A 60,948-nucleotide genomic window follows, 5' to 3' on the forward strand; every position below is an offset into this window, starting at 1 on the left:
GCCCAAATGGTGGCTGTTTTCTGAAATACTGATAGTTTTCTAGCAGACCAACAAGCTGCTGCACAGTATCCACTGAAACTCTGACAGAACTGTTAAATGGGGCAGACAAGTATGGTGTCATTTTTTGATGATGTTGGTGCTTGGCTATAAAATTACCATCCCAGCAGTAATGTTGAAAGACCAGGAAAGACCAAATGTATAAAATACTCCACATTAGGCTATATTACCGTATATTATTTCTATAAATATTGAAAAAATTCCACTGTAAAATAATACTCTTACATAAAAGCCAGCATCGCTTTCAACAACATGTAACAAAATCGATAATTACATTTTTGGAAGGTTAACATAAATTAATAAAGATCTATAATTATGTTATATTAAAACATATCAGAGAGAAGCCTCTTCATGTTAGCACCAGTTTAAATTCCTTATTTAATGGTACTCGCCCACATTTTGAACCAGCCACGAGTTAACAGTTTTTTTTTGTTTGCTTCAGGTTTTATTTATTTATTTATTTATTTTCAATACCAATAATGTTTTGTTATTATAGTCCTAAGACCTTCAGAAATCCAGTTCCATAGTTTTAAAAATCATTCAATATGATGTGTCAAAAAGATTGGATAAACCAGTGATCAGAAGAAAGGAGATTTTCTGACGTGCAATACAAGTTTAGGGATCGAAAAGGTTTGAGCTCAAACTGCATATGCCCGCAAACATTCCAAAAGAATGTGGAAATGCTTAAAACATTACAGCTGTAAATTAGAAAGGAATACTTCTGCTTTGAGTTCTTCGTGCCCACCTAAAGCACTCACAAAAATATGCTTTTGTAATGCACTTGTGGTCAACTTTACTGTACTGGCTAAGTATCAGAACATGACATCTAGATCTAAAAAAAGGATATATATATATAATTATATCTATATATATATATATATATATATAATATATATTATATATTATATTAGAGATAACACGAGACGATGCAAATATAATCTCATTAATGCTCTGCTACGGGTCAAAAAGCGTAAGCCATTATTATGTTTATAGTGTGGTTTGAAATATGTTCAAATAAAGACTATTGCTTTTATTGAGAATTCCTTGGGGTTTTGGACGACAGAATTAAAGAGGAGTTGCTGTCTTAATTTCTCCTACAAAAGGATGTCCCACTGGAGGAGACTTATATTTATCTGTATCCCAGGACTAGGCACTGATAAAATGCCGTGAACACTTTATAGCAGGAATTATCTAAAACATCGTGATAAAACTGCTCCTAGGGAACACTTTTGTGCAGCACTGGCAATATACTGGCAATATATATATATATATTATATATATATATATATTGCAATACATTCTCAGTCTCAGTCACCCGCCTGTCCACCACTGTCTGTAATCTAAAAAAAAAAAAAACATCAAGTGCTTATAAAATAATGAATACATAAGAAAATGTGTGGTTGGGGTGTGAGCAATGTACTAAGAATAAATACACTATTAAATATTTGGGTAATTATTATGTTCTGTTGGGAAGCTGTAGCCTTTAGAAAAATATGCCATGTTAAATAAGCTTTTTCTACGTTTGTGGTTTATCATGATGAACTGTACAAGAGTACTTCTGGAGTTCTACGAATCCTGTGGAAATTGATGAAAGTGGCATGGGAAAAACCAAATCTGATTGAATTTGTTGCCAGATTACACTGATGTGTTCTAAGCATCCTGGAAAACCTGGAATGCCTGCTTTTTGTGCTGAAATGTCAATGAAGCAATTCTTCAATAGATAGGTTGACAATCTCTAAGCAATAATGTTGAAGAAAACCTTGCCTTCTACATTTAATAAGGAAATAGGATGAAACTGACCGATGTTTATAGAATCCTTTTTTTTTTTTTATATAAAGACTCCACCTGCTCGGTTCCATGCTCTTGGTACAACCTGTTTTTCCCATGCCGCTTTCATCAGTTTCCACAGGATTCGTAGAACTCCAGAAGCACTCTTGTACAGTTCATCATGATAAACCACAAACGTAGAAAAAGCTTATTTAACATGGCATATTTTTCTAAAGGCTACAGCTTCCCAACAGAACATAATAATTACCCAAATATTTAATAGTGTATTTATTCTTAGTACATTTCTATTCATAGTGCTCACACCCCAACCACACATTTTCTTATGTATTCATTATTTTATAAGCACTTGATGTTTTTTTTTTTTAAGATTACAGACATTGGTGGACAGGCGGGTGACTGAGACTGAGCATGTATTGCTTTGAATCTTAATACTTCTTCACATATTATAAGGATGAAAATGAATACGGGTACCCTCCAAAGTAAATGATCATATAAGCACAACAGTTAGCTATTCAACATTAAGATATAGTCATGTTTAATGTTAAAAGGCGTCTCAGAGAGACCCCTACCAAAATGCAAGGTTTGAGTATGGACAAACACTATCTGCTTATTCCTGTAATTTAGTAATTTTCTCTTATAAAATGTCAAGAAGAAGAGGAGAAAGAGCAATGTGATTTGCAAACAAATGTCCCAACCTGTGCAGATATCTTACCATATCTGCATAGCTGAATCTGCCTCATTCAATTGACAACCAATTCACTTTGGTAGTGGTGGGGTAGGGTAGGTGTGCAATTTTATAAGTCCAATAATACACTCCAGGCTGTTTGAATAGTGTACAAAATCTACCAGCCTAGGCTGTTATGGCTTTGCATCGAGCAACACCCCTAACCATGCAGATATTGGACCATATTTGAATACCCTGTTCAGTCTTATTGAGTTCATAATTTCCTCTGAGAAAAATCATTAATTTAATGTTATGCAGCATTATCCTATTAACTCAGTTTTTTTGCCAAGCAACTCTGTGAAAGTGAGTTGTGAAAATAAATACAATTCTCCAAAAAAATGAGGGGGTGCATTTATTTTTGCATGTCTGGTGGAATTTGAATGACTTAAATGCTAAAATAATTCTTGCTCCATTGGTAAAACAAACAATAAACAATAACCATCCAATAATCTTTCAGTGCTGTGAGCTATTATAAGTGTTTGGTAACTTTTAAATATCTTTATATATTCTGTATGTTAATGTGGCACACGCTATTATAGGGAGAAATAGGATAATACCAAACACAATGATGTAGTATCATGAATTTGCATGGGCATCAGTGCCATTAAACAGTAGAATATCTGACTGAGCTGGAAATAAAAAGCTGTATGATATTGTACATGCATGTTTCAAGTATCTTAAAGAAGGTGAACAGAAAGTGAGGTTTGGTTCATTATTTTTTTTAAAATGCAGCTTTTTTTTCAAACAACCAGAGATGAATACCAATCTAAAGTGCTGTTATCCATCAGATTGTAGTGTAATTGTATTTTCTTAACTATTTTAAATGATACTGTACAATAAAAGTTTGCCACGGTAAGTTTGCACAATAATTTTTGCAGTTTTTCCATGGTTATATAATGCATTTACCATGGCTTACCATGGTTTGCCATGTTTTAAATGTTGCTTTACCACATCTTCCTTTGCTTTACAATTGTAAATGTAAATGTTTGTAAATTACAATGTTTTACTATGGTAGACTTTATAAAGACAGTCCCTTTGCAAGTTTAGGTCTGTGTGAGTTTCCTTAAGTCAGGGCTCAGGTTTAAAATGTGTAAGCCTTTATGTTGTCAGGTTTATCGAAGAATAGTACGGCGATGGAAGAGACTGTCTATTTTAGGAGCAGTCAATTCCACTAATAGATTCCAGACAAAAAAATAAATAAATTGTCAGCATTAGGTAACTTCAACTAGTTGATTAAATTAATTGTATTATCAGGAACATCTGATTTCCACAAAAGGCATCTAAATAAACATAATACTTACATACATATGCTCTGCTGACCTAAAGAGACACAATGTTTGGATAGGTCTCACACACCTTCTGTTTTAGTATCAATTCTTATTTAATAGAGGGTAAAACAATAAATAAAAGAATACAGTATTACACTGTACATCCATTAATAGATCTCTCTGCCCTGTCTCACAGAGTTTTATACATTTTTTAAGGTTAGTTTGAAAGTAGTTTGCTTGTGTTGACATCAATCCACTGTTTGCATGGTGTGAGATGTAGGAGTGGATGACGTACAATGTCATTAGGTAGCCAGTGGACAATGACTCAGGATATTTTTGTAATGTTGTGGTCTTGAGAAGCCTGTCCTCTACTTGGACCTGTGCTGATACCACCTACATTTATCCCACATAGGGCCGTCTTCCAACTAAATAGCTTCTGGATCACAATCAACCTGTGCTGAAATTAAACCAGCAGCTTTCTTTCAGCTGCTGCCTGTACAATGTGCCATTTGGACGCTCACAGTCATTACCACATAGTATAAATAGATCATAAAAGTGTTTATGGAACATGGTTCTGGGTTATAAAAATGTTTATTATTTCCTGCCTAAAAACACAAGAACTCACCATTGTTTATAGATGAATGTACTTTTTATGAAAGGTTATCATTTAAATCCCTTACAATCCTTTGTATTTTTTCCAAAATTCTTGCATGATTGCCACAAAGTGATATTACCGATGTTATGTAGTTTATTGTTATCCCCTTTTAAGCAGTTTTCAAGCATTACAGTGTTTTATTTTAAATTATTATCAATTGTATGTTGAAACGACCCTCCATGGCTCCCAGGCAGTCTCACAGTAAGTTCTCTACCCAATGACAGCAACAGCATCTCCCTTTCCAGTGTTATTCCTAGAAGTAAGCACTCCTCTCTCTGAAATTAGCAAGAGCAGCTATCCACCTATGAAAACCTCTGCTTGAACAGTTCTCTCTGCTGTTACAGTGTTGCCAGGCTCTGTCAGTCTAGCCGCGATCTCTCCTTCCAGCTTCCCAACTGGCACCTTAGACACCCCCATCTTCTAGGTAATCTTCCGAGTCTGTAACAAGTGATCACTTGTTATGTATATTTTTCCACTGTTTTGGTAATCATGTATGTATTTCCATAATTAATGAACACTATTCGATGCACTTACCCCAGTATACTTCCTTCAGTTGCGTCTGACCTTATATCTCAGATTTGGATTTTACCTCATTGGGGGTATCTTGCTGCTTCTTTTCTAAAGGAAGTGTACTTCTCTCTATTTAACCTTGTTTTAGGCAAAGAACAGGCTTGGCTGAGGGTTTACTATGAGCAAGCTGTTTTTATCATGGACTGTAGATAATTCTTGTGAGCTGTTAAATGTATGTTCACAGGAAACATACTGTGAAAGATGACTCTTATTTTAGGCTGCTCAATAAAGGAAAAAAAATACACCTCAACGATTCAGCTGTTCACTGGGAATCAGATTTTTCTCCCACAAAGTGACAAGCGCCTTTGTTGCTTTTAATTAAGTTATCTTTAAACGTTTCATGGTGATCCAACTGTAACAGGGTTAAGCTTTCTTTGCACTTTATTTTGTATTTATAATTTATATGTGTCATTTTTCTATTGCACTTTGATTATTTTATATTGATATGTTTTTTTAAAGCACGTGTGAAACTGATTAAGGAAATTGCGTTGTAATTGATTAATTAGTCCAATTATTTGTAACTGAATATTTTATAAAGCTTCATTAAGAGGAACTAGAAGACAGCTGGGAGGACGTTCAGGATAACGAGAAGCTCGTGTGAGCACAGATGCCAGGCTGGGAAGTAGGAGCGGCGGGAGGGTTTTTTAACTGTAGCCTATACTGTCGGTGGTGTGTATCTGCATATAGCAATTGTGCCACTGCTGCTACTTTCATAGCCCAGCACTGGCTCTGCCTGTATTGAGAGGAGTAGGGGGAGATCTAGAATGGCTCCTATGTGATTATTTAGCCTGTAAAATAAAAATATATTTCCTTTCTTTGATAGCTGTGAGAATGGGATTACTTAGCTAATGAAATACATGCCTGATGAACTCCATTGGAGGTGAGAGTGAGGACTCGTTAGGTTTTGTTTTGTTTAGTTGGAGCACTGAGTTATATTGATTTGAATGTATCTTGTTGACTGAATCCTCAATCACATCTCCAATTTACCAATACAATTAACTCTGCATTGTTTTATTCTGCATTTCAGTGCTTTACAAACTGAGATGCTGACTTGTGAACGTCGGTGTCTAATTTGTGCAGCCGTTAGCTAATATGCCCGTTTTTACGAAGCCCTGGAAAAGAGGATCCATTTGATATATTCTATTTTTATAAATGAGAATAGCATATTTTACCTTATAAATAAAAACATTCAACTCCATCTTTGCTTGCTCTCTGTTTTTCTTGTGGTTCGTGCATTGCTCTATCCCAATAACAGAACCTGTGATGTTAAATTAGGGTAAATTGGCAAACATTGCATTTTAGTTGCTCTTTCTTTATAGAGCTGGCATAGTCGGATTACTGCACAGTGGTGGCTTAGCCTGAGCGTAGTTGCCCCAGATGTGGCTGTGCACTCTCCCATTACTGTGTGGGCTTCAGTTACCCTGCCCCTTTTACAACATGTGTTGACATTAGTCATGACAATATACTATTAATATACTGCAGATGTTCTGCAAATTATTTCTAATAAATTCCTGATTTGATAGAGTGCATCAATTGCCTCATCAGCTGAGCTGCTACCAGCTATGAGCCAGGGACTAGCAAATCTAATTTGGAACATTGTCTGAGTAATGTATTGTAATGATTAAAACTGAGAGGATAACACAGGTTTTAACTTTAATAAGCAACAAAAAGCTGGGTGAAAACAATATCCCTTTGAAGTAATTAACAATATCAATGGGAGCACCTTCAATATTTGATCTGAGTGACATGCATGAAGATTATCTGGTCCACTGGCCTTGTACATGTTTAAAGTTGAATTGTAAGTGATTGTTCAAATTACATTTTAAGATATCTTAAAATATTGCAGATCCTTTGCAGATATTGTTAACTGCCACTTAGATTTCTCTGTGAACAAAAAATTACAATTCAAGAGGAAACACCCTAGACATTATAACTCAACAAAGTACAACACATAATAGTTTAACAATGTTAAACAACACATCTTCATCACACTGTAAAAGTGATGCCAAGAGCTTTGCAGTAAATCGGAAACACAGCAAGTGGCATTACTGTATATATAACTTTCCGGCTTGTTCATTTGTCAGTGTCCCCACTAACATTCTTAAACTGTATGTTTGTAAATATTATCAGAACATTAAATTAATTGTGGTTTGAGCTTAATGGAGCTGACTCATTAAATACACAAAGGACCTGTTTAGGTTATTGATTAAAAGGATGTTACAGCAGATCTGGTGCAAGCAGTATTACAGATGACATACACCGAAGACAGTAAACCAGGAGCAGGACCATATGTTGTATAAATAAGCAGTGACAGTTTCAAGACGCATTCTGAGATCTGCTTACACTTATTGCTAGCTTGTGACCAGAGGTTTTACAGCCATAAATGAAGTTGTAAATGTGAGGTTTTTTCACCAAGCATTTATTAAATCACAATGTAAGTGTTCAAAAATAGACTACCTGTTGTTTAGTTTTTGTTCATGGAAACTATTGTGAAGCATTTGGGAGGTGAAAACATCATGACACAGACCTCACAAAGGTGCAGCTTTAAATTTACCTGGACTGACTTTAAGTGGTTGGTGCAAAAGGATTGCCAGGTATGGTGCCTGCCTCACCCGATCTTTCGCTTGTATTCAAAGTACAATAGAGAAATTCCAGCCATGCTATTCTGAATATCTTTACCCGGTGTAGCATGAGAAGATACATCCCATGATATAATGTGTCCCATGTACAGGATACTAAAGTATAGTAACAACAGCTTTAATAGCAAGTGATTTTCAAACAGAATGAGTTAATAAAATCAATCCGATAATGTTTTGAAATTGAATTGATGAGGTCTTAATTAACTAATTTCTCGTTAAAAAGAGTAATTGACGCAGGTCATATACATCACTTCCTTTCTCAATGGCTACATAAGGGGAACTCGTTAATCAAAATGCATGCTAACGAGGTCAAGAAAAATAATTCGCTGTTATCCCCTGCTGGAAGTGTACGGGGAGAACAGACACCTCCCCACTCCAGGCTGTGTCTGTCTCTTTGCATTGCACTGGTTGGTAGAGAGGTCATTTTTTTGGTATTTTTTAATCAGAAAATATATACTGTACTACTTTTGAATTACCACTGCCCTTGAATAAGAGCAGCCCTTGAATAAGCACAGCATTCAGATATTACATTTATAATAAATACCACTATCAGTAATGAAACACGTACATTTTTTTTCCCTACCCCAGCTCAAATGAATGCAGCAATTAATAAAGAAAGGCATACAAGAGACAGCATGGCAAAACATTACAAATATAAACAAAATTAATTGAATAAACTTAAATAAAATGTATTTAAAATATTACAATTACACACTGGAGCATATTGGTATTTTACTGTAAAGTTAATGGAACCCAAACAAAAAAAGATTACCACTGGTACACAGCACTATGTATTGACACAACACCACTATATATATATATATATATATTGGATATATATATATATATATATATATATATATATTATATATATTATATATATAGATACACACACACACACACACACACACACAAAAAAATACCTGTATTATTGGAAGGTTTCATATATTGGTATGACATTTTACAGTAGTCCACTTAACAGTGATCACATGTTTGGTAACCAATTACTTATTAATTTACATATTAAGAAAATCCTTATTAGTCGACCAGCATCTTTACCTTTAATCGATTATGCCAATCAAAATCCTACCCATCAATCAGAAGTACTGTCGTCACAACAGCTTGGGGCCTAGCAACAACACACTATGTATTATTTTGCATACAATTTAACATGCAAACATACATGAGGTTTTAATTACAGACAGCACAGCAGAAAGTGAAGCATGATATTGACTTATGACAAGGTATTCTATTAAATGTATAAAATGTTCAAGCTACATTTTATACTTGAAAAGCAATACTGTATTTCATGGTTTTAAATACAGAAATCTTATTTCCCATTACAAGAAATAAACTGTAGATGGTTTAAAAAATGTGGAGCCAGACTATATATTAAATACTATTTAGGATCAGTTACCCAATTAACAATATAAATCTAGAAACAAGTTAGTTGCTGCTAGTAATTAGTTTGTTAGTTTTACACTATTTGTTGAAACCAATTAGGATTAAAAGTTTGATCATAAATATTTTGCGTGGTTCTGTTTTATTCTCTTAAGACAATTGTGCTTTCTATACTGGTTGCATACGTTTTTTGGCACAACCAATTAAATTGACCTTTTCCGTGGTTGAACAACAGGAAATGGAGTCAGCTTCAGTCGCATTTGTCTACTCAGTGTAGCAATGGCTACCTGACATTTACTAAAAACAGAGTTTTGAAGTTGTAAGTCAAACAAACTGTAAACTTGGATTAAACTTTTCCGCTTGTACTTTTTTATGTATCATTTTACACTTAGATGGCACATTAACTTTGATTTAATGATGCCACCAGTCTTAACCATGAAAATAACAGTGGAACAGAAGAAATGTGCTGTGTGAAATGAGACCAAATGTACAACATTTGCAAATAGTGTAAATAGATCAAAACAGTGTTTATGGAACGTGGTTCTGATTTATAAAAATGTAGTTTATTATTATCTGCCTAAAAACACAAGAACTCACCATTGTTTACAGATGAATGTACTCGTTTTTATTAGTGGTTATCATTTAAATCTTTTACAATCCTTTGTATTTTTTCCAAAATTCTTGCATGATTGCCACAAGGTGATATTGCCGATGTTGTGTAGTTTGCTGTTATCTCCTTTTACACAGTTTCCAAACATTACAGCATTTTATTGAAACAGCCCTCCATGGCTCCCAGGCAGTCTCACAGTAAGTTCTCTACCCAATGACAGCAACAGCATCTCCCTTTCCAGTGTTATTCCTAGAAGTAAGCACTCCTCTCTCTGAAATTAGCAAGAGCAGCTATCCACCTATGAAAACCTCTGCTTGAACAGTTCTCTCTGCTGTTACAATGTTGCCAGGCTGTGTCAGTCTAGCCGCGATCTCTCCTTCCAGCTTCCCAACTGGCACCTTAGACACCCCCATCTTCTAGGTAATCTTCCGAGTCTGTAACAAGTGATCACTTGTTATGTATATTTTTCCACTGTTTTGGTAATCATGTATGTATTTCCATAATTAATGAACACTATTCGATGCACTTACCCCAGTATACTTCCTTCAGTTGCGTCTGACCTTATATCTCAGATTTGGATTTTACCTCATTGGGGGTATCTTGCTGCTTCTTTTCTAAAGGAAGTGTACTTCTCTCTATTTAACCTTGTTTTAGGCAAAGAACAGGCTCAGCTGAAGGTTTACTATGAGCAAGCTGTTTTTATCATGGACTGTAGACAATTCTTGTGAGCTGTTAAATCTATTTAGACTAACTTGGGGTAATGGTGTCTTATATTCCTATTGTTGAGAACAGTCTAAACAGTCTAAAGGAGGCGTGTTCAGTCCCACTGCAGCCACCTAATGTTTCATGTTCAGGGTGCTGGAAACACACTGTGAAGGATGAATCTTATTTTAGGCTGCTAATACAAGAAAAAAAAAAAAAACACCTCAACAATTCAGGTGGGCACAGGGAATCAGATTTTTTCCCATATGGCCAACAGCACTGACTTTTTACAGTGACAAGCACCTTTGCCACTACTGCTGCATTCTTAGCCCAGCACTGGCTATGACTGTAGTGAGAGGAGTAGGGGGAGATCTAGAATGGCTCCTATGTGATTATTTAGCCTGTAAAATAAAAATCTTTCCTTTCTTTGATAGCTGTGAGAATGGGATTACTTAGCTAATGGAATACATGCCTGATGTTCGGTATCTGAACTCCAATGGAGGTGAGAGTGAGGACTCGCTAGGTTTTGATTTGTTTAGTTGGAGCACTGAGTTATATTGATTTGGTTGACTGAATCCTCAATTCACATAATAGTTTAACAATGTTGAACAACACATCTTCGTCACGCTGTAAACGTGATGCCAAGAGCTTTGCAGTGAATCGGAAACACAACAAGAGGCATTACTAAATATATAACTTTCCGGCTTGTTCATTTGTCAGTGTCCCCACTAACATTCTCAAACTATATGTTTGTAAATATTAACAGAAGATGAAATTAATTGTGGTTTGAGCCTAATGGAGCTGACTCATTAAATACACAAAGGACCTGTTTAGGTTATTGATTAAAAGGATGTTACAGCAGATCTGGTGCAAGCAGTATTACAGATGACATACACCGAAGACAGTAAACCAGGAACAGGACCATATGTTGTATAAATAAGCATGCTGTATCCATGTGACAGTTTCAAGATGCATTCTGAGATTTGCTTACACTTATTGCTAGCTTGTGACCAGAGGTTTTACAGCCATAAATGAAGTTGTAAATATGAGGTTTTTTTCACCAGGCATTTATCAAATCACAATGTAGTTGTTCAAAAATAGACTACCTATTTAGTTTTTGTTCATGTTGTGAAGCTTCTCCAGGAGGAATATTCTGAGGAGGCTCCAGTGGTTCAAGACAAGACGTTTCTTCCTTCTCACCTTCCTCAAGTGCGTCGAGCATTTCTTGGTCGCCCAGTGTTGTGCAGGACACAACATGCTACAAAGATCCTATAGCCAGTTTGGGGGTTGTATTGAAGCACAGCCCTTGATTTGTTGAGGGACCGAAATCTCATTTTTAGAAAACCAACTGTCAGCTCTATCACATTCCTAGTGGACCTGTGTGCCGTATTGTACACCTGTTCTTCATTCGTGTGTGGATTAGATACAGGTTTTAAAAGCCAGAGAAGTATTGCAAATCCACAGTCACCTGTAAGGAAACCTTACTGTAATATCTAGTATGCCATTCTCTATACCAAGATTTCATTATTTACTCTTAAGTAAGAAATTAACTCTGGTCCTGTACACCCTCACTCTGTATACATGGCCAGAGTTAATTTCTTACCTAAGAGTAAATAAATAATGAAAGATTGAGCGTTATAATTTGTTTAACATTTAAGAATTTGTAAGTCATATTGGCTTGTGTTTAACAGTTAGGGTGAGTATTCTGAGTACCATAATTAAGATTAGTATGCAAATGAATCAAGGTAACTCACTCAGTCTGCACAGCATGGGGAGACTGACTAGTTTTCCAGCAATTAATCATGAGCCTGGCTGACACACGAGACAGAGCTTTGCACCGTCATTTCAAAAGAAATGTGAGGTCTGATAGGACGAGCCAATCAGAAACTTTTTCTGGCCTCCCTTTGTTCCAAATCCCTTTAACACAAGAGTTTTAACTCAAAGTTGTCCCTTCAAAAGGGCTTCAAAGCTGTCAAGTTTGTGTACCATTGATCCTGGGGTTCAAACATGGCTTTGAAACTATTATTGCGACACCATGTTCCTCAAATTGCTCAGAGGAGAATGCCGGTCTCCATACTCAAGCTTAAAGCTAATGCTTATCAGGTTTACCTAAGAACAGAGGTAAACCCAAGTTATAATACAATTCCACGCATATATGTGATTAGATAACATGTATCTTACTGTATAAATAGAGTTCATATTGTAATTTTGGTAACTTGTGGTATTCATTGTGAAGTCATTTTAGAGAATTTCTTATGTAAGCAGGGACATGGGAACAAGGGGTGCTGGGTGCGCTGTGCACCTGCAGGTGTAATGATAAATCCTGCTAGTTTTGTGAATCTTATGAGCTGTGTGTGCAATGCACTGCACCCCTTTCACATTGCTTTGGAAACCAAACGATAATAGACCAACCACCGCTGACTGTCACAACAGGGGCAGGATATTTTATAAATCACGCGATGGCAATCTCGTGAGACCTTTGAAGTTTTCTGACTGCCCTTGTCTTCAACAACTACTGTAAATAAAGTAGAACTATTCAACCTGTTTTTAGAATTAAATGTTTCTAAATTGCAGTATTTAAGTGGATCATAACAGTATATGCTACCCTTTCGATTAGTTTGCTCTAAACATTTTATGGTAAGCATGCTGTAGCAAGAACTGTGGTTAAATATTGTTTTATTTAAATAGATAAACAGGCATTGATTTGACGTACTAGTGGAGAATATCTTAAGTTACGGTTACAAATATTTCATGACTAGAGCACTGCATTTAAAAAACCAAAACCCTAACTATATATTTTAGTGATGAGCGTAACCCTAAAATATGGTTAATTTCCATCAAATACTGAAGCTGCTCTCACTCTGGGATCTGTAGTCCAAGGGAACCTCGAGACCCATACTTTTTTTTACAGCTCCCATAATGCATAGAAAACAGCATCACAAACAAAAACAAACATAAATACTTGTCAGAGAGAGTGTTTAAATACTGTAAGTTAGGGCCTCCTCGATTTAAGTAGACCCCTACTATATATAACTTGGAAATCACCAGTCAAATCTAAGCTATGCTGTTGCCGAAATGAATACAAATTATTGCTAAAAAAAATACTGTAAGTTCATAAATACAAATTATTTTTATTTTACTTACACGTTTATAAATAACCTTATTAAAGATGTTTCGTTCTGCAAGAGAAAAGCACTAGCTTAAAATGCAGATATTAAATTATATAAATATAGGGTCAGTCCATGTCAAATCAATCACTCTCGAAACCAAAGTTTCATGGATATTTATATAAATATGTATAATATAAGTGAGATACCCAGTAAGTTGACTCAGTTTCTCATTTTAGTTTGGTCAGCGAGGCAGGTTAAGAAATTACACTTGTTTATAAAATAAAAATAAATGTTACAAATGACTACTTCTTGTATTACGCTTCATTTAATAATTAATAGTCACTAAATGAGACATAATATAAGAAAGAATGGCAACCCGAAACTAAATATTATTAATTGCAATTATTTGTTATAATATTTTGCTTCAGGTTGCCATTCTTTCTTGTATTATGTTGTATTTAATGAATTAATAAACTGCTCGGCAGTGTATTATTATTATTATTATTATTATTATTATTATTATTATTATTATTATTATTATTATTATTGACTTCAATATAATGCATACTGTATGTTTTGTAGGTTGGAAAGTGCTGTTGAAAAATGTTATTGAAGTTTTTTTGTAGTTTTTAATTAGAAATAATAATTTCATCAGGCACCTTTTTGTAACTTTTTTCCACCTAAGAATGATGTTATTAGAACAATCGATAACCATAATCGGGATTATTTTCAAATATTGAATTGATAATCGAATCGAGCTGTAAAAGTGATAATCGCACCATCACTAATCTATATGTGTTTGGTAAACTAAAAGGCAGTTTCTATCATAATTGCATGCAATTTACAGTTCAAAGTTGAGGGATTATAAGAGAATCTCTTACAGTTATTTCCTAAGATGCTGCTTTGACTAATTACTTGAATGTTAATATTGTTATTTAATTGATAAATTGTTGTCTAAATGTCTCGTTTGTCGTAACGTTGTTTAATGTAATATTGGCTGTGCCATTGTTTTAATGCATGTATTGTCTGCTTAATTGTTTACAGTGATATTCTGCATTGCTTGTTTTTGAATTTCTGAATTTATTAGATTTAATGCATGGTTAACAAATTGCTTTGTTTTTAAATAGATTCCTGATAGATCAGTTGCCAGTGTAACAATCTTGATTTAAGAACTTTAAATTAAATAGTGTGGTCTATTTTGAGTTTGTTGTAACATGTAAATCTGCTAGTGTTTTTATAGTGTTATTGAGAACGGGTTTATACATTTAGAATAAACGTGTTTTTTTTTTTTTTTAAAGACTATTAACTGCTACGATATCACCCATAACTTGTTCATTCTTAAAATACATATTAAACAATGGCTCAGATAAAATATTTTATTACATGAACTGCATTCTTACTGAAAACATTTTTTTAGAATTGAAAAGAAATGTTTGAAAAACTGAGAGATATGGCAATTCCAGTTGTCATAAATCTTCTTTTTATCTTTCATATTGCACGGTTGTCGAGTTTAGAATAGTATATATTGGTGTAATTTTCATGAACTTTGGGTAAACTTACCCCAGATGAGCCCTCAGATGAACTCTGGAGCTGGGCCCACATGACAATATTTATTGCCTAGTGCAACATATTTTCAGTTAAAACATTGCAACCCATTCCTTCCTTTTAATTTATTATTAATGACTTATAACATAAATACAGCTGGGTCAAGATGTTTACATGTGTACTACAAAAAGTGGATACATTCATTTCCTATTAATACAAAGCATTTTGTTTCTATGAAAACATGGGTAGTTCTGGGCATATTTTTCTTTTAAACAAATATGCTAATTTATGCGACTCAAATAATATAAAGAAAATATTTGACATCAAATAATATAATAATGACCTACTTTGCATGAATGTAACTAATGCATCCGCATGTCTGGGGTCTTTCTTCAATTAGTTGTTTAGAAGGTTGAGTCTTAGTGGTGCGCTGTTTCTATGTCAATATGTTGCAACTGATTTATCTAATGGTAATATCTAATAATGTGTAATTGAAAATATTGTTCCATAATTATAAGGTAATTTGGCTCAAATAAGACAAAACTGTACTCAAGTTTCCAAAAGCTTTGGCTTATGAATGGGAAGGATCCCAAGCTTGCCTCAGTAGTCTTGTTTCATATTTTCATGTTATCTTTGTATACAGAAGATAAACCATCACATCCTTGTGTGGCTAATCCTTGTTTCTTAAATTGGTTATTTTTGCAAATGAAATGCTTTTGGCCTGATTTGGAGTCTCAGGAAAATTACATTTTATCATACTTAGTGTACATTAAATATCATAATATTATCAGTTATTTTCAGTTTTAATTCTAGTTTTCTTTACCTAGGTAGTTTGTATACTGTATAAACAGACAATTAAAGTCCCATTTAATTCAATGGGCTGGATGCCAATTCATTACATCATTGTCTTCATATTAATTAATATTGGTATACTTTTTGGCTAAGTCATTGCCTAGCAACCTTAACAGTACTGTCAGTTCAACTGAAAAGCTTTTACAATTTTTTTTAAATGACCTGGAGGTATGCCACTGTTGTTAAGGTGATAATTAAATCTGAGCTACCTTAGGAATATGTGACATAAGAACATATTCTCTCTATATGTTCACTTCATACATATATAATTGAAGGAAGTACATTCCTGCTCTATTCAATCTTAATTGTACTTGTATTGCCAAGTAGGACAAATGCATACATTCGTAATGAAGTTGAGTCACAGCCAGATGTACCTGAAGACAAGCCTATATGAATCATACAAAATTGAACTTGAGTTCCATTTATGTTTACTTTTGATTCGTGGATTATGTTTCTGTAAAAGGTTGATATTATACAATAGTGTAGCCCAGTTAGCTCAATGAAAATATTGAATTATTTAAATAATTTCAATTATTATTATTATTATTATTATTATTATTATTATTATTATTATTATTTATTAGCAGACCCCCTTACAGAATATTCACTCACCAACAAAGTGTCTGTGGGGGGCTACTTCATGGATCTGAAACATTCCATACTCTATCTAGGCAATAATGATATATAATTAATTACCATGAAGAGATTCTGCTGTCAGGATGCTAACTGTAATTATGTGTCCAAATCATAACTGGGGTGTGGATGGAAGGATGATACTTACCAAACTAATTCTGTGTGCCTTTATTCAATTGAGCCAGTAAAACACAGCTATAATGATATAGGTTTTATTGGATATAATACTTACTGCATTGATTCTATGTATGCTTATTTAACTGTTTAAGATGTGCGATGCCAGCCACCTAGTCTATATTACATGAAAGAGAAGATTGACAATTGGGGTGGAAAAACACAAGTGGAAAAATACTGACACAAATTGTGGTTAGCTGATGTCTCTAAATGTTCTTGGTGTTGGCCCTGATCCAGACATGCAGGCACAGCGTGTTAATATGGAAGAGGACGGCCTTGATAAGATAAAGCTTGCAATAAAATGAAGCATATATGAAACGAATTGTGTAGTTCTGTTAAAGGAAATGTGGGGGTGTACTGACAACTGTAGCTTGTAAGTGCTATACAGTGCCTATAGTAAGTATTCACCCTTCCTCCCTCCTTGGACGTTTTCACAGTTTGTTGTGTTACAACCTGAAATCTTGATTCATTTAAATTGGATTTTTTTTTTCTTAAGATTTACACAACCTACTCAACACTTTGAAGAGGCAAGAGAATTTTTATTGTGAAACAACAGTTAATGAAAAAAAAACTGCAATGTCTTGGCTAGATAAGTATCTAAGATCATAAACTAAAATATAAGTAACTGTGACCTGGATGGCTTGTGGGTGATGTCACACCAGGAGGAGAGGGACACAACAGGTAAATACTATGGGTGAAGCACTGACATGCACAGTTAATAATAAATAGAAAGATTGAACAAACAAAACACTCCTCACAAAAGTAAATGGCATGGTGACCAAAACAGACAAACAATACAGACATGGAACAAACCAGTATCATGTTGGTATAAAACCAGCACGGGTAGCAATTCTTTTCTAGATTTATTCTTTTTAAAGTAGCTGCGTGCTCTTATGTTTGTACAGTCATAAAGGTAAGTGATTAGCTTTTCGGGAACAAAAGCCAAAAAGCCCTCCAATAGAGAACGCAAACTCTCAAGTTTCACGGCAGTTTGCACATCTGTGTAAACAGGTGCAAAATCAAATGAAGGAGGAATGGCAACATGGTAGGGATCAGTAATAAACATCCTGTCCCCTGCTGTTCTTGGCTGCACATCCTCTTCATCATCATCACTGAGTGATAAGTCAGGATCACTGTCGCTGGTTTGAAATTCTCCGAACCAACTTTGAAATCTTCATCACTCCCGTTGTCACTCTGCATGTACGTTGCCATGTTTAGCTTTCGCTAAAAACTGTATAAACTACAACTAAACAAGTAAAACTAAAACTAAAAATAAAAATAATAATTTAAAACACTATATACAGTATATACTTGTAAAAGTTGAAAGGCTTCCCGCAATATATCTCAGTCTTCTAAACGCCCACAGGTAGATTGGAATCTCTACAACACGCAATTGGATACAAATGCCACCTGCCCCTCCCACGACTTTCGTTGCACATTCCACAGCACTAGCACTGCCTTAGAGAATGAAACCTGAAACACTAGACTGAGAAACCGCTCATAGAATAGATTGGGGAACCTGACGTACGCACGTATGGCATGGTACTGTAAGTGGGTTTTCATTTGACGTGTTTGCGAACATCGTGGTGTTGAAGTGGTTAATGGTGAACCTGACGCTCTGTGTGTAGCAGCCTGCCTGCTGTGTTTAGTTGCGGAAATAAAGCATCATGTGCTGCAAGCTCCTAATCAGCAGGTGGGTGTGGTGCAGCAGAGCTCCAGGAATAAGAGTCCTGATTATACAGATTGGAGCTGCTGTAAGCCACAGGGGTCAGAGCACTGCTCCTGCCGAAACAACAAAGCCACCCACTCTAACGAAGATAAATACATCTGAGGTTGGATTTGGGTGAACTGTTTCGGGATAGTAGATCCCACCCATTACAGCAGACAGATGTGGAAGTGGGACCTCCAATTTTGTTAGTGGAGTAGCTCAAGCCGTTTTTCATGGAGTTTGTTCTGGGTTTTTCTACGCTGGGCTGTATGTCCCACATGAGCTACCATTGCTGGTAGCATCACATGGGGTTCCTCTGTGTGTCTGTAAATAAACTTGCGCTCATGATGGGCATGTCATTCCCAACCTTCTGTCACCATCTCCTGTCAATATAGCATATAGCATGTCATCCAGAGAATTCACTCAGTCATAATACTCCCGACATCACAAGTAACAAGACCCATGTTACACACACCCACACTGAAATCTGACCATGGAATTGCAAGGCAGATTGAGCCATACAACTTATCTTGAATTATGAATGGTCCTGCTGGGCTGTTATCTGCATGTGGATCGCTAGAGCATAGCCCCAGGTGGTGGTGGGGGGTAGGGGTGGGTGAGGTATAAGAACCAGAGCCTCAGTCTCTGTGCTGGACTAGGTGCAGCTTTAGCATATGGATCTGTAGTTACATAAAGTGTCAGATAACCCTATCCCATTTCTGTTTCCCCTTTCTACAGAAAAAAAAGTTTCTTCAAACAATTAATTATATTTAAGTGAATATGTATATCAGATGGGTCTAGTACATTTCTTGTTTTAACACAACCACAGTTAGATTTAAAATAAGGACAGGTTTAAAACCCAGAACTATATACAGTAGCTTTGGTCAAACCAATTTAGACAATGCTATATATAATTAGCACCAGGCTCCATATATTATATACGGTGTGGCAAGGCGTAAGCCATTCCCAATTTGGTAATTGAGTGCTAACTGGGGAATGGCCACAAAAGGAAGCTAAATCCTTTGTTGGGGGAAGGAGTGTAGGGTGAGATTTTGTACTGTGTAGAGTGATTTTTGGTAAAACAATTGAATGAAAGCCATTGCCCAGCCTGAATTGAGGTGACTGTTATTTTGTGTAAATCTTTTGTTTTAGCCCATATGCCTTTGTTTCTTTATTTTTTGTATTAAATAAAAGTGCGCACAGCGCTTAAACTGCAGCTATTACCCTGACCGCAATGCTACCCTGCTAAATGCTGTTATAAACATGAAGAAAACAAACTACAGTAGAGAATCCCATGGAAATAGTTACTTCAGGGTGATGGAAAGCTATGAGCACTCAGTCCCAATAATAATAAAAAAGAATGAATGCCAAAAATGTCATTATAGATTTCCAGTCAAATAAAACATTATTTGTTAACTGGGATAATATATGTTAACGTTTGTTTTCTCTCTCTGATCAGTTTCAGAATTTCTTAAATGGTTTGTGGTTGTGACCAAAGAGCAGCTTTTTCCACTGAAACAGGGAATGTGAATAATAACAAGAATCATGTTTTTGGGTAACCAGTGCTGAAATTTGAAAATATGGAGCATGATTGTTCTAGATATCTAACATGTAATGTGTATTTGAAGAATGTGATTCTGTTTGATTTAGTAACTTAAATTAAATTAATTCAATTTAATTAAATACGTTTGAAATTAACCATTTTTCACACATAAATATGTCATAGGAATAATATTACTGTATTATGTACTGTAAAAATTCTGTTTTATTTTTCATCCCTTTAAATGTTACATAACCTTTAAAAAAAGCAAATTAGTGTTGAACATCTAAAAGAAATATAAAAAGCAAGTTAATATAGTATCATTGGTCTGGTGTCATCCTGCTCCCTTAAACATTACATAATTGTTAACTCTTGGATATCCTTCAGACTCCAACCCCCTATAGAAAAGATAAGGAGCTTTACATCTCAACTACTTGACCCTAATTCAATTACATTTTTTTTCAAAGTCTGTTTTTAATAATAAGCTTGATATTCATAAACTGTTCATAAAAATCTAATTATCCGTAAAAATCTGAGTTTCGGATCAGGTCCCATTATATCATAAGCAGACATGGCTGAATTCTGAAATAACAGCGACAGAACTGGAATGCAGTACAGAATGATCTGAGTTCATGCACTGCTTTAACTGGAAGCTTACCTCCTTTGATCCAAGTATCAAAGGGGCACATGCATAGAGCATGGATATTTTATGATACTTTATAAATCAGTAAAATAATTATACTAGACAGGGACAGAGAATCGTAATCTGGTCCTTCGCTTTGGTTACAAAAAACAACCCAGAAGGACCCATGCAGTATTTGTGAAACCTATCGTGAGTGTTTGTTTGTCTTGTCTATAATTGTTACTTGTGTATTAATAGATGGCTAACACGTTCCGGAGCTGTCGCTAAGGGCCAGCATAAAACCCGGAACAGCACTGCACTATTGTCACGCATTAAACTGTATCACCCACCACAAGCACTACAGCATGCACCCAGGACTGGTGACCATGTTTGTACATTGTGGGAGGGATACTTGTGTTTATTGCTTGGGTCTGCAAACCCGTTATTATTTATCCCGTGCCCTACACACTGCTGTGTATTGCCGGGGATCATAGTTTGGTCACCAGACCTGGATTGTATGTAAATAATAAAAGTACTTTTCTAAACTGGATTACAAATCTCTGTTTGTTCATTGCACACTGCATCACTCCTGCACCTGTACACAATCAACCACTTTGCCACACATGGTCGTCAGCTTTTTCTTCATACTGATAGCTACAGACTTGGTTTTTTAAAGGACTCAAATGATATTTTGACAGTCTGTTCAGTACTTCGGTGTGCCACTAATCAAATGTTGTTTTTTTTTGGTTGTTTTTTTTTTTCCTGTATGACCTAAGAAATTGCTTTTGAATTTACCAACTCATTTCTTTTACACTTCCCCCTTCCAGCAATGATAGCTCACTTTTACTAAAAATGCATAGTTTGAATTCCTAATTAGATATTGAAAGAAGGCAACCTTTGGACAGAAACACTTGCCTGAGCCAGTCAGGAACCTTGTTTACTTACAAACCATCTGTCTTTGTAGATGTCTGCTGCAATACAAACACTTCACATGTATTTTCTAACCAAATATATATATATTAGCTAAACACATGCTTTCAGCAATTAATTAATAGATGTTGATAAAAGAGAAAAAAATGAAATCAGGAAACAAAATAAGAGTTAACAATCATAGGCTGCATAGAAGGCCTACTAAATATGTCACTTTCACTTTATCAACCATGTACAGTACATACTGCTAGGAGTGCTGAACACCATAGGGAATGCCTAGATTTCTTGTAAACTTGTAAAATTGCTTGAAATGTTTAGGTACTACTAAAACAGCATTCTTAGGAGTGCCATTTTAATTTTTTAAGCTTTAAAAAAAAAAAAAAAACTGTTACTATCTGATCATGGTATTGAGAAGGAACTTAATAGATATGTTAACAGAGTACAACAAAACCCAGTACTCGAATTGTCTAATGGTGCCAGCTTCACCAGTTCTGATGATAAAAGAGTTTTGCTCTGGTGCCAATATGAACTCTTATGTTGACATGTTTACAACACACTGACAAACTAACATTGTCGAACTAATAACTGATTTCTAGCATCCTTGATAATCTGTTTTGAACAGCTTGTCAACTCCCTGCAAACACTGTGCTTTTTGAGACTGATTGATAAAGAAATATTTACAATAAAACTGTCATTGGTCAGTGTGTTTCCAAAGGGAAAAGGTCCTTAAATCAAATCACAAAATTTCTGTCAGAAGTAACAGTCATTCTTTAAGCTCTTTGGCTGAAAGAGTAATTTTACTAAAGCTTTAACTGTATAAAGGTATTTGCTAATGAATCTAAAGAAACAGTATAAATGCTGTAATACAGTAAACCATCCATTTCATCACAATACTGTTTTGTTACCATTACTCAATAGTTGAGCCTCCCTTCCCCCTTTTTAAGCATGTCATATTTTGTTAGAACCACAGCCATTTCTTTTGTTTCATGTACATAGAGACCTACTGGAAGATTAACAATATCTTCAACATTTTATTATGAGAGAAGTGTTGTAACATTAGTCAATGCTTTCATTAGAATAAGCAATGCTAAATAACTAAACAAGTTAACTCATAACATATTAAAACAAGAAAACATTTTAAAATTGGTACTATCTAAACCTAGTTGCTTATTTTTCAGTTCTTTACAGCTAAACAGGGACAGCTTTTAATTTAAGATGTTGTCTACAGATAGCTTTTGAACAACTACAAATCAGTTACTTCATGAGCTGAAGAACAATTAAATGGTATAATTATCATTTATGTGAATTATAATTAGGGCGTCTGATTTTCAGTGTTTTCCTCCGACTTTTCTACTCTCCTTTAAAAAATCAATTGATACCTGTTAAGACTTTTGTGTATCTCAATCACAATTTTGAAATGTGTTAATAGGAAAATTGATTTCACACAGCTTGGATGGTGCCAGTTTGCATTGGGGCTGTGCAAAGTGGCCGCACTTTGCTAAGGACCCCAAAGGGGGCGACACATTGACTCTGATTCGCCTGGGGTGGGGGGGAAACTGGTAGGGAGTGCTTTTCCTCATCGCGCAACAGCGAACCCTACTGGCCTGACCCCAAGCACATTCTGAGTGGATAAGAGGCAGGGCTGATAAACAGCATAATTGGACATTCCAAAATAAATAAAAATAACAATTGGTCACTCTAAATTAAATAAAATAATACATTTGATTTCCTTTTTTCTATGAAACAACGATTTTCAACTGCGCTGTGACAATAAGGTGTGGCTTAGTTCATAATTTCCTTTTATCCATACTGTAAAGAGTTCCGCATCTGTGTTTAGAGGAGGGGAAATGTCTTCATGGAAGCAGTGTTCGATGTGACATCATCGGGGGACACATTACATTTCAGGGGCTATGCATGTGCATAAGGGGCCAGAGCCAGCTTAGGTATCTGCTCAAGGGTAAACGGGTGGCTCAAATGATAAGAATCTCTTAAACTGAATGAACCTAGCCAGCTCAGCTCTGGGTTGTAAGTGCCTCTTGAACCCCCATCTGTGCAGATGACATTAAATAGTTTGTGCAAAGTACAGCTATCAAGTATTAAATAAAAAACAGCTACACCAACTGTACTGCTCTCCTACAACCCCTTGCAATCTTCTAACGCTAAGTGTTTGTCCACATTTAGTTTCACACCTTCAGTTCAGACAGAAATGTCTTGAGACATGAGACCCTATCCACACTACCTGAATTGTGGCCAGTCCACACATGTTCACTTCATTCACAATTACCTTTTCAAATGTGTTGATCATGCTGTTCGTGCATTTAAAAGAGTGTGAATAATGGATGCTGTTCAAAAGCAGGCTCCACTTACTTTCACATCAGGGAACAATTCAGAATCAGTTTAAATCCTTGCACCTAAACAGCAATTTAAAGCTTTCTAACAATTGCATTTTGTTTTCTTTTTAGTAACAAAACAGGTGTAACTTGGGTTGCTGATAAAACCACTGACTTGTGATTGGCCAGCTGAAGCAACCCACTACAGACAAGTAAAGCAAATGCATATTGTCTGCTGAAAAGCTGTTATTACTTAACTGTTACTCACACAGAATAGTGGTATAGTGATGTGATTACCTTTCTTTAAATAGTTTCACATGATCAAAACCCTAAGCAATCCAACCTTTCAGACATACCCTTATTACGTACCTTATTATCATTTATTAAATGGCCACAATTCTCTGCCCATTTTTCACTGAACCGTGCCCTCAGTTTAGGTAATTAACTATCACAGAGCCAGGAATTCTGTTTTCCAAGATAATTAGCCACATTAGCACAGCCAGTGTTTGACCTTATTTTATTCTTCTGATCCAGGGCAGCTCAAGATGCTGACATAGTACTGTCATAATTCCACACTCATTTTAGAGGTTCATTAATTCAGTAATATTCCCTTGAAAATATTGTGATGAAAATACCAAAAAAGAACAGATCCAGGCTTGTATGACTGCTAGAGGCTTGGAAACCGCCTACCCTTTTCTATTTTCTGACACAACAGACAACTCTGGAATATAAACTTGACATACAGGAAGGGCAGGAAGGCACATCACATGAGTAAAGGTTTAGGAATCCCTTTGCAACATGTAGTGCAACCGCTTATCAGGCTAACAGCAAACTACAATACACCCCCAAACTATATGCAGGTTCATGTTTTGCTTTCAAACAAAAACATTTATACTTTTAGCAAAGAGGTGCCTTTCAGTATAACACTGATTGTATTTTTATTTTAAAAGTACAGTACAGGTTAATATATAGCTTTATATAATTATTTATTAGTTATGTTCCTAACTTAAATATAATACAATCAGTGTTTTATATATATATATATATATATATTAGGTATTGTACAAAATAGTTAAATAATATTTGACTAAATTGTATAGATCTGTAATTATAGGACTCTATGAACGTTTATGGAGTGTTCTTTTTATATAAAATATGTTAAAATTTAATTTAAAAAACTGAATTCGGATAATTGTTTCCTTAGATCAAGCTCTGCATCTGCTAAGCAAGGCAGAGAAGTACCCTACTTAGCTCAGTCCAGGCAGTTGTCATGCTGATGCGCTGGGGAGGCCGCACTGTGGTTGATCCCTGGAGCCAGCATTGCAGCCGTTGTGTGTGCTGATACTCCAGGGAAGCAAATATAGGCTGATCCATGGAGCCAGCATTACACTTCAGCCATCAACACCAAGCAGAAGAATATCTACATCATCAGATGGAAGGAAACACAGATGGATCACGTTAGTTTACAGTAAAAGAAGTTATGTCTTAGTTGGTGCTTATCTTGGCGAGAGCGGAGTCCAATATCAGCATGACGTTTTAACACCTACTCTCATGTAATGGAAATCATGGAACAGTGTGTTTCGCCTGTTCATTTTGTTGTTGGATTTGAATGAATGTAAGACAGAATCTAAAATGAGATCCGGTAAGAAAAATAGCCACTCAAGACCACCGAATATGAAAGAGTTGCTAGCTGCTAGACTTTCCTTTCACGTCTCACATATTTTAAATGTATCTCTGCAAATCCACAGCCACAAAATAACTGAAAAAAATTGACTAAAGTAATTTCTATCAGCTTGGACAGAATGGAGTAAAACCCTAACATCCACAAGCATGGTTAATTAGAAACGAGAGAAATAAGCCTTGCACAAGTCTTGATTAAGATGCTGTTAATGCTGAGTTGCGCAATTCAGAGCAATATAGTTGTGTTTTAGCAATGCTAAAACTATATTTAGTGGTTCTTGAACTAGACACCAGATCTTGACATTATGCAACCAGGTGACAAACCACATCAGTTATCTCTTTCTCAAGCTGTTCCAGCCAGTAGAAAAACTGTCAAATCTGCCTTCTCAGCTGCTATTATTTTATGTAGCAATGTATTTTGTGGTTGTATGTGACATTGAAAATGCATTGTTTCCAGCTTGTTGTGGTTTTTAGAAATAATGACAAAGACAACAAGATAAACATCCCAGAAAAGATCACAAATATTAATTTGTTTTACATCTGTTGTTAGTCATTTTTGCATAAAGTGATGTAATACATGTGCCTGAGCATTTAAAAAAAAAAAAACAGTAGTTAACAAATTCCCATGAATACAAGACATCTGTCATTCATGGACTGATGTGTCCAAGAAACCTACATTGCAGTGTCTTCAACAATTTGATTACAATGTATTGCTGTTTAATTGCTTAATGAGGTATAAAATATATAATAAAACACTAAAAAAGATTTCAGACAATGCATTCAGAATAGAAACAAAGAGCTACTGTATGTGAGGCTGTTTTTCAAAGAAACTGATTAGCAAGTAATATGAATAGTTTGTGGACCAGTTAGTTTGTGTCAAACCAGGCCAAGTGATAGCAAAGTGGTGACTTGGAGTGGTTTGAGAAAAGGAAAGAAATTTGTGCTATCTACTATTGAACACAATGAGTGTTGTGGCTGGTTATGAAAATCATATTTTAGGAAACAAAGACTTGAGGGGTTTCAAGGTTGTTCAGAAATTTCTGTTTATTCAGTTTATTGACGGATTAAATATTTATTGTTTGTTCACTGAAACTAAGGGTGATATAACCAATCCCTTTGTTCAACATTTGGCCTTCTGTCTCATCTTTAAACAAGTCAACCTATTAAATCAATCTAGCGGTGATCTGATAGAAGAGATAATTGAAACACCATACATATCGCCTTTTTTATACAAATTTTGCAGCACCTAAATCATCGTCACCAAGACTGTTTTTAAGTAAATCTCAATATTTTTCTTCTTAAGCTATTGAAAATGACTGTTTTCAAATGGGTGGTGTTTTATTGTCCTATTCACTGTCAATTTCTACTTTTCTGGCTGCAGACTTCAGAGAATTTGTCTGGGAGTTTCTCCTTGTTTTGTCCACCTAATGGTGAGTTTCAGGGTTATTTCCAAAAAAATTATCTTATTTGAACATTATTTCCATCATAAAATGAAGAAGCACTTTCCTGCTGTTTTCAGACAGTTGGAATGGGTACAATTTACATAAAGGTGGCAGAATAACTATTCGGTATTTAAATGGCAGTCATATTTGTTAATGACACAAATTACAGGTTTTACATCATTTCAGAATTTCAATCTATGGACAGGTGGGATTGAAAGGTAGTAAAAGCAGGGAAAAACAAAAAAAGGTGTATGTTTCAGGAGAATAAAAAATACATTTAATAGAACATAATAATAAAGCAAGTATATCAGGACAAAAGCTGTGAGTGATACTGGCAATGCATGACCTAAATCTTCATTAAGTTCGTCACATGAATACAATATGGTAGCCTTATACATCCGATATCTTCTAGCACTTGTTTTTCTGGTCCAAACAGGTGGTGGCCCTTTGACGATACACCCATAGGGCATACCTTTGGCGTCATCTGCGATTCCTTTAAAAAATAAGCTATGGATTTTAATGAGCAATCTGTCTCACAAATTCAGTGTTCTCTAAATATGTTTCATTTACTAACAATGCTGAATGACTGGGTGGAGCATTTGTCCTCTATTTTACTCCATCAATCTTTTTCTTAAGTGGTGACTGCCAAGACCTATAATATTCTATGTAGTGTTGTCCTAGGCAGTCCTTAGCCAGAACCCTGTTTCTGAGTGTAAATGAAGAGAAAATATCACACCCAATCATTCCACTTTGGTTGCTAGAGGATCATGTTTGCGATACCACAGCACTTGTGGGAGAGACTGGTCATTAAAATCTCTTGCATATTTTTAAGAGGAGAGCATTTTATTTACAGGGATACCAAGATATTTAGTGAGAAAGTAGTCTGAGTGAAGTTATCCGGCAACAAACTCCCCATCCCCAGTTGTACTGCTTTCCTAGAAAAAGGAGATCATTTGAGGGGTACCATTCTACTCGTGAGATGTCTTGCTCATTAAAATATTTAGAATATTTTTAAAAGAGGAGACAATTATCTATTCAGAGATACCAGGATATTTAGTAAGTGAGGGGTATGAGTAAGGAAAAATCAGCAATAGAATACTCACCTGTAGTCTTGCTGTAAATATTTTTGTTGTTTCAAAACTTTTGAACACTATTGTATATGTTATTTTATTTTGTAATATTACTTTTTGGTGTCCAAATTAAAATATTGGGAATTACGGACTATGAAAGCATTGAATATGAGTAAATATGTGATGTTAGATGGATCTGTATATTAATGTATTATATGTGCAAGCTGCATGTGTAGTACACTTATGGGACTGTTGAACTAAACAGGTACAGTTGCAGATATTTATAATAAACTATTGCCCAAAAACAACCCACAACCTACCTGCAGGTTATTAATGTGACATCTGCCAGATACAGCAATTGAACAGTTACTATACAACACATTAATACACACATATTCACCTCTTTTAGAAAAATGTAAGCTTTAAACATACATAAAGATAACTCCACTGAATCTCAGTCACAGGAGATATGCATTCTCTGTCGGGATAATAACTTTCAGAACAGTTTCGAAATAAGTTTGCCTTCCCATATCAGCCACCTTTAACAGCCCATAGAATCGGGAATTCCACTAAAATCTAGCTAGACGGAAAAAAAATAAACTGGAGGTTTCTCGTTTGCTGTGTTCTAATCTTCGACTACCGTAGTATGACATGAAATTGGCATCACAGAATGAGTTTCTAACAGGAGTCACCCCTTACCAGCCTGATGCTAGGCAATGCCCCTCAATCTCTATCCATTCTAAAGTATCTTGGGGTGTTTATCATTAATACAAACATAAATCACAGTGGTTTTATTATGCTTGGGCATTCATTATGTATTAATACAGTTACTGATGTAGTTATTTCATGTCAAACTTGCCTCAGGTGCATGACATTACAACTTGTAATTGGACCCAGTGCCAACAAAACAGAGCAAAGGCATTTAAGTCTTTATGAAAATAAGAATCTTGACTAGAGTATACAAAGATTCATTCCTTTGTAGGCAAATATATAAGCAATGGTGACTCTAGACATACAGATATGCAAATTGTGGGTGGTATTGGTGAACAATCTAGATTGCACAGCTGAGAGATGGAGTCTCCTTTTAGAAACGCAAGCTCAAGTTCATTGGCTTATACATTTCTAACAGGTGCACAACCATTCAATGCAAATGTATGAGGTTAAAAATCTGGTGTGGTCATCTAGTATTTCATAAAAACCAAAGCTGGGGTTTCATAAAAGCAAATGGCCATACAACATTCACTTTTGGTGCACAAGGGTAATTGGAAATGGGGATCTAGGAATACATATAACATGTTTTTAATATTTCACATTTTGTCCTTTAGTGTTATAATTGTCCCAGTGCTCATTAACTGAACACAAGTTGATGGTTCAAACACCCATAATGAGATGATATTGAAAAGTAAACTAATGTGCACACATGACATGCCATCAATAATATTGAAACAGGTGTTTGAAATGGTTGTAATACTATTTTAGGTGTTCACAAACCATCTGCACACCAGTAGGAAAGGAAACTCGAGGCAAATGTTACTCTGTGTATAAAACTTGCTGCAATACATACTGTATATTATTAAAATATCACTGAGGTTTGTTTTGTGTTCCTAAATGTGAATCCTCCCTATTATAAGTAACTGGATCATTAACCAAATTCTTTACATTGAGGAGCACAACATGACACCTCTGGCATTAACTCAAACCCAAATCACGATGGCAATGGAAATGTTTGTGTCAGTATTGCATGCACAACACTGTGTTCCAATTCTGTGGCATTCTCTAAAGGCACTCCAAACTGTCTTTTTATAAAGTAAGGTCAAACCTTAATCTTTTAGTGTGATTCCTTGATAACAGTAAAAACACCCTCACTGTTTTTTATTTTTAATTACTGGCCTCCTTGTTTGATTATCGTACATGTTTTAGCACTTGCTTCAGATACTGTTTAGATGTATGTTTAGATGCCATTATGCTGCTCATGACTGGTATATTTTGGTAGTATTTTTCATTGTTCATTTATTGTAACTTCTTCATTTTATTTGTAGTAGGGGACATTTTCCAGCAGTTGTGAAGAGCTCAATCAGCATAATGTCAAAATAATTATTTGAGTACCTGTGGTGAAAATTTCTTGAATAAGTCATATTCAACAACTTCGACAGCTGCCAGAAAGAAAAAAAAAATCCTGAAAATTTGCAGTGCTTCAATGCCAAGCTAAATAGAACGCTTCGTCTCTTGTTGTGCTGCAGTGACGGTAACTTCAAATTGTTCTATCAGAATCTTTGTTTAAGTTTTTAGAATCATACAGCATTACCCTAGTGCACAAAAATGTAAAATAAATGTATGGATTATCTAGGTCCAGGACAATAATGTAGAAGATACTTTGGTGCAGAGACAGATATATTGTGATAAGGCAGGGAAGGGGTTAAAATCATCCCAGCCAGAAATGTACTTGTTTAATTACATTTGTTAATTGTTGTATTAGTTAATTATCACCTGCACCTGGCTACCATTGTAAATCAGAGCCAGGTGTTTGTTTTCATTTATTCTTATTTTGTATTATTAAAAATAGTGCGTCAACTTCCTATGTCCTGGGTCTACTTTTAAAGGGGTTATGAACCACTTGTGTATTTTTCATGGTCTCTGTTTTTGTTACTGATGATTTTGTTTTATTTGGGGAAAAACTGGCACTTTTTTCAAGTTACTTTTCAACTTCACTTGTAATCCATTTAATCCTATTAACTGAGCCATCATGTTCTGCCCCATATATGATAAATAGTGTTCATTCTTTTTGCAACCTTGTCGTGTACCCTGGTGGAGTGGAAAATACATAGATTGCATGTTATTTGTGTGAACGGAGGCTGAAGTGGGGGTATATAACACCTTGATCCATTAAATAAAATTGAGACCAAAGCCAAAGTGATGTAGAGTCATACATGGGTTAAAAACAATAACCTCAGGCAAAGGAGGAGTATATATGATACTGAACAGACGGTGAAGGTTAAAATAAGAGTGTCTGCCTGTTTTGTCAGAGAAGATTGTGGAGGAGAGAACTGACTCAAGACAGTGTGCTAGGGTCTTAGCAAGAATTTTTAAGTCTGCGTTAAGAAGCGATATCGGGCCACAGTCAAAAGGGTCCTTATCCTTTTTCAATATTAGTGATATAGAGGCTTGACGTAGCATCGGGGGTAGGGACAGAGAAGTAACAAATTACAGCTATAATAATATTACAGCTACATACCGCAAAAAAGAAATGACTAAGTCTTGTTACCTTTTCTATGTTGTACTTTTACATTAGTGGTCTTTTCTTTTTTAATCCTGACATGCAAGACTGCTCTAATGTGACACAACCTCTCTTCTAGGATGTCTCATGACAATCAAATCAGTCTTTTTCAGCCTTGTATTTAAATAAGGCTAGTCACTGGAACAAAAAAAGGTTTTATCCCTACATGCCAATTTTGATGATACAATAGACCTTTTTTTTGTTTTTGTTTTGTTATTGCTGATTTGCTATTCGTGGTGTTATTGCATTCTAATGTTTCCATGATTTCTTCTTCATGAAATATACCAGTACATTATGTTTATATGCCAAAAAAGAAATGCAACCTCGGAGTAGCCTTGGACCCCTGCCTCTCCTGCTCCCAGCACATCTTCACTCTAGCACACACCTGCCAATTCTTCCTGAGCACAGAAGAATCTGATGCTTCCTCACCAACTACTGCACACAACTCCTCATCCAGGCCCTGGTATTCTACCGCCTAGACTACTGCAACTCCCTCCTGGCCAACCTCCCTGCATCCACCACCCGTCTACTCCAGCTCATCCAGAACTTGTGTTCTCTCTGCCTTGCTTCTCCCACGCAACTCCACTACTCCGCTCACTCCACTGGTTCCCGATTACTGCTTGCATCCAGTTAAAGATTCTTGTACTCGCCTACCGATGCCTTGACCAGACTGCACCCAGTTACCTCCAGACCCTCATCTCTCCCTACACCCCCCCACCTGACCTCTCCACTCCGCCTGTACTAGAAGACTGGTTGTACTTTCTCTACTGGTTTCTTGAAAGAGAAGACGACCACCAACCTGTGAGGTCGCATCGGTCGCCTTTACGGGTTTGATGCAAAAGAGGAAGTGAGCTCTACGGAGTGACTTTTTGTTCCCTTGGAAGCCGAGACAGAGGACGTCACTCCCCATAGGGGCCTATCGGCAGCTCTTACATAGATTGTTCAGCAAATGCCTACCAGTGGCAGGCATTTCCCAAAAGGATTGTTGGTCGTGGTGTTCTCTTTTAGGGAACCAGGGTTACATTACTTTGCTAACGTTTTTTGTGTTCAGTGTGCATTTTTTGTAAAATATTGGATTTTTATTTAAATCTGGATGTCACATTTCTTTAATCAGTGATTTATTTGTTTCTTTTATTGTTATTTGCTAATCACCAGATCTGTTAATTTTAGTAATGCCAAGTTATTTTACCTCCATTTTCAGAATGTCCAATTATGTTCCCTCACCGCAAAAACTCCTCACAACAGTTCAGAAGAACTGAGGGTCAGTGGGCATTCTCTAATCCCACACCAATGCTTCCCTAGCTTCTTGGGATTCAATGCAATGATCTCTGTGGAATCTCCAGCAAATTCAGCAACATCTCACAGCCAGGATTCAAACTTGCTCTCGAGCCTTTGACAAATGAGCCATTCAGAGACACCTACAAGATTTGTTCTATTTCTCACTACAACTGCAGTGTACACTTTAACACTAGAACCGCCAGATTTTTTTTAACTACCTAGAACAGCCACGTGGGTCACTTTGACCCATACATTTTTAAACTGTTTCTTTATGAAAATGAAAGACATACTATCAGATACAACTAAAAAGTTGTATTCATGAACATCATATCTAACATTTGCATCACAGAAACACTGTATTTAAATGGAAAATTAAACATAATATGCTTTATTGTTACAATGAGCGCATATACAGCATGACTACAAACAGAGAGAAAATATAACAAAATACACATTTCAAAAGAAATGGGTATGTACATATACCCGTGTACAGGTGTAAATGGGTATATGTACACACAACTATTAAACCAAAATCATTGTTTCTAATACTACATAAAAATAAAATATAACACTACTTCCGGTATGATGGCTGCATTGTAATCTATGGAGGCGCGTACACGCCTGCCAGCTGACTGTGTCTGCATCCAGGAGCTGTGCTGTAAACAAAGACGCAGTTCCATTGAACACTATTGTGTAAACACATGTAAACTGGTACATACAAACCTGTAAAACCAAATTTATTTTTTTCTAAAAGTAATATAAAAAAAAGAATATATAAAATATGTTTCATATTAGGCACATAAGTGGTTATCCTACCTGTCATTTCAGTTTGCTGTATGCATCTGAGTGCAGCTTGTTGTATTCCAATCAAAATGACTACTTTCAAGATTAAATATTTGTTGCATTTGTGGAACAAAACAAAGGATTGTTGTCTCCCAAGTACACTGAAAAAAATAAGCAACTAGGCTTTCACTGAGTTGGCATCTTGACAAATCCACAATCATAGCAATGATTCGTAGTCAGTCTACAAAGTCTTGAAATAAAAATAAAAAAAACAAAACGTGTGCTAGGATGAGGGGGCGTGTCTTGTTTGCTGCATTTACAAAAATAGAATATCTTACATTACATTAAAAAAAGACATGTATTGTAATGCATGGGTCACATTGACTGTTTATAAATGTAATTTTATTCCGATTCTGGCTATCAAACGCCATCGGGATATTAATTCATATATTTAGGAAAAGTCCAAAACGGACATGCACATGTGACTTACAAGGGGAGAGTAATTAACATTTTAAGTGCAAAATGGGCCACAATGACCTGCATGGCGGTTCCAATGTTAATGCATAACATAAATGTCTGCAAATAATTCATAACTGTTATGTCCGCGGTATTAAAAAAAACAAGTAATTCTAACATCGACTGTGTCACAATGAGTTATGAAGGCTAAAAAAAAAAAAATTTTTTGCTATCTGTATGATGCAAAGGGAGGTCGCCATGATTCAGGGTTAATGCTTACTGGCAGAACATTGTAGGAAATAAGCACTATATCTGCTCACACAGCATTAGACAATGACTTTCAGTCTCAATTGCTGCCAAACACCCACTCCCAACAACACAACAAATGCTTGTTAAGCTGTTGATCATAACAGCTTCCAGGAACACTGTATGGAAAAAAAACAATGCCGTAAACTTCTTCACCTAGCTATTTCTTTAAAACCTTGTCAGTAACAATATGAAAACTGTTCTGTTTAAGAGCAAAACATGTCCAGACAGGCAGGAGATTAATAATAGGGTGTGATTAATATATGTTTAATGCACTTTAAAGAACATACTTGTAATGATGAATTTCTGCTTAGTATAACATGCCTGCCAGTTCTGGCTGAATATAGAAAATAGTTGTTTAATTGCTTCACTGCCATTAAAATGAATTGAAACCTATTTTTAACTCTTAGCGAGTAGTGTGAGCTTCCTAAAAAAAAAAAAAAACAGAAACCCTAAAAGGTCAGCATGTCTTAAACATTCCTGAGACTTCCATCTCTGTGGTGCCAGTCCAGTTCCATACCAAACAGGTTTCAACATCATTCATCTGCAATTTATGTTACTATGATCGTCAAGAGCCCAACTATTAAATGGAAATGGAGGTTGCATTCCCATCTCACCCCATAACGTCTCATCCTTACAGTCTTTTAGGCAGATTTAGGGTAGTGGAACTGAGTATGGTGGCTGCTAATTTAAGCTGTCTCCTCTATCATTTAGAGCTGGGGACCACATATGTCACATGATCGTACGTATATGTTTTAATACTCTTTAAAAGCCCTGCATAAAACGTTATAGAAAAATATCTGCAAGTTATACATACACAACACACCTTATGATTTGTGTGTTGTTTTTTTACAGAACTTATTACTGTACATCAAGCTCTGTCATTGTCCTGTCACATAGAAATTATTCGATTCCAGTTAGCGAAGACATTGTCCAGAATGCTGGGTTGATTGTTTTCCTGTGATTGGGCAAGTTATTTTTTTTTATAGTGTATCATTTATGAATCACCTTATTTATTGTGTAAGGCCCTGGGTATTTTACCTTCAGTGTAGCGTGGAAGTAAAGAAGAAGCATGAATCGGTGGGTGAAGTACTCTTTACTTGTTTTCTTGTAGGATGGAGGTTACAGGACAGACATTTCACAATACAGGTACACAGCGATGGTAATTCACAGAATATTAAAGTAAACTTGGTTACTAAAGACAATAATAAAAGCTATATAGTGGAGCACAATCTCCGTGCTCTCAGTTATCTTCGTTCTCCCTCGGCCTCTTTCTCCCTCCCTCTAAGGAACTCGCCCTGTCCCAAAAAGCATGTGTACTTGAATAATAACAAAATGCATAATTCAAAACTACTGGTCAGAACAGCGTAAGTTAACAATTATTTTTGCTGTTGTTTCTATTCATGATCCACAATTGTTTTATTTATATTGATATATCAAGCAAGCAATAACCCAGGACAGGGTGTATGGCAACCCGTATCTTACGCACGCCTGGGTATGTTGTGAGGCACGAGGGCATGTAATAGCTCTATGTTTATTTTATAAAAAGAAAATACAAAACAATAAGATTTTAAACTTTAAATTAAGTTTGATGTACTGTATCTTTCAGCCAGTGCAAAATAGATGAAGCTGCAAATTTGACAAACTGCTGAGTAAATGTATTAAAAAAGGTTCTTTTTTTAAAAGTGCAGTTTGAAAAACTACAAATACAGCTGCCTATGTACATGTTTCCAACACTTTGATAAGTAACGTTTGAAATCACTGTTTCCCTAATACAATAATCACACCCTGCACCTTCATGTTTTATTTCTCCAAACGCGCTGTTTTCGTCTCTTCTCAAAACTAGTTTAATTCAGAGACCCTGAACTCATCAAGTGAACTCAACCGGCCAGTCAGGCAGAATGTCACTCATATCACAGTCAACCTGAACAAAACTGCTCACTGCATTATAACACACACTGATGGCTGCATTACCCTAATGCATTAAACTAATTATGTCATATTCTTGAAAATATTAACCTATTTTTTTTTTTCAATATGCGGTCCCTCCGTTAAGATCCAACGCAACCGATCTCCCCCCTCATTTCAGATCCCTTCTATCATTTCACTGCTTAGATTAGATGTAATTCATACTCAGACATCCCTGGAAACTACTATACATTTCCACAGGAATACCAACCTATATATTATTTAACAATAGGTAATTTCTATAGGAGTTCATCTGTAAACTTATGTAAAAGAGTCACACGTTCCTATTACACAGCTGTTAGTATTGCACAATTTATTACAGTTCCTTATCTGAAAATAGATAATTGAACTGTTCATACAATGGAAAGCCAGCTATACAACAGTTGTGTTTACCCAGTATCCCTTCACAGTGTGTGGTGATGTTTGTTCATATACTGTGTTCCTCATTTAATCTTAATACTTCTTAACGGCCTTTGGCATTTATATTTGCCATGATTCTGAAATATACTGTAAAACATGTAAATAACATGAGGGACATCATACTGTATGGGCTGACATACAATATACACTATAAAGCTCAGCAGTGTTTAGTTCAATTTAATTGTACTACTACTATTGGTCAAACATGTGAGAATTACAGGGCCTGCAATCGATCTGTAAGGTTTAACATGGTTGACATGATGCATTAAATCATTAGGTGGTATATTGGAAAAAAATATAATTTTCCTGGTTGTTGTTAATTTCTGTAATGTATTCCTTTAATCTCTCCATTAGGGGTGGCCAACCTTGGTCCTGAAGAGACACAATCGAGCTGGTTTTATAGGTAACCCTTAATCAATTTCTAAAGATTTAATTTCACTAAGGTTTCAGTCCAGCTGAGGTAGTACAATTAGTGGAAAAACTGCACATTTTTTAAAATTATGTTATTTTATACTAAACTGAAAAGTATTAATAAACTAAAGTTAAAGCATGTGAAGCTGAATCAAGAATATCAATGCAGAGTTCCTGAAATGCAATATGATTTATTTGTAGACCACATTGAGCCTATTTTAACAATCAGAAATCAGACAATGCAATGTCTTTGCCAGATCTCATGAAGGTCTGTAAAAAAACACGACCTGGGACTTGTGGTGCTTTTGGCCGCGTTACCTGTTATAGCATTGTCACAAAGACGGCCGGAGTGAGTGACGTCAGGCCAGAGCCAGGAAATAAGCAACAGAGAGAGATGGAGTTTGATGGAGCTGAGCAAATGGTTTCTCTCAGCATTTAATAAATAAACAGAACAGAAAATAAAAAGGTTGTAACAAACAAAAATACACAGGACACAGCACTGGTAGCCAAAATAAACAGGCAAACAAAACGGACCATACAGACAAAACACGGTGAGCTTATTTTAACGATTATTATTATTATTATTATTATTATTCTCTTTACCTCTGTCTCCACTCCCGTTCTCCACTCACCGAACACACAGCCCCGAGTATGTGAAAACATGCTGCTTTTATGCAGCTGTACCGAGACTCGACTGCTAATCAATTATTCAATAGGAGTCACGGTACAACTGTACGTGAATTAATAAAGTGCAATTCCCTGTGCTTACATATAACATTTTACTTGCACATGAAGTGCTGTGCAATCCTCGTCCCTAAATACAAATGTACATTTTAAACAACTTGTGTTACACAGACCTGTTTATATCCCGTGTACCAATGACTATACACCAACATTTAACACACCACACGCAACATATAACAGAACATACACACAGGGGCGGGGACTTCGTCACAAGCATATAGTATGGACTTGGACAGTATGTAATGCCATTTATTTACATAACCATATCAACACACACTATAAATATATATAATGCCTATAGACAGTCTACACCCCCTTGAACTTTTTACACATTTTGTTGTATCAGTGCCTCAGAGTTTCATGCATTTAAATTAGGATTTTTTTCCACTTATCTTTACACACCATACTCCACACATACCACCATACACCGCCAGCAACTAGTCCTGGTCCTTCTGGTGAAGGGAGAGGAAGCTCCTGCTCATCTCCCCCTGATGGTGATGGAGGTAGAGAGAGCTCCAGCTCCTCTCCTCGTGATGGTGGGGGAAGTGATACCAGCAGGCATTCATCCTTTTCTGGTGGGGGAAGTGATACCAGCAGGTATTCATCCTCTGCTGGTGGAAAGGGACCCAGCAGGCATTCACCCTCTGCTGGTTGACGGGGACCCAGCAGGTATTCACCCTCTGCTGGTGGAGGTGGTGGAGGCAGAGGCAGCTCCTGCTACTCTGCTCCTGGCGGTGAAGGTGCCGGAGGCAGAGGCTGCTCCTGCTGATGGAGGTGGCAGAGGAGTGTAGTCTCCTGGCGGTGGAGGTGGCAGAGGCAGAGGCAGCTCCTGCTGCTCTGCTCCTGCCGATGGAGGTGGCGGAGGTTCTGTAGTCTCCTGGCGACGGAGGTGGGAGAGCCATATAGTCTCCTGACGACGGTGGTGGGAGCGGCGTGTAGTCTCCTGGTGATGGAGGTTCTCCCTTACTGGCTAGGGACTGGTGCAGCTCTCTCTCACTTGCAGGGGACTGGAGCGGCTCTCCCTCACTTGCAGGGAACTGGTGCACTGGCTCCTCTCCTTCTGGTCCTGGAGACAGTGTCAGGGCTTCTCCTGATGAGACCAGAGGCGGGACCCCTCCCATATCGGCAGCCAGGTAGTGGAACACCATGGCTGCGATGTCTCGATGTCCCTCGATGGAGGCCCTCGAGCAAGCAGGGCTTCTCTCACAAACGCTGGAGATGGAACCAACAGGCACTCTCCCTCTGTTGGCTGTGGACGATCCGACTCTCCCTTTGCGGGCTGTGGATGCTCGGCCTCCTTCCACACAGGCTGTGGAGGTGAAACCAGCACATATTTCCTCTGCTGGTGGAGACTTGGGCTGTGGACACTCTGCCTTCGTCTTCTGGGGCTGTGGATGCACCGACTCCCCCTTTATGGGCTATAGATGCCTGTGTTGGATACTCAGGCTCCTTCCACTCAGGTGTAGGACATTCAAGCTCCTCCCCCTCAGGTGTAGGGCAACTGGGATCCTCATCCTCTGGCTCCTGTTCTGGGCAGTTCTCGTCCTCATGCCCATAAGCAATGCACATAGTGCACCACCTTGGCTCCCTCTGCTTCCTGCTCAGTTCCTTCCCTCTTCCTCTCCTGGGCCAGTTCCTCCTCTCCCGCTTGGTAGGGGCAGCCACCACGTGCCCATACACGCCGCAGGAAGGCACTAGCCTTGGTCCTCCAGACCACTGAGGAGCTCCTCCAGCTCTGTGCAGCCATCTCTCCAGCCTTCCATTTTTGCTGTTTTTTTTGTTTTGTTTTGTTTTTTAAAAAAAAAAACTCTGCAGTTCCCTCTCTGGTCTGCATCTAGGAGGCGCTGGTAATCCCACGATGGCACCACGTGTCACAAAGACGGCTGCAGTGGGTGACGTCAGACCAGAAACCAGGAACCAGGAAATAAACAACAGAGATGGAGTTTGGTGAGGCTGAGCGAATGGTCTCGTTCAGCATTTAATAGTGCACAGACAGACAGAAAATAAAAGGTTGCAAGACAAACAAAACACAGAACACGGCACTGGTAGCCAAAACAAAGAGATGAAACAAAACGGACTAACACTAAACAAACACGGTGAGCTGATATTTTACCTAGTATTATTATTATTATTATTATTATTATTATTATTATTATTATTATTATTATTATTATTATTATTACTATTACCTCCATCTCCAATCCCATTCTCCACTCACCGAACACACAACCCAGAGTGAAAACATGCTGCTTTTATACAGCTGACCGAGACTTGATTGCTAACACTATGTAACACAATTTTTGTTCCTGGGTAGTAAGTGTTATTTCCTAATTGCTTATGCCTCAAAAGTATAGAAAATGGCTATTATTCCCCACAAACTGCTTTTGTGACCAGGACAGTGATATTTTGAAATATCACTATTTCCAATAAGAAAACGGGCGCTTTTGTGTCTTTTCGTTCACATAAAGTCAGACAAAAACAACATATGAATCCAAATTAACATGTATCATTTTTGTATTACTTTAGTATAAATACATGTTAATTTGGATTCATATGTTGTTACACGGTGTAATCAATCATTCAATTGGAGTAGCGGTACAATGGCACGTGAATTAATAAAGTTCAATTCCCCGTGCTCACATATTATTACTTTTTACTTGCACGTGAAGTGTTGTGCAATCCTCATGCCTAAATACAAATATACATTTTAAACACTCGTGTTACACAGTCCTGTTTATATCCCGTGTACCAATGACTATACACCAACATTACTACCTATAGCTAACTCTGATTCCAACTACTCTGGTAAGATTGAAGAGTCTGAAGCCCACTGTATGTTGTGGCACATTACAGTAATGCAAAATTAAAAAAATAAATTAAGTTTATTGCCAGAAAACTGTCATTTCCAGCTCTATTATTTTTTTTTTTTAAATCAAAACACAATCTGGTTGTTTTAGTTATGCGTCCAAAGAGGAAAATTAGAAACCTGCATTTAAAAAAAAAATAATAATAAATTAAAAACAAGAAATCTATAATCAGAGAATATTATCATGATTAATGTATCTGTAAGTAAATGACCTATTATCCCTAATTTTAAACATTAGATTTATTTTTTAACCATCTAGCTTCACAAAACCTGTTTAGCTATGATCTTGGATTACCTAATGCTACTTCAGCAGTGTGAGTGGTATCATTTCTGACAGTGTAGGGCACCTCAGTTTATATTATGTCACTATGTTTCGTTCATATTGAATGAATATTTAGAATTTATTTATATAATTATTTTTTAATGTTTATATATATATATATATATATATAGTCTTCTTGTATTAAGTTAGAATGACAACCCCATTTGTATTGTCTAACAACATGGAAAATACAAAGGTATTGCTAAAGAGAGTGTATGGAAGTTCAGGGTTAGTCAGTTAGTCAGTTTCAGGTTAGGAAAGGTTTCTTAGAACATGGCGTTGCTTGGGAAAGTGTCTTGAATCATAATAATGTCATTGCTTCCGCTTGTCTAGTACATTTTGTGTTGTTAATCATATTTTATGGCGTAGAATAATACAAAAAAGTATATATGTTTTAGTGTTTCCTCTTTTTCAGTCAGCAGAAAAAAATGAGAAGTATCGCTGGACGACATTTAGGGCTGCACTGGAACAAAAGTTGTGTTTGAGTTTGCATTTGTGTCATCAAGGAAGACTTTCACACTATTAATAGAAACTGCATGATGTAAAAAAGTACACACCTTTAATAACTCGTCAACTGAAATGAAAACACACTGCTCCCACGGACAACTGAGGGCTTCCAACTTGTTTGTCCGTCCGAATATACAGCTGTCCAAGACAAACAGACAAGCGTTAAAATTGACCCCTCTTTGCAGTGTCAGTGAAATATCAAAACAGCAACTGCACAGTTATGCTTTTCAGGCGTTTTTTGTTCCATTGAACTAATAATTTCTAAGTTAAATTATAGCGCAGGACAACCTTATAATGAGTATTAGTGATTTTCACTCACAACTTAATATATATGTATATGATTACGCCGTAAGTTATATAGTTAAACACCATGTAGGGGAGATGGGGGCTGGTTGTCACACTTTTTACTCTTTGTTATTTTCTTCAATCAGGTGACATGCTGAGAGGTTCTGTTCCTCGTTATATTGAAGAATAACTTCATTTTTTATTTCAGCATAACTTTATTCCAAATATGATATTTAGACTGTTGAAAATGCGCCGGTCACCTGTGACAACCTGCCCCACACTGGGGTTGGTTGTCACACGATATGGGGTTGTTGTCACAAGGTATGTTCTCGCTTTTACAGCAGACAATAATGCAACATTTTTTGTACTTTTTATTTTTTTTTAAATAACAAAGTTTCTGCTGTGTACAACGATAGAAAAAGTTGTTTTTACTTTTTATGTGAACATAAAAAATACAGACCTATATATATTTGAAATGTTGACCTATGCTACAAAATAATACCACAGCCTCCACACAACCAGAAGACAAACAGTAAATAATTTAAATAAGCATTATATGGTGACATATCCCACATTTTGGTGTAAAAAAAGTAAAAAGAACAAATATAAGACTTCTTCCTATAGGATTTACATGTGACAACCAACCCCCAAAACTATGTGACAACCTGCCCCAACCAGACTTTACATGATAATTTAATTCTCTCAGTAATACTGGGAGAACCTACTGGTTTTGTTTTTACTCCAAAAATTAACCAATATCTGGTTCTATTTAACATGGCCACCAGTTCAAACAAACTCCAATACTACTAAGAGTTATAATATAAATAACAAGATATGCTTTTTTTACTTTGGGTATGAAAATAAGTGAAATATGTACTAACCTTTATGTTAGATGGAACTGACCTCAAATTACAAGATGGTTGACTTCCAAACAATGGAACACACATTTCAGTGTTAGTATAGCCTGCCTGCGCCATCTAGTTTCATAGCTATGAGCACTGTAACAACCAACCCCGGTCTCCCCTATACTGAACTTCATTGTAGCCTTGTCGATGTGCCATAAGAGTAGTAAGTATGGAAAGGTTCCAGAGAAAAGTAGTCTACTATAAAACAGACAGTCAGATGATGCAAATCGACATTTCTGTTTAAAGGTACAACAGGGGCGCCATCAATTGAAATTGCCTGTATTCATAGGAAAATGAATCACACAGGCTTTTCGGTGAAGTAATTTATCCTTACACAATACTTGAAACGTAAACATTCACAACACACAGCGTATAACATTTGTAAATAATACTATTGTAATTTGAACGAATAAAACTTAAATACTGCATCAAACCAAATAACAATTATTATTATTATTATTATTATTATTATTATTATTATTATTATTATTATTATTATTAATTGTTGTTGTTGTTGTTGTTGTTGTTGTTGTTAGCTGCTGCTTGACTCAACTAAATGTTGCTTTACAACGAGACATGATATATAATATACTAATAATAATAAATTATTTTAATATAAAAATAATATTTTAATTCGATTATTAAGATAATAATAATAATAATAATAATAATAATTGAAAGACGTTGACGCTACGAAAATGAAAGGGGTAAAAAGATTTTAGATTTACCACTGCTACCGTCATTACTTCTATTAGATAATTCAGCCATTCTGCAACAGCTGGAGGTTTGGATTATTTCCAGACATAAAATGATATCTTTTTTTGCCGGAAAGTTTGTATTATTTAAATCCATAATAAAGCTCAACGGTACTGTAAGGCAGTTTGTGTTATATAGTCTGACATTAGATAAAGGGGCATTCAGAACAGACGGGAGGCACTTTTTCACTCAGAGAATTATGAGGGTCTGGAACCAACTCCCCTGTAATGTTGTTGAAGCTGACACCCTGGGATGACAACCAAACGAGCAAGATGGGCCAAATGAACTGTCTCCTGTCATTTGCAAACTTTCCTATGTTCTTATATTCTTATGTCTACACACTCAAATAGACAATGTTAAAATGTATTATAGTAATGTTTTTTGTATAATATAATTAACAGATAAGTTATTTATAACCATTCAATTAAAAAAAAGAAAACAATAAAATAATTTATTCACAAAACAAAACAAAACAAAAATAAACGGGTCAGGGGTATACGCTATCCAGCCCTAATCTTAACCCCAGGACTGGGTACATAGTGCTGCACGACTTCACACTGATCACCATGCTGGCAAATCGATCAAGTTGGTGTTGTGAGTTAAACAATCCGCAGGGTTCTGACCATGGAGAAGTATTGAGTGAGCTGCGGTGAATTGAACTATCCAATAAAACAACACTGGGGCGGAGCAACACAAGCTATTCTAAAGAGAACTTTCAAGTCTAACTTTTCAAAGTCAGAAAGGGGGATGAAGTGTGGGAATAAGAGGCAGTTATTCGAACAAGTCTCTGAAACAAATTTAACAGGCAAGGCAACACTGGAGATAACAAACAAGGACCATAGAAGGGTTTGGGAAAGGACATTTATTAGAACCAATCGACCTATTTAAATAACAGAACCATTGAAGCAGTAACCTTGAAAAAACAAGATTCGAAGAGCAATTGGATTTTACAAGCAAATAAAAAGTGATAGCTACTGGAAATTAAGTAAGAAGGCGTTTCTGAAGGAATACATGTATTCTTTTTGGCGGACTTAAATCAGGTGTGGAATTGTATTACAAACTAGATACCTAGGATGTTTACTTTAGTATTAATTAACTTGCTAAATTACAATATTTAAGTATATACAATCTATTTTTTAAATAGAGACATATGTACGTATATTGATCTTCTGTATCGTTGGTAAAACTAAGCCACAAGCATGGTGCAAGACAATTCGACCAACTCTAGTATTTACAATCACCTTAGACCACTGGACCCCACTGTTCCTGCTATTATGTTTATATTTGGTGTTGTGGGAAACGTGATAGCAATTGTTGTTCTTTGCAAATCCAGAAAGGAACAGAAAGAGACTACCTTCTACACCTTGGTCTGCGGACTAGCATTTACCGATCTGTTGGGTACAATTCTCGTCAGTCCGGTCACCATTGCCACCTATGTGAAAGGATGTTGGCCAGGTGAGGATTCGCTCTGCGAGTACAGTGCTTTCATTCTCCTCTTTTTTGGGCTGGCAGGACTTAGCATAATATGTGCCATGTCAGTTGAAAGGTACATGGCTATTAACCATGCCTATTTCTACAACCACTATGTGGACAAGAAGCTGGCAGGCTTAACATTGCTTGCGATCTATGTTTCAAACGTGCTGTTCTGTGCTTTGCCCAGCATGGGTTTTGGCAAGGCTAAGAAGCAATACCCTGACACCTGGTGCTTCATAGATTGGAGCAGCAACGTGAGCACCAACGCTGCGTTCTCTTACATGTATGCGGGTTTTAGTTCTTTTCTTATTTTGACCACTGTTGTCTGCAATATCTTGGTCTGCGGGGCACTGATCGGGATGCACAGAAAGTTTGTGAGAAGGACATCCCTTGGCACGGATCAGAACAGGATTGCAGAGTTTCGAAGAAGACGGAGTTTCAGCAGGATGGCTGGAGCAGAAATCCAGATGGTGATCCTTCTTATTGCCACGTCAGTGGTGGTGTTGATTTGTTCCATTCCACTAGTGGTAAGTGGAAATGTAATCCATATCTGCAAAACCTACTTGCTTTCTGGTCTAAGGTGTCTTTATACATAGTACAGTATAAAGTCGGCACTTTTTTTAAAATCGATTTTTACCGCAATTTGAAATACGCACGGTATTTTAGATAACGTAAAAAAGAAATAAAACACACACACACACACACACACACACACACACACACACACACACACACACACACACACACACACACACACACTTATATTTGCCGAATAAAACACCACGCTGCTTTTTCATTTAAACAGGTTGGTTTTAAGCTGTAACAGTCTCTAGTTAGTTGTTGATGCTCTTCCCTCTAATTTATTTGTGATTTTTCATGGCATTTTCCTATGTTTTCTGCTATGCCTCTTGAATTTGATTTGGTGTATAATATTGTGCACTTTGCATCTGAAGAATACACTAAACACTGCATTGTGCAGAATACGTTTATTCTTTTTTTTTTTTTTTTTTTTTTTTTTAATGTATTGATGTAATATATACATTCGGAAACCAGTAATAAAGTATTTGTTTAAGAAAATAAGACATTGCAGTATACTGTAAGACCCTTGTTAGCAAGCACTTACATTTATATGATATAAAAACTACTAAAACAACAGCTACTAATAATAATACCAACAACAACAACAATAACAACAACAACAAAAACAATAATAATTTGTTGCAATATTTTCTTGCCTTTGTATGTATTCAATTTAAGTAGCAAAAACACATGATCAGTTACAATCAGTGGCTATACAATATTGCTTATATGTAATCCTACATTAGCAATTGCATATTCAGTAGCCTAACTTTCCATACGTGTTTCCTGGTGAAAACAAAGCGATATGCAGGTATTAAGTTTTAGCGACAATCTAACATGATAACCTACGACTTCAGTCATATATTGGCTTAAATATGTGTAAACGCTGGGAGGCATTATAGCCTGTTGAAAATACTATTTTGCATTAATATTTCTAGTTATATGTGTTAGTATTTAGTTGGGATACTATCCTGCCTACATAAAGCAAGTCCTGTGCACTCGTGTTAACATGTTGCGCTGTACTCAGAAGAATGGGTTGTACTGCACTATGCTATAGTGTTGGAAAGCTCTGCCGCCTACAGGCACTGAAGTGATAAATGTGCTGTAGTCCAGCATGTTCCAGCATGCATCCACACAAAATCACTGCATAGTGAATGTGATGTAAAAAAAAAAACATACATAAATAATTACAGTATGTGTTTCCTGTTTGCAAGGTTACCTGGGTTGGTGGCAATCATTTGTAGAATTCCACCTTGTTGCTCCTGGTCCAACTATTGGAATTCCTCAGAAGTGTTCCAAAGGGGTGGGGTCTGTAGCACAGTAACACTGTAAATGAGTCAGACTACATAGAGATCCATACATACTGTAGGGTATGTAGCGTAGTACTGAACTGTTTATTCATCTAAACAGTGACAGATCTAAATACAATCATTAAAAACGTTCTTGAGAGATTCACATGCAGTGTTTGCTTTTCGTACCCTTGGTTCCAGTACATGTCAGCTTCTATTTTATTTATCTAAGCAGAACCAATACAGTATATCCATAGCTGTTTAGATACGTTGAGCTCTACTTTGTGTTTTATATGTAACATTCACCAAAATGTTCGTCCTAACATATTAGACCTTTCCATTTACCAGTCACTAATTTCTTTGGTTATAAGCTTTCAAGACACATTTAAACTTGTCATACAAGCAGGCACTTGACAGAATTACCTCATTTTGGCTCTTAAAATATAATATACATTAGATTTTGCAAAATACCTTATTGTTATCTGTGTTGCATTTAGTAATGGACCTGACAGCTTTCCTATTGAATAATTATTAATAGTTTGCTCTTTGTTATTTCAGGTGCGAGTGTTTGTAAATCAGTTGTACCAGCCAGACGTGGTGAAGGAGATCTACAAAAACCCTGATCTCCAGGCCATTCGCATAGCCTCGGTGAACCCCATCCTGGACCCGTGGGTCTATATTCTCCTGCGGAAGGCAGTTCTCCTCAAACTCATCGAGAAAATCAAGTGTCTCTTCTGCAGAATTGGGGGACGCAATCAGCGACCAGGTGACAATTTTAACTGCATAGACGGCCAGCGAACTTCCTCAGTGATGTCCCGGGATTCCCCTTCCCTGTTGTCTCAGGAGCTAAGGGAGGTCAGCAGCACATCACAGACATTTTTATACCTTCCGGAGAACAGCGAGAACCTCCTTGGCAGCTGTAGGACAGGGCGGTGGACATCAGACTCTAGCACAGAAAGCTCTTCATTAAGGGCTTTCCGGAGCTCTAATTATTTACCAGAGCAGGACTCAAAAAACAGGACTTCAGTAAATCAATCCGGTTCATCTAGCTTTTCAAATTCAAGTAGTCGGCCCCCTTCTTATCAAAAAGACCATCCCCTCCATGTGACTTTCACGGATGAAACACTGAACCTTCAAGAAAAATGTATATAGCTCTGACAAAAGACTTTTTTCACCCGTTTTTTTTTTGTTTGTTTGTTTTTAAAGCCACATCATTTCTTGCTTCATATTTGTGTTAAGTTGGTGTAATCATTGTTACTGGCACTTCATCCAAAATGTACAGCTAACCTATACTAACGATGTAATTTAGGAGGGAATCCCTTTAAAGTTGGAACATCAAACAGGGGGCTGCTCAGAATAGTTACCTTGTCATAAATAATTGAGCATTGGTAATAGCGTCTTAGGCGATATCTTTTTAAATGCCACTATATTTTGGCCTCTACCCCTTGTTATGTGTTTAATAGTCAATGTTGTGTGTCACAATGTGATATAATGTGAATTTCTGCTCCATTCAGTTATTACGAAGGCACAGATTGTATATAATTTCTTCTCCATGAGAAGGTTTCACTTAGAGGAGCAATAACACAGTCTTTAATTTCAAAATCACCTGCTGGCAGTTAGAAACCTAAACATTTCATGACAGCAGCTGAATTTATTAAAGAAAAAACAGAATTTTATGTTTTCCAACATTTTCATTCATCAGACAAGCAAGTAACTTAAGAATATCAAATAACTACAGCTAACTGCCTGCAAACAAGAAACTATTGCACCTCAATAATAGAACACATAGTGTCACTATGTGTGCAAGTCATTTAATACTACTTTGAAAATGAAGACTCCCCTTGTGTTCACTGTGCAGCTTAACCATATTTCAGAATAGAAATATGTAGTGAGATATGTAGTAAGTCCTATCATTGAAAAAGCTTGCATTAATTTGTCATATAACCCTCCACAGCTTTCAAATATTTGCTATGGAACAGACGGGATCTTTCCTTTTAAAGTGTTATGTAGTTACAGCTTTGCTGTATTATAAATAACATGTACATATTTGTCCATGGATTTAAGCATTTTTATTAAAAATGTTGCTGCTTGTTTATGTGCATTGCTTACATGAAGTCACACATTTTCTTCCTGAACCTGATGTTTGTGTTGACTAAAATTATTTTTTATTAAAATATATGTTAAAAACAAACTTAAATGCGTTCAACTGTGTTTTTTAAATGAATTAATCTTATCTCCTACCTCATTCTGAAATGAAAGGTCCCAGTTTGGTAGAATAATGCCACAAGAGTACAAGGCAAGGAGACTTAGTGTGGTTTAGTTTTCTTAGTGGGTTAATTCCAAAATCGAGCTCACATTTTAAAATCATGTCAAAGGGCCCTATTCACAAAGATTTACCTCATTGCTTATTTACATACTCTTTTAAAAGTATGTTTTAATTAATGAAATAGTTTATGACTGGTTTTAAAGAGACCAACAACAATCTTGAAAGAGATTTATGAACATAAAACTTAATTCAATTTGTCACCATGCTGTAACTCATGAGTTACAGCTTTGTGAACAGGCCCAAAATGACAAACATAAAAAGGATGAAAATACCAGGCAGAATGTAGTGCATTTGAAGTTTTACATAAATAAGTAGACAAAAGTTGTTTCGGCTAGTGCCTTAATCCTATCCTCAGGTGTGTGATTAAACAATTATACCAAACAGGTGCTAATGATCATCAATTCAATATGTAGGTTGAAACACAATCATTAACTGAAACAGAAACAGCTGTGTAGGAGGAATAAAACTGGATGAGGAACAGCCAAACTCAGCTAACAAGGTGTGGTTGCTGATGACAGTTTACTGTCAAAAGTCATACACCATGGCAAGACTGAGCACAGCAACAAGACACAAGGTAGTTATACTGCATCAGCAAGGTCTCTCCCAGGCAAAAATTTCAAGGCAGACAGGGGTTTACAGATATGCTGTCCAAGCTCTTTTGAAGAAGCACAGGTCGACCAAGGAAACTTACTGCAGCAGATGAAAGACACATCATGCTTACTTCCCTTCACAATCGGAAGATGTCCAGCAATGCCATCACCTCAGATTTGGCAGAAAACAGTGGGACACTGGTGCACCCATATACTGTCCATAGAAGTCTGGTCAGAAGTGGCCTTCATTTAAGACATGCGGCCAAAAATCCATACCTCTGACGTGGAAAGAAGGCCAAGCGACTCAACTATGCACGAAAACACAGGAACTGGGGTGCAGAAAAATGGCAGCAGGTGCTCTGGACTGGTGAGTCAAAATTTGAAATATTTGGGTGTAGCAGAAGGCAGTTTATTCGCTGAAGGGCTGGACAGCGGTACACGAATGAGTGTCTGCAGGCAACAGTGAAGCATAGTGGAGGTTCCTTGCAAGTTTGGGGCTGCATTTCTGCAAATGGAGTTGGCGATTTGGTCAGAATTAATGGTCTCCTCAATGCTGAGAAGTACAGGCAGATACTTATCCATTATGCAATACCATCAGGGAGGCATCTGATTGGCCCCAAATTTATTCTGCAGCATGACATCGACCCCAAACATACAGCGAAAGTCATTAAGAACTATCTTCAGCGTAAAGAAGAACAAGGAGTCCTGGAAGTGATGGTATGGCCTCCACAGAGCCCTGATCTCAACATCATCGAGTCTGTCTGGGATTACATGAAGAGAGAAATGCAACTGAGGCTGCCTAAATCCACAGAAGAACTGTGGTTAGTTCTCCAAGATGTTTGGGCCAACCTACCTGCCGAGTTCCTTCAAAAACTGTGTGCAAGTGTACCTAGAAGAATTGATGCTGTTTTGAAGGCAAAGGGTGGTCACACCAAATATTGATTTGATTTAGATATGTAGTATAAAGAATTTCACACAGTTATAAAAATAAAAAAAATCTGTCCCTTTACATACAATGTAGACTATCAGCATTTCACTCACACTCTGTACAGGTGTCTGTGATAAACTATTTATGTTTCAGAAGCACTAGAATAACAAATATGCAACTGTCATGTGGCCGAGCAGATAGGTCCATGTTCAAGTGAATATGTCAAGTCAACATCAGGCTAACTGTATTTTCCTAACACATTTATTGTCTTTCAACACCATATAATATAACCACAGTTAGCTTGGTAGTATTTTTTTTTTAATTTTTGGCTGCCGTTCCAGTTCCAGAATTTACATCTTCATCCTTTCCGGTTAGGTAGTATAATACGTGCATCGAGCAAAGGTCGGGATAGATGCTCCTAGTATTCTCACTTGAGGTTCATCCTGGGTAACTTTCATCGACGACCTATAACAGACGACCCAGTAGTGTCTGCTGGTCATCACAGTGACCGTACTTAGCTGAGTTACCAGATTAGACAAAATGTGTCCAAAGTAAACAAGGTTTCATTTTTGAATTTTAGACCATTAAAACATTTTTATTTATTTATTTTTTTTAAGTTTTTGCAAAATGCCAATATTCCGTTGTAAACTTGTGCCCTTTTCCAAAACAAAAGCCTGGTCATTTCGGTCTTGGCATTTCTGCATTTTGCATACGCTGTTGTGACGGAAAGATGAGTTCTGGTGATGAATCTTCCTCCCGACCTGTGAGGGCGCTAAAGAACGAGAGGAGAAGTATCTGGAAGGGCTGGCCTGACAGTTCGTTTCCGGATCAGGGAAGTGGGTCAGCCTGGAAAGAAGCCCGACTCTGTTGTAAGACCATATTGATTTGAAAGGTAAAAGCGAGGCAGCTGCAAGTAATAAGGCAGCTGCAAACGTTTACCTAGATATCATGCGGGATTACATATAGGGGCCAGGGTAACGCTGATCTTTTCCTTCGTTTGGGTTAAACAGTGGGAGAGAGAGAAGGATTGAGAGAGGAGCTCTCAGTGGAAAGGATTTACGTGTTGTGTGTTTATTTTTGTCTGTGAGTCATTGTCTGTCTTTTTGTCACACTATTAGACAGTTAACGCACACCTCCGGAGCTGTCGAAAGGAAAGCACTATCCGGAGCAGCACTGCACACACCTGCGTACACCGAGCACCTGCACGTCTGCACGCACCCAGGACTGGTGACCGCGTCTTGTGTTTTGTTCGGGACTGTGCCCAGTTTTGGTTATCTCCTCGCTATGCACATTGGTGTGTATAGCCGGGGAGTTATTATTTATCGGTCACCAGACCTGGATTACGAATTAAAACACCTTGTTCACTGAATCACTGTTGTCTGTTCATCACTCCTGCACCGCATCACCACTACACGTGTTCCCCTTACCAACCACTTTGCCACAGCTGTTTATTTATTTATTTATTAATTTATTGAATGGTAAAATTACGTAATAATAGAAAAAAAGACTTACAAATACACATTTTAATTATTAAAATATCAACCAACTTTGAAAAACATCCCTAAACCTATTTACTTTTATAAATGTGTTTATTATTATTATTATTATTATTATTATTATTATTATTATTATTATTGCTACAACATTACAATAACTGTCATTTTATTGCCTTTTATACAGGATCATGAGTCTTGAAAACTTAATAAATCATTTGCAGATGTTTATAACAAAAATGATCTTTAGTAGTCATTTTGTTTAAAAAAAGCTAACATGAGTGCCATTTTCCTCCACTGACATGGTGGCAGTATTTGAATGACAGGCTACTGCTCAACCTCCCTGCTAGAGTCTCCTATAAATGATCTCATTCATTTCTCCAATGGACCGTCTACTTCTAATGCAGACCTCTACTCAGCGACCAGACCTGATGCCTCGGCATTACGGAGAACAAAACGCTCCCACCAGCAGGCTCAGCCTTCCATAGCAGCTATTTAATAAGGATTGTCCACTTGCCAAACTCTTAAACACCAACAACAATATCAACATCCCAGCTGGAAGCGAGCATATGGCGTTGCTCAATAAAAATTGTACCTTTGTATCAGCTACATTGACGTTGCCTTCTTCTCACAAACGCGCTTCAGCAAACTCGCTCGTACAGAGTCCCAGGACAGACTGCAGCAGCCCCTCCTCTCCAATCCTGGTCATCACCTCCTCGCAGCACAGTAACTAGGCGATGCATCTGAACTCATCCTTCAGCTTCATAACAATTTCGAGGACATAAAGTCTCTCATTAACCCCATTACTTCAAGCCCAGTATTCGCCACTCCAATCATGACAGTGGTCTCTTCAGGTTCAGCACTTCCGGTCCCCACAGCTGACTTTCCGACCTACAACTGGGCATCAGACGCCCTATATGGTCCACAGCAAGCGCCTGTAGTCAGAAATCAAGTCCAGCCACCACATATGGTTTCTACTTTTGACAATTGCTTAGACAATTGCTCCAGCACCACTGCAGTTTCTCCTTCAGCCTCTTGTGTGCCAATATCCACCCCCTCTTTCATTAAATCTTCTGTTTCAGTGGCTCCATTGCTTGCTCCATCTATCAGCATTCCAGAGTACAACCTGGTTACAGCATCTGCTTCAGGCTTCCAATCAGCAGCCACCATCCAATGTAACACCCTCTCCCCATTTATCCAAAAGCAAGTAATAGAAGAAAGCCAAGTTCCACACACGAGACACACATACGCTCAGCACCGCCCCAAGGTCACAGACACACATACTTTCAACACCGCCCCAAGGTCATAGACACACATATGCTCCGCACTGCCATGTTGTCACTGTCACACATATGCTCTGCACTGCCCTGTAGTCACAGATACACACAAACGCTCTGCACAACCCCATGGTCACAAACACACAAACGCTCTGCACCACACCACGGTCACAGACTTGCCCTACTTTTAAAGCCTCGGTTGGGCCCCTTTGTAATCTCCCTCTGTCCCATTCATATGCAAAAATCTTCATTCTGCTTCCTCCAAACCCAGAAACACTGAGATTCTAATTCAAGTTGAGATGGATAAAGAATTCATGGCCGGCTCCTTCCAAGCAATGTTCCCTGTCTTCAGAATCCGCCCCTTTGGTATAGTGACCTGCAACATATCGGGGAAAGCGCCTAATCATCGATCTTTTCTCCCCAAGAGGCAGTTCCACTCCAGTCTCAACGGCGTAATTCCCCACGATCAATTCTCCATTCGTTATATTACAGCTTCTGATGCTAATAAATCCATCAGGGCATCAGGCCATGCCACCTGGCTCACAAAAGCAGATATTTTACTCTTTTATACAGACTGAGTATGACTACAAAAGATTTAGAAGTGAGTAGTTTTTCGAAATTTATGATTATACTGTAAATGCAGTATAATCGTAAATCTCGAAAAACTACTCACTTCTAAATCTTTTGTAATCATTTTTGTATTACTTTAGTATAAATACATGTTAATTTGGATTCATATGTTGTTTTTTTCTGACTTTATGTGAACGAAAAGACACACATTTGCCCGTTTTCCCATTGGAAATAGTGATATTTTGAAATATCACTGTCCTGGTCACAAAGCAAAGTTTGTGGGGAATAATAGCCATTTTCTATACTTTTGAGGCATAAGCAATTAGGAAATAACACTTACTACCTAGGAACAAAAAAATAATAATAATTTGTTACACAGTGTTATTCAAGATAAACCATCTCTGCCCTTACGTTTCCTATCTGTCAAAAAACCCTTCAATCCCCTAGACCCCCTGTTCATTTATTGTTCCTGTAACGTCATTAGAAGACACTGGTTCACAACTCAACTTTCTTCTCTTATTTCCAGAGCAGGTCTCTCTCCCCAGTTCTATACCACGCACTCATTCAGGACCGATGCAGCCTCATCAGCAGCAAAAGCCAATGTTAGTCCTCACCTTATAAAAACTATGGGTTGCTGGTCATCAGCAGCAATCCACTCCTACATTAATTTTCTTCCTGCAGACCTCTCAGCAGCTCACCAATCAATTGCAAGTATGCCCGGAGTGGGGGAACCCTTTCCGCCAGGACCACTGCCAGAGGTTTCCTCCTTACAGAGGGGGTTTTCCACAGAGTGGAGGGTTTCACATAGACTGTTTTACTAACCATCTCTCTCTCTTTATCATTGTTTGTCCCTCTTCCCTGTTTTGTGTTGCACAATGGCACACAGTCTTTTGTTTATCTTCACAGGAGCGGTGCTTGCGGGGAGCCGGTGGTCCATCCTTTTGAGGGGTTGGTGAATCTCACTTCCCTGGCCTCGAGTCAGCTGCAGCTACTCATGCCTTCATTCAAAAAGGGGGGTCCTTGCCGTAGCGTGCCAGAGAGGACCACCAGCCACATTGTTCTTTTGCAGCTCATGCACTATTTTCTTGTCTCACTCAGAGACTATTGTTTCTCCCTCAATGCACCAGTAAGAGCTGTAGTCATCTACAATCTTTAAATAATAAAGTCCAAACACTAATAAACTCTATCTTTCAGATACCCCTGTGGGTGCACTCCAGTGCCTGGCCTTGGAGGATTTACCTCACCTCTTTGAGGGCGGCTCCTGGAGACAGGGATTCTCTTTCCTTCCTTCTTTCCGGGTTATGAACCTTTCCATCATCTGGGGGCATGGCCCGGTCCACTAGGCAGCACCTCCAGGATTCTCCACAGAGTCAGAGGATTTTTTTGTTTTTCAGGGTGTCCCGAGGGTGCATGGGGCCGACCTCTGCAGTACAAGGTTCTTATGATATAAAGTCTGGACCCTGTCCTTTGCCCTGGCCCACAGGCTCAAAACAAGCACACTTGGCCTGCAGGCCTTCATCATTCCCTCGTGCCTATGTCTCTAAATGCTAAACTATATTCTTCATGCAGCCCTAACTCCTGCCCGTAAAACTCCATCAATTGAATCACACTGTTACCCAGGACATGAAATGTTCACTACCCCCCACTGAGTCGCAGTTTACATTTACTGTAAGTGATGAAAATCAGATGAACCACAACAGGAAACATAACAGAAAGTTATGCTAACTGTAAGACATTTTCTGGTTACATTACTCTATTACTTTTTTCAGTTTAATACATTTTTCAAACGCAGATTTTCATTACAGAGCAACAGAGCCCTGCTTGTTGAAAATAAGGTGTTTAAGGCATAGGACCCTAGATGTTTTTATTCCTTTCAGGGAGAGAGAAAATGGTGGCACTTTTTTGACAATTGACATTTGTTTGGTGCAATACATGATTTTGCATAGTGTGAATGTAGGATACGATGACTTACATGGTCTGACTGAATATTCGGATATTCATCATTACTAAACATTATTTTAAGGACCCTTCTTTATTTACTAATGTATGCTGCAGACTTTTATTTTTTTTATGTGAATCTTATTGGCTTTTTAATTAAAGGATATACCTTGAAGTACCTGCACAGTGGGGGATAAAGATGTATCAATATATTCAGAAGCAAGGAATCAGAGAGAGGTAAAATGGGAAATACCTCCAGTTATTCAGTATTGGTTCATCTTTCCCAATAGTTGTTGGATGCATTTATAGCCACAAATTTTCTCCACTTATTCTCCATGTTTTTTTGATGAACATTGTAATCTAACATGTGAACCTTTACTCACGCTTTACCAAATCTATGTACATATAATTTTGCCTGCTTGACAATTACAAAGATTACTAGTTATTAGGCAATAATATTATTGCCAAGTCAACATACCAGAATGCAGATTCATCACCCATAATCCCCAAAGCTTATACTCATCCAAATTAAATGAACTGCAGGAATCCTCAGAGGTCCTTAGCGCAAACCCCACTTCTAGAGACAATCCAGCCCAGCTACCCAGTGGCTTCTTATACATTGACTTTTTTAACCATGCATTATATCTGCTCATTAAGTTTTCATACAATTTACAACCCTGCATTTTGGTATATAATCTTCCTAAGTTTTTTCAAGCATTACCCATTCTCAAGAGTCTCAAGCATAGTAGTGCCATGCATTTGTATTTATTTAAATTGATGCTTGTGAATTTAGCACTCAGGGATGAAAGAACATAGCACACCTCAATCCTGACAAAACACCCCCTGCTATTGAGTCCCAATTTTCTCTCAAGCAGGATTTTTAATTTGTGTGGTGGTGACTTGATCCAGATTTAAACCCAGGAAAAAGAGGTGAAATACCAAATTAGACAACAATATACAACATTTTGTTCAGTTCACATGACCTTAACATATTTCCTAATCCGTTTGTCATCTCTAAAGGGTGTACCAGGGTCTGGTATGCTGATCCTTTTAACCTTTTCATACTGTATGGAAGGTGTACCGGATTTGATACACATTTGTCCTGTTAAGTTTAAATGTAGTTTGAAGTGATTGTAGGTAACAGTTCTTAAATGTATAGTCATAGCAAACATGTATTGTAATTTTAAAATATGGTATCTGCGACTACACAAGGTTAAAAAAATATTGGTTTGCAGGCTTTCAGATAGCCTGGGGTGTGAAACTGTCTTTCAGGGCCTTCTTTCCTCTTATTAACCAAACAAATGCTTCCCCTAACTGACTGACTGACTGACTGACTGAGGTAAAATGCAAGTATAACACAATTTCTGGAAGACAAGGTAAGCAAATTGAAGACTTTCCTTCACCTATTGCAGTGCCAGGGGTCATATTTAAAAATGTAAATACAGTCACAGACAAAATAATTGGTACCCTACGCCTATTATACCATAGTTCAAGGTAACAGATTAAGGACAAACATTTAATAATCTTTGTTGGGGATTTCTGGGCCCATTTTGTCTTGAATATTTCCTTCAGCTCGAACAGATTGGATACACATGTTTGGTTGCAGCTTTTTTCAAACCATTCCAAAGTATTTCTATTGGATTAAAGTTCTGAAGGTCACTCCACTCCAGACTTTTGTCTTGGTTTTCATCAAGAACTCAAGAGTTGATTTAGCAGTATAATTTGGGTCGTTGTCGTGTGGAAGATAAACTGTCTGCCAATGAGGCTACAAGCAGATGGTATCATTGTACTTTGTAGAATGTTTTGATACATGGCTGCATTAATTTGATCTTCAATCACATGAATATCTCCAGTCATTGAATTGCTAAAACACCTCCTTATCATCATCGAATCACTTCCATGTTTAACTGTAGGTACAAGGATTTCTTCATTGAAGGCTTTACCTTTTTTCTTCACACATACTGTGGTCCATTTTTGGAAAAAATTCTATTTTGTTGAAGAATGCTTCAGATTCCTGTTCATATTTCTTTGATCTTTTTGACGATCGGTTTTATGAATTGTCTTTAGACGAGGTCTAAGTGCATACAACTTTTTGTGTTCAGGTGCCTTTGTATGTCCACTTCTTTCAAGAGTTAATTGAATTTGTTCTGTGGGACTTCTTTGATTATTGATCTGATTGTGAATTTTGGTATTCCATATTTCTTTGATACCATTCTGTAGCCTTTTCCTTTATTGCAGTTTACTACTAATGCTTTTCTCAATGTGAATCCAGCTCCTTTGTCTTGACCATCATCTGTTGTGTTGCTAAAATATTCTACTTCAACAGCTGTTTGAAATAATTACTTTTTCTGGCTATTGACTTTATAATGCAGCTTAGTTACTGTGTAATGGTTTTCAATCAACTAATATATATTGTTAATTAGTTCTATTACATTTTTACAGCCTTTTAATGTGAAGGTGCCAATACTTTTGGCATGAACAAATATTTTAAATTGCTTAAGTGCTTTTTTTATATGAAGATTTTTTATTAAGCTACCAGAAATTGTGTACTTTGGTCTTGGTCATTTTAATTAGTGGCTAATTTTCACTAAATGCTTGTATTTACTGTAACATGTTTTCTTGAATGATCTTATATTAAGTGTAGGTAGCCAATACTTTACATGTACATGCTTGCAATGTCATATGTTTCTTTTGAAACTGCACATTTAAGAAATATATAGTAAATGAAAGTGCATGACAGTTGATATTCATGAAATATTTTGTTAGCTACAACTACTTAAGTACTGGTAATTGCATGATTCATATTTTTTGTATCCAAACTAACTGACATTTACTCAAGATATCAATCTTTGAAAATAATCCTCATTAGCTTTATTCTTTTTTTATTATTAGTTACATTATTTCCAGCACACTGATTTATATACTAGTTTTGTTGAGGATTTTATTATTTCAACTGAAAAAGTATTACAAAAAATATAAAAAGTAATTATTTACTGGAATATATAATGTTTCCCTCAGGAATGTTCCTTGGTTTCATGCTCATTTGTTTTTTTGGAATTTGCTTGCTAACTGCCAGGCAGTATGGCCTGACTGGAATTAGGAGGGCATCTGCTGAAATCAAAGTCTAATGAAGGCTACTGTGAGTGGTGAGGAATGGATGCCAGACAATAGCAGGCTGTCGATTCCTCCGGGTGAGAAGTGCTCTAGAAACATGCACAAACACTCTATAAGCAAACTGAATATTCCTTGCAGAACATTTTTCCTTTAACCATATGAACAGAATGCTCTGTAATATCTTAAATATGTCATTCATCTTATGAATTGTTAACTCCCCATTTTTCTTTCTCTAAATAGTCCAATTAAATATATACAGTGGATATCCTTATACAGTGGTGTGACAGGCTGACGAGTGGATAGAGGCCCAGAGACAGACTGCAGTTAAAAAAAAAAACTTTTAATATAAATAAACACAAAATAAAAGGGCACAAGGGCCAAAATAAAGATATTCAAACACAGATAACAAAGCAAAACTTACAAAATAAAGGTTTCCAGGCTGGGCGATGCCTTCACTGGAACAGAAAATACAAAAAAAAAAACACAAAACAGCAAACCAAAAAACAGCAAGCACAAACACCAGCTTGCTTCCTCAGCTCCCTCCTCTCTCTAATGGGAAGCTGAGGCCTCTTTTTATGTCAGGTGGCTGGGTGCTGATTGATCGTTAATTACTCTAATCAACCCCAGCCACCTGAACACAATAAACCCAGGCAGGTAGGGGAATTTAAGTTCCAAGACGAGACGGTGTGTGGAGGGGGGTACATGTTGGAACCCACGGGAAAGGTTTCGGTGGGCGGGGTTGATGTCGGAACCCCCAAGCCTTCTTTGGTTGAGGGGGCCCCGGATCTCCAAGGAAGTATGGCGATGCTGTCATGGGACCTGAACCCTCCAGCAGATGCAGCGTTGGCTGGCAGGCAGCACCCCTGGACAGTGTGGGCATGGCCTCCTCGGACAGTGTGGGTCCCCCTAGCAGTGTCAGACCCTCCGGTGGCGTCGGACCCTTTAGTGGCTCTGGACCCTTCGGGAAAGGTGGCCCGTCTCCCTCTGGTGGCGGAGGCAGGGACAGCGGCCCGGCCCCCTCTGGTGGCGGAGGCAGGGACGGCGGCCCGGCCCCCTCTGGTGGCGGAGGCGGGGACGGCGGCCCGGCCCCCTCTGGTGGCGGAGGCAGGGACGGCGGCCCGGCCCCCTCTGGTGGCGGAGGCAGGGACGGCGGCCCGGCCCCCTCTGGTGGCGGAGGCGGAAACGACGCCGGCCCGGCTCCCTCTGGTGGCGGAGGCGGGGGCTGCCGTCGTCGCGGGAAGGGGAACCCGCCGCTGCCGCCGTCGCTTTGGGAGTCGTGGGATCATCTGTTTTCCTCTGTGGTCGTCGGGGTCACTACGTCAGCGTCACAACTTGGTACGCTAGGTTTACACACCGGAGGGACTCGCGCATCGGCTCCGCACCGTAGAGACCCTGCCTAGGGAACCTATGGAGCAGGTGTTGGCATCTCTGGGCGGTGCTAGGCAAGCATCCTTGGGTGGTGCAGGCGTGGCCAACAGTGCAGGAACCTCTGGCCAGGGTGGCAGAGGCCAGACTTCCTCCTCACTGTCAGCCGGTGAAGGCAGTTCCAGCTCCTCCGGCGGCAACGGTTGCAGCCCCCCTACCACCGGCGATGGGGGCTGTGGCCATTCCAGTGGCCTCTGAAGCACGGCTGGTACTTGCCGTAACGATCGGGTGCGCCTCCGCTGGGCTCCTCTCAGCAGCACATGTAGAGGCTGCTGTAGGTCATCAGCCTTTCTCCCCTTCTGGGCTCTGAGAACGACGTCTCCTGGCTCCTCCCTCTCTGGCTCTCGGGACGGCAGCTCCTCCCTCTCTGGTTCTCGGGACGGCGGCTCCTCCCCCTCATACTGCGTGGGGCAGATAGCCACCGTGTGTCCATACGCCCCACAGCTGGGGCACAACTCCGCCGCGAGGCTCTTCAAAAAAACCTCCCTCTCTGGCGCTGGAGTCAGCAGTAACAGCTTCTCTCCCTCTGGCGCTGGAGATGGCTCATCTCCCTCTGGAGGCAAAACCAGTAGGTATTCTTCATCTGCTGGTGGAGACTTGGGCGATGGATGCTCT

General features: G+C 37.6%; 1 protein-coding gene across 1 annotated transcript; it reads left to right on the plus strand.

Moving 5' to 3' along the window:
- The first annotated feature begins 44,061 nt into the window (after positions 1 to 44,061).
- On the plus strand, positions 44,062 to 48,863 carry LOC121318557 (prostaglandin E2 receptor EP4 subtype-like). Its single transcript, XM_041255357.1, has 2 exons — positions 44,062 to 45,331; positions 47,231 to 48,863. Exons 1-2 carry the CDS (start codon positions 44,531 to 44,533, stop codon positions 47,822 to 47,824), a joined length of 1,395 nt encoding a protein of 464 aa, XP_041111291.1. The 5' UTR covers positions 44,062 to 44,530; the 3' UTR covers positions 47,825 to 48,863.
- Positions 48,864 to 60,948: the final 12,085 nt, after the last annotated feature.

The sequence above is a fragment of the Polyodon spathula genome, chromosome 1 (genome assembly GCF_017654505.1).
Source record: "Polyodon spathula isolate WHYD16114869_AA chromosome 1, ASM1765450v1, whole genome shotgun sequence".
NCBI classification, from domain to species: Eukaryota; Metazoa; Chordata; class Actinopteri; order Acipenseriformes; family Polyodontidae; genus Polyodon; species Polyodon spathula.

What these genes read in the sequence shown, in the direction of transcription:
- LOC121318557 (XM_041255357.1), top strand. Translation starts at nt 44,531, where the DNA reads ATGGTGCAAGACAATTCGACCAACTCTAGTATTTACAATCACCTTAGA. An exon ending in TTTGTTCCATTCCACTAGTG is followed by an intron (nt 45,332 to 47,230) that starts GTAAGTGGAAAT and finishes TTGTTATTTCAG; the next exon opens with GTGCGAGTGTTTGTAAATCA.